At 36.7% G+C, this 71,756-nt stretch overlaps 5 protein-coding genes across 6 annotated transcripts; 1 reads left to right on the top strand and 4 right to left on the bottom strand.

Annotated features, from left to right (window-relative positions):
- The first annotated feature begins 2,126 nt into the window (after positions 1-2,126).
- Positions 2,127-9,733, top strand: ccdc14 (coiled-coil domain containing 14). Its single transcript, XM_079432535.1, has 13 exons — positions 2,127-2,385; positions 2,466-2,515; positions 2,619-2,688; positions 2,788-2,860; positions 2,940-3,077; positions 3,300-3,506; positions 3,607-3,701; positions 5,178-5,805; positions 6,291-6,429; positions 7,194-7,276; positions 7,432-7,608; positions 7,967-8,099; positions 8,557-9,733. The coding sequence occupies exons 1-13, from the start codon at positions 2,356-2,358 to the stop codon at positions 9,449-9,451; spliced, it is 2,718 nt and encodes a 905-aa protein (XP_079288661.1). The 5' UTR covers positions 2,127-2,355; the 3' UTR covers positions 9,452-9,733.
- Positions 9,734-18,577: 8,844 nt separating this feature from the next.
- LOC306878751 (T-box transcription factor TBX19-like) lies at positions 18,578-30,553 on the bottom strand. Its single transcript, XM_079431264.1, has 8 exons — positions 30,087-30,553; positions 27,664-27,928; positions 25,400-25,534; positions 24,846-24,907; positions 22,750-22,811; positions 22,440-22,628; positions 21,371-21,506; positions 18,578-21,281 (listed from the first exon to the last, which is right to left on the bottom strand). The coding sequence occupies exons 1-8, from the start codon at positions 30,317-30,319 to the stop codon at positions 21,041-21,043; spliced, it is 1,323 nt and encodes a 440-aa protein (XP_079287390.1). The 5' UTR covers positions 30,320-30,553; the 3' UTR covers positions 18,578-21,040.
- A 175-nt stretch (positions 30,554-30,728) lies between these two features.
- LOC306878752 (vesicle transport protein SFT2B-like) lies at positions 30,729-38,673 on the bottom strand. 2 transcript variants are annotated; one of them, XM_079431265.1, is made up of 8 exons: positions 38,426-38,673; positions 38,103-38,192; positions 37,933-38,018; positions 37,003-37,084; positions 36,853-36,888; positions 36,636-36,694; positions 33,597-33,626; positions 30,729-33,186 (listed from the first exon to the last, which is right to left on the bottom strand). In XM_079431265.1, exons 1-8 carry the CDS (start codon positions 38,486-38,488, stop codon positions 33,147-33,149), a joined length of 486 nt encoding a protein of 161 aa, XP_079287391.1. In that variant the 5' UTR covers positions 38,489-38,673; the 3' UTR covers positions 30,729-33,146. The 2 variants fall into 2 exon arrangements, with proteins under 2 accessions (XP_079287391.1, XP_079287392.1); XM_079431266.1 differs by having other exon boundaries at positions 30,732-33,186; positions 38,103-38,188; positions 38,422-38,599.
- A 548-nt stretch (positions 38,674-39,221) lies between these two features.
- On the bottom strand, positions 39,222-42,336 carry LOC306878750 (uncharacterized protein). Its single transcript, XM_079431263.1, has 4 exons — positions 41,969-42,336; positions 40,570-40,827; positions 40,228-40,323; positions 39,222-39,906 (listed from the first exon to the last, which is right to left on the bottom strand). Exons 1-4 carry the CDS (start codon positions 42,143-42,145, stop codon positions 39,799-39,801), a joined length of 639 nt encoding a protein of 212 aa, XP_079287389.1. The 5' UTR covers positions 42,146-42,336; the 3' UTR covers positions 39,222-39,798.
- A 2,138-nt stretch (positions 42,337-44,474) lies between these two features.
- LOC306878789 (vacuolar protein sorting-associated protein 16 homolog) lies at positions 44,475-56,485 on the bottom strand. The gene is made up of 22 exons (XM_079431316.1): positions 56,280-56,485; positions 54,920-55,008; positions 54,724-54,815; positions 53,926-54,054; positions 53,667-53,811; positions 53,416-53,531; positions 53,026-53,148; positions 52,742-52,797; positions 50,917-51,101; positions 50,359-50,435; positions 49,858-49,989; positions 49,574-49,737; positions 49,306-49,414; positions 48,378-48,512; positions 48,178-48,286; positions 47,641-47,738; positions 47,298-47,402; positions 46,974-47,051; positions 46,668-46,837; positions 45,804-45,900; positions 45,620-45,723; positions 44,475-45,124 (listed from the first exon to the last, which is right to left on the bottom strand). The coding sequence occupies exons 1-22, from the start codon at positions 56,327-56,329 to the stop codon at positions 44,983-44,985; spliced, it is 2,505 nt and encodes an 834-aa protein (XP_079287442.1). The 5' UTR covers positions 56,330-56,485; the 3' UTR covers positions 44,475-44,982.
- Between the last annotated feature and the right edge of the window lie 15,271 nt (positions 56,486-71,756).

Genomic DNA, 71,756 nt, shown 5'->3' with positions numbered 1-71,756 from the left:
GGGGATACTTGTTAAAACATACTAGACTAAACATTTGAGTTATGTTAAGGCTATGGATTACAGGTAATGATGTCAATGTACAGTCAGTGTGCTCATTGTTTTGCTTCATAAGATATGAGTATATGGTTATATACTCATATCTTATTAAGAAATGGTTATAAAAACTGAAACAGAAGTGAAACAAGTAGTAGAAAAGAGGAGACCTATTATCAGGTTCTTAGTACAGTCTATCAAAACCTTGTCTAGTTGTAACAATATTATTTAGTTTGTGCCAGTAGCACTACTGTCAATCACCACACCCCCTTACGAATGAGAATATTTATTTAGAAATCAAAAGTATGCTTGAACGTGGGCACAATTGTGTTGTTTCTGGAAGTTAAATAGCCCTGTCGACTCTAACCAGGAAATTTGGTCTTCCTGTGATTCAGATTTTGCACAGCGTGAATTCAACATCTGCAAAAACAAATGCCGGCATACTGAATTATTGTATTACCGCATGACTTGCTGATTTGTAGGATAATATTAAAATGATTAATCGGTCTTCTACATAACTTAAATTCAATGACAAACAAATGCTTTCTTTGAAAGATTGAGGTTATGTGAGGAAAATGTGCTCGCAGATGCCAAATGAATGTCAAATGCTGCCCTCTTGAGGAAATATGGTTTTAAAGAGGCCTCTGTGGTTCTTAGAAGGAATAATACAACATCTGATACAAATTTATTCTTTTTTTTAATTCTGTGTGCAAGCAATTCAGTTGAAGAAATACTAGTAGCAATACATTTATTTGTCTAATTTTGCTATTATTAAACTAACCTGTATCAGATGGATTGATTCTTGGTGTAGGCTAGCTCTGTAATGGCTCTTACACCAAGGCAGGTGATCATCCCTCCAGAAGGATGTCATCTAAACCCAGCTGGAAAACATAATTGAGTAAGCAGCTTCACATCACTTTATGTAGATTTACTAAACCTGCTGAGAAAGCAGAACACAAATCTATAGGTCATCAAACATTCATAAGGAAGAATTTATATTCTTAAGAGTATGCATGGGAAATTTGTGAGAATGAGATCTTCAGAGCAGTGGTCTAATGAAACCCTCTGCCAGTGAGAAAAGTGCTCGCTATGCTTCGTTTAATGGATCTCAAACCATTTTCTCTGCTGTGCATGCAAAGGTGATCATATTCTTGACTCTGAATTGCAGCTGAACCGGAATAAAACATATACAAGTGAATTCATGAAATTAAATAATAATATGTAGAAATGCCACCACAACTGATGTATGTTTGCCATTTGAGATGTTCTGTGACCTGTAACATCTATCTGACAGAGAGAGAGTTCTCAGACCCAGGATGACGTGGCACATAAACATATCTAAAATAGCCTATAGCCTAGTGAATTTTCAAGATGTAGTTGTTCAAATATTCATCATTATTTTTTGTTTAATAAATCGGATAGTTTGTGGTCACCTTTCCCTTCTGAAAAGCTCTGTGATCACAGGAAGGCATATGGCATGGTGAGGGTGTCTGATTTCATCAGTTGTGGTAAAGTGTGTTTTGGATGAGAATTTAATGGGATAACGAGAGGAAGAGAACAGACTGAAACCTCATCTACCCATTACCCAGGAGGCAATAAACACCCCTGTCAAAAATAGCGTTCAGGGTTTTTAGCTTTCTTGTTCTCTCACAAGACTGGATTCAGCACTCTGAATGATTTCTGATTAACAAATATTGTGGACCACTTATGCAGACCGATCACTACAATTAAATTAAAACTACATGAGCCTACTTGTGCTAACATATTGACTATTTAAGATATTGAAAATAAAAATAAAATAAATTATTTAACTTACTGTATGCATGTTTTATTTTTTAAAAGCAAAAAAAATGAAAGCAAAAAAATAAAAAAGTAGAATTATCTCCATAGAAACACCTTGGCGTCTGACGCCGTGATGGGCGTTGGCTAAGCCTGAAGAATCTGATTGGCTAGTGCTCATTTGATTGACATGATGTGAGACCAATAGATGAAAAGTTTGAAAAGACTTTTACAGTAATCCACCAATGAAATCCACAGATTATAACTGACTGTTTTCCTATTGGTCCACGGCACTCAGCTTCCGTTTTGAACGCAAACTGAACTTCTGGTGGTGATTGTTACAGCAGCGGTTTGTTTTGCTTTTCATTCCTTAGTTTTTACATGAGTGCAGTTTGATTTGACATTTGGTCTTTACGATTTTGAAGTATTATTGAAGTATTCACGTAATAAACACAAGCAATGGCAAACCATTATTAGACCTATACGATCATGATGAATACATATTTGCGACTTGTTTGGTGAATTTTGTAGATTTAATCAAATATGGCAAGACAGGGAGTATCAAGACCAAAGGTAGTGTTTGCAAGCTATTATATATCCTTTAGTTATTATACATGGTTTTGTCTTATCACTAAGCAAATTATGTATTGCAGGTGATCTCATCAGGCAGACTCACAGCCTCTGGACAGATGCACAAGAAAAGGTAACAAACTGGATAAGAGAAATACTGTTCATACTGTATGAATTTAGACACTTATAAATATTTGAAACAAACATTTAATATGCAGAAATGGTGTCTGGTTTAGGGTTGCTGGGAGATGTGTTCCTCCTCTTGAACCAGCATATTCTCTTTATTCTACAGACTCTGAAGATCAGGTAAAGCAGCCACATACTAGAAGTAGTGTATGAACCGAGCAGAACTATAAATCAGTTTCATAATTTTTAAGCTTCTGTGACATTGAAAATTGCATTCAGGTAACGACGATACACGAGGGACTCGACCGATGTGCTGCTTTACTCAATGGGATACTTCAAGCTGAACAAGCAGGTATTATATTTACAAAATCCATAAATTGTCTATGTTTAGAATTTGAGTAGTGATGCGATCAATAATCTTCACACAACAGAATCAAAGCCCAAACCACAGGGAACAAAAACCTGCACCTTCAAATCCAAACCCAAACTTTTATCAAGAAAAATGGAAACTGACAAGAAAAGGCATGGGAAGAAGACAAACACAGCTATACATGCAAACAAAAGGCCAGGTAATGTCCTCAAATATTTTGTACCTTTTTCATCTAACAAGTTCTGCAATAAGTGTTTTTGAAATGTGACATTTGTCACTCTTTCATTTCCATCCTTTGTTGTAAAATCCCTAGTACAATTTGTACGAATGCCACAGTAGAAACAGGGGATTATTGTTTGTTAAAGTCATTTTCAGAAGCACATGTACTTCAAGATCACAACATATTCTTCACTTACTGTAGCTCCAGTGCAGAAGACAGTTCCATCTGCCAGTTGTCACCTGAGTTCAGCAGGGCGTCGTGATCAGAAGCCTGGGATCAGACAGGCACAACTTTCACAGGATCGTCCTTCAGGACTGACCCGTGTAACACAAGCAGAACATGAACAGCAAAACTCACTTCCACTGGCCTACTCTCAGCCTGCTGCTATCTGTAATATTCCATCTTCGGGTAACAGACAGACTCACTAACACACAGTATAGTGACTCTAACGTAATACATATAATTAGTAAATGAAAATGAAATTTATGTTTCCTCTCTCTGTTTGCAGGTCAGGTTCACAAATCCACTGTATTTAACTGTCGGCTGACTACATCAACACCTGCACTGAGCCCTCAGAGACCTGGATCAGCTCACAGTGAACCTGTATGTTTACTGCACTATAATCCACTATGCAAACAATGAGAGCTGTTGATCCATTAAAACTGTAGAAAATTAAAAAATCATTTTAATTACATTAAATAATCCTATATCCTATATATGTATGTATGTACAGTCATGGCCAAAAATATCGGCACCCTTGGTAAATATGATCAAAGAAGGCTGTGAAAATTAATCTGCATTGTTAATCCTTTTGATCTTTTATTTTAAAAATTCATAAAAATCTAACCTTTCATTGGATAATAAGAATTTAAAATGGGGGGGGAAATATCATTATGAAATCAATGTTTTTCTCTAATACACATTGGCCACAATTAATGGCACCCTTTTATTCAATATTTTTTGAAACCTCCATTTGCCAGATTAACGGCTCTAAATTTTCTCCTATAATGCCTGATGAGGTTAAAGAACACCTGACAAGAGATCAGAGACCATTCCTTCATCCAGAATCTCTCCAGATCTCTCCAGACTTACAATTCCATTCAATTTTTTCCCCCAAATAAGTCTCTTATGCTCACCAAGGCTGCATTTTCTAAAATTAATGATACTGTAAAAACAGTAATATTGGGATATATTATTATAATTCAAAATAATATAACTGTTTTCTATTTTAACATATTTATTCCTGTGTTAGAAAAGCTGAATTTTTAACAGCAGTTTCTCCAGTCTTCAGTGTTGCATGATCCTTTAGAAACTATACAAATAACACTTAATTAAAGATTCAAATCATTTGTTAAGATAAAGAAATGAAGCAAGATTCTAATTTGGTGCTCAAGAAACATTTTGTATTATTAGTGATGAAAACAGTTGACAACCGTGAAACAGGCGTGATACATTTCAAGAATTAAATTCTTTGATGATTAGAAAGTTCAAAAGAGCAGTATTTAATTGAAATAGTAATATTTTGTAATAATGTGAAAGTCTTTACTTTCATGTTGTATTATTGTTTTTTATTATTGAATTCATACATTTACATTTATTCATTTAGCTGACGCTTTTATCCAAAGCGACTTACAATTGCTATATATGTCAGAGGTCGCACGCCTCTGGAGCAACTAGGGGTTAAGTGTCTTGCTCAGGGACACACTGGTGTCTCACAGTGGATTCGAACCCGGGTCTCTCACACCAAAGGCATGTGTCTTATCCACTGCGCCATCACCACCCCACATACTTGCTGGGTAAAAGTATTCATCTTAAAGCATTAAACTTGACCTCAAACGTTTGAATGGTCCTGGTAACTTTCTTGGGTCAGATTATTCCTCATTATTGAATACACATGCTGTATGTGTAAAATGTTTAATTTACCTAATTGTACTGAACTAGCACTTTAATTAATGGTTCTAATAATGTAGGTGTTTTTCCTCTCTCACTCTTTGTTTTCCAGTTTGTTTCCTGTTCTTTGACACTTTTTAACTCCTTACTTGTCTTAACTCTAATTGTTTCTCTTTCTCTGTTGTCCAGTGTACTTCAAAGTGTGTGCTGAGCAGTGGTAGCTCATCTGGCGAGTTTCCTCAGTTGAGGGCCATGAGTGCTGCCACCTCATCCTGCCCTCATGGGTGTGCTTCTTTCTCCATGCCTCCTACTGTCCAACAGCAGTCTCCAGTTACTGTAGCTCCTGTCCAGAATGGATCCTGCACTCCAGTAGGGCATGGGGTACCTGTAATCACTGGCCCAATCTGCAGTGTTCATTATCAGGTGGTATCTGTAGAGCAAAGTGCCCCTTTGGCATCATCCACTGGGTCCTCAACCTGTCCCTCATCTGCAGTGCTAACAACACAGGTGCCCAACCAGCCCCAGGTCAGCCAGCCTCAACCTGATACAAATGGACCAGTACTGATTATTTGCAATGACCAGGAGCAGGAGATCTGTTCTAAAGAAAGTTCAAAAGAGGGTGGTACTAATGCAGAGGATGACAAAAAAGATGGGATGGACACTACACCTGTCAGAGACATCAGCTGTGAGACCAGCCATGAGAAATTAACAGTTCTAAGTCACAATGCCAAACCCACTAGTCCAGAGAAAACCGCACAGAAAGTGATGACTGTTAAATATCTGCTAGGAGAGCTGAAGACTTTAGTTGCTAATCAGGGTGAGCATATTCGATTACATTTGTTTTCTTTTCCTTCCTTTGACTTTCCATCCATCTTTAATACTTCCAGATCATATTCCATTTAGCAAATCTCAAAACCCTTAAAGGGATAGTTCACCCAAAAATTATAATTCTATTATCTACTGTACATACACTTTTGTTGTTCCAAAACTGTATACAGGACAACATCATACAGGACAAAAACAATGAGACATTTGTCGACATAACCTTTAAAATTTCTCGTTCTCTGTATGTTGTTGTTTTAGGCTCTTATTACAGAGATGTCTTCCTGATTAATGAAAGCTGATACCCAATTTCAAATTTGAGATGGTTATCTACTTTCTGTAACATAATAAAATATTGGACCGTCAGAGTATCAGATCACCCAAGGATTGAGTTGCTGATTTTGCAGATTCTAGAAACTTGGACGATAAACAGAGTGTGTGCTAGTTTCACATGGTATTATTGTTCACACTTCTGTGCAGACAGTGATGCTGTGCAGCTGATTTCTGAGGTGGAGCAGAGCATCTCACTGCTTCCTGTCATGGTGGGCAGCACTAACATCCAGGCTGAGATCGCACTCGTCCTACAGCCACTCAGGAGTGAGAATGTACAGCTGCGAAGGTCAGTGACTTGAAGAGTTTATAGAATACTAACAACTACTCCAAAATACAATATAATAGAATATAAAACTGCAATTTAATAAATATGATATGCCAATTAATTAATCTAAACTAATCAGATTTATCAGTATGTGTCTAAATCAAGTTAATTTAGAGTCTTTACTGTGGCAAAAAAAAGCATTGAATAGCATACAAAAAGCGACTTTGAAAGTCAATATGTTACCTTGGACCACAAACCCAGTCTTAAGTCGCTGGGGTATATTTGTAGCAATAGCCAAAATTACATTGTATGGGTCAAAATTATCGATTTTTCTTTTATGCAAACAATCACTAGGATATTAAGTAAAGATCATGTTCCATGAAGATATTTTGTAAATTTCTTACCGTAAATATGTCAAAAGTTATTTTTTGATTAGTAATATGCATTGCTAAGAACTTAATTTGGACAACTTTAAAGGCAATTTTCTCAACCTCAGATTCCAGATTTTCAAATATCTCAGCCAAATATTGTCCGATCCTAACAAACCATGCATCATTGGAAAGCTTATTTATTCAGTATTTAGACAATGTGTAATTCTCAATTTCTCAGTTCTCAAATGATTTTGTGGTCCAGGGTCACATATATTGTTTCTTTTATTTGCTTGGCATTGAACATAGCTTGATTATGCTGATTAATTATATAAAATTTTCATCATGTTATTTTTATCTTAATAAATCACACTTCAATTGACAAGTCTAATTTGTATTAATTTGCATGACTCCCAGGCGTTTGCGAATACTTAATCAGCAGTTATTAGAGAAAGAGAGAGCAGAACGGCGGAACAGGCCGGAGGCCTGCGACATGGAGGGTGAGTGGTGCTGTAAAGGGCTTGATTTAGAAACGAATAAATCAATGAAAGAGTAAATATACAAATATGCATATGTTCTTAGAATTTAGCCTTTTATATTCTAGCCAAGTGGATGTATGAAAACAACATTTGTGTTTGTTGGCATGGTTTTACAGTGGTTGCATTGCAGTCTCTGAACCTCACTCTACAAACTCAGTTAAATGAGAGCCGTAGAGAACTCGATGATCTGCAACAGCAGAACATGAGACTACAGAAAGGCATGGAGGACAAAGACGGTGACCTAAAGCTGCACAAAGACTTGTGTGAGTTAGAGAACAGTCGGCTAAGACTGGGTAAGAGTATTCTTTTAGACTGTTGTTTTAAATCATGTGTTAGTCAGTATTTGTTATATTGTTACTTTGGTTTTATTCATAATTTTCTTAAATTATAGTATAGTAAATATGTTAACCGTCTAGCATTTTTATATTATCCTATTCTTTCTAAAAAAAAAACAAACTTAGAATCGATTTTTATAATCATTATATTAATATTATATAAACGGGTATAACTGTATTATAACATTTGTTGCACATTCCAAGATATTTTTATTTCACTAATGTTAAAAAAACATGACTGCTTTTAAATTTACATACATATTTTAAGCCTTTTTCTTGATGCTGTGAGTAATTGTCATGTTACTTACCCATGCAGAGGTGAGTGAGGCATTAGCTGAAATGCAGAATTGCCAGAGTAAACTCGGGAAGTATGAGACTGAGAAGATGGAACTGACTTTGAGCCTTCAGCAGAGGGAGGCAGAGATCAGCAGACTGCAGGAAGTCATCAGGTAACTAACCGATAAACCGATGATGAGTTAGGGATGTTCTCATAGAGTCATGGAGAGCAGTGAAAAAATTATTCTACATGCAAATAATCATATAATTGTTTATAGTTAAGATGATCAACTTTTAAAAGTGCTTCGGTTTTGTTTTGTTGTTGATGTTAAAGGCTGTGCATCCTGTCAAACTCTATTTTGACGAACATTCATCTGTCACTTGATTAAACAAAAAAGACAAAATAGACATGTTAATGTGGACAGGTTGCATGACAAGCCCTCCTTTTTGTGTTGGGACTGTAGAATAAGCAATTTTGAAACTGTAATTTGTGCCACTTGATGTAACTTAAATTCTCGCTTGAGTGCCACTCATCTAAACTACAATGAAATTACACTTTCAAATGCAATTTAGAGAATGTAGCATATAACAGAATATGTAGGTCAAATGCTGTTTCTTTCATGCACACAGAAATCTGCAGATAAGTCATACAAAAGACACCAGCAAATATTCTCATCAGCTGTACTTATGTCAACCAAACTCTCAGCTTACCAAGAGTGTTCTGGAATTGCATGAAAATGCACAGAGGGAGACCGCTGTGTCAGATAAACTTTCAAACTCTGTGAAGACCTACCTTCAGACCCTGGAGGGCATCGAACAAGGCTCTCCTCCCCCTCGAGTTTACTGTACGTCCCAGACATTACAACCTGCCTCTCCTGGTCAGACTGATGGTGGAAAAGAGAACTTTGTGCCTGTCTGCTTTCCATGTGTATGCAAACCAACCCTGGAAACCATAGATGAGAATGTGGCTCAGTTAGAGGAGCAGAAACAAACAATGTTTGCCCCTTTTAGAGAGACTCCAGTGGTGCAGCTTGACTCAGGAGTTGCTCACAGTAATCCACTCACTCAGTGTAATGAGCTGATAACATCCAAGAATCAAAGGGAAGATGTGGATGCTCTTGTAGGCCTGACATATATGGGCCGTGCTTTTGAAAAGCTGGACATCTCAGATGGGCTTCACGTTAAGGATGTGAAGAATGATGGCCGAGATTACGTTTCAGATCATCACGGCATGGCCTTACATTTAAATAAAAAAAATAACGGCCTGAACAGTCAGCTGGTGCAATCCCAACATGTCCGTCAATGCCTAAGGATGGGTGTTCAGTCAGCATCCACTGGACGCCCTTCAGTGACAGAGAACACCTTTTCCTCTTGTGATATTAAATCTTTAGCCTCTGATTGGAGCATAAACTCCTGGTCCACGTTTAACACACAGGATGAGCAGAATTTCAGGGACGGGCTTGCAGCACTAGATGCCAGCATAGAAAGTCTGCAGAAGACCCTGAGAGTTGATCTAAAGAAATAATTCAGTATTTCAGTGTGTGCTTATTGTATTGTGTTTTTAATTTGATTACATGTAATTAGTGGATGTTTTTAAATGTTTCTTTATTTTTTATTAAATTATGTGAATATCACATTTCTCAGTGTTTTTTTTTTTTCTTTGGTCCTAAGCTTGCTAGGATTCAGTCTTGTATAATAGAGAATCAACAGAAATGTTCCATATTAAATCCATACAGGGCACAGTTTGTACTGTATTTTAACATTATACATTCACAAAGCTGATATTAAACTCTTCATTTATCAGGTTAAAATAATTTTGATTGCGAGTGTTCAACTTCCTTTTTGTTCTTCCAAGCATTGTTTTTATTTTCTTACTTAAAAGGGGTCATTGGATACCCATTTTGCACAAGTTGATATGATAACACTTTTTTTACCCTGTCAAAATCAACACTGTATTTATCAAGCCGTTTTTTAGTCCATGTTGCTTTAAATGCTAATGAGCTTTGGTGACCCCACCCCTCTCTTCCGTGGCAGTACCGTTTACTTTAGCCGTGAAACTGGCTAACTAGCGTTATTAGGAAAGGCCATTTACAAAGAAACATAAACCCTTATACTCACTTCTTCTGTAGATGAAGCTGGATCACAAATGATTCGCACGAACATAGACACATTTAGGCAGATCGGGATCGGCGCATTCCCTTCAAAACAAAAGTAACGTTAATCCTCTGCGTCTTCAGCAGCTCAAATGTCGGGAGTAAATAACGACTGCGATATTTATTATTGCATCCAATAACAAAACCCCTCAATCGCTTAATCGGAGACATTGTTGTCTCATTCTTGACTCCCACAGTAGTCGACGGACAGCTCTCAGCTCACTCAGGGCGGGTCTAAGGTAATACGGTCTTGTCAATCAACTATCATGGGTGGGGCCTGTACAGAACTACTTCATTCTGACAGGGTTCTCAGAACAGCCTGATTTGAGAAAGGGGATTTTAAAATAGGCCAGAACATATAGTAAAAGGATAATTTAAGAAATGAATTGATAAAAATTGCAACTAGAATTGCCTGACAGACTGTTACAGCGTATTTTGTAACTGGTAGTGAGCTGTTACTCTGTGTTAAATCCTGTATGTTTGAAATACCACAGTTCTGTTCACAACGTATATTAAAAAATAAAATAAATAAAATATCAGGAGAGTTTCAAAGTGGCTTATTGGAACAGTAGTGTGCAAACTTTTTTTCCTACCAAATGACAAGCTAATAACATGGCTGTCTGCATTAAAAGGTATGCTGCTTTTTGCGCAAATTTAGTTTGTGATGAAAATAACAGTACGTTTTCATCAGTTATTTTACCTACGGATCGATGCATTTCTTACAGATTTCTGCTCATTTGAAAATCGGATAGAGATGAAGTAGCACTGTAGGATTACATTTGTTTGAATGCATTATTGAGAGAGCGATTGCGTGTGAATAAGTGTTGTAGTATCTACTTGTTTAAACCATGCTTTCAGCTGAAAATATTCAGTAGCCTATCTAGAAGGAACAAACAAATTCCTTGAGAACTATCATAGCCTTCACATTCTTTCTGATTTGAGTGATCCTTCTCTATCAAGCTACTTATGTTTAACATGTGAATTCTTGCTAAATATGCAGTTATATTACGGGTCGTTGGCATGAATTGTACTCGTGATGGAGCAGAGCGAGTGAAAACCATGACGCTCCGACTTTGAAAAAATCCGCTCCTTGCTCCATTCAAAATCACTCCGCTCCACTCACATACTCTGACTGAGAGTAACTGTTGCTGTCATGACAGATCTATTTCAGGCGTGCCAGTTTTGGGCCGCCTGTTGCCGACCACTGGCCTAGACGGAGAGCTCTGGGTTTGGTGTAACAGGGACGGTTTTGTCAGGAACTGTACGCAGACAGGCTTGAGGGAGTGCACAGTTGAGAATAGTGTTGGTACCAAGCACTGGAGCTGGGGAGCACTGGCTTTAGGAACCAGCTCTGGGTCAGAGGTGGCAGGAACATGTTTTACAGCAACCTCTGGGGTCAGGACAGTCATGGCAGGGAGCACACCTAAAGAGTGCTCTAGGGCAGACTCATGGAATGAAGAGATCTGCTTCGAATGATGGTAGGAACCATTGGAGCAGCTAAGAATCCTTGCAGCTAGGGTGGCTTTGAAAGGGAGCTTGGAATGACTGACAGGGACCTCTGAGAGGCGGAGTTCATACTGTAGGTGCCTCCAGGACAGCCATTACAGGAATCGATTGCGTTGAGGGATGGAGAGTCTACTTATACTAGATATCTACATATCACTACTACAGGGTGATATGGTGATACACAGCCATATCACCCTGTAGCCCAAGACTGATTGCCCACTGAAGCTAAGCAGGGTTGAGCCTGGTCAGTACCTGGATGGGAGACCTCCTGGGAAAAACTAGGTTGCTGTTGGAAGAGGTGTTAGTGAGGCCAGCAGGGGGTGCTCACCCTGCGGTCTGTGTGGGTCCTAACGCCCCAGTATAGTGACTGGGACACTATACTGTCAAAAAGCACCGTCTTTCGGATGAGACGTTAAACCGAGGTCCTGACTCTCTGTGGTCATTAAAAATCCTAGGATGTCTTTCGAAAAGAGTAGAGGTGTGACCTCGGCATCCTGGCCAAATTTCCCCATTGGTCTCTGACCATCATGGCCTCCTAATCATCCCCTTACACTGATTGGCTTCATCACTCTGTCTCCTCTCCACCAGTAAGCTGGTGTGTGGTGGGCATTCTGGCGCACTATGGCTGCCGCCGCATCATCCAGGTGGATGCTGCACACTGGTGGTGGATGAGGAGACACCACCCCTCACAATGTAGAGCGCTTTGAGTGCTTAGAAAAGCAGAAAAGCGCTATATAAATGTAATGAATTATTATTATTATTATTACTTGCATCACCTGCAAGATGCTAAGCTAACTGACAAACTCTAGAATTAGTGCAGCTCTGTCTGGTATCACATCAGAAACCTCTGAGAGATTATTTTAAACACCCCTAGACAAGTAATATTGCCATAAGCAAATATTTCTGCCTTAAGCCAAGGTGCCAGACGCTACCAAGGCTTGCCAGCCTCGCAAGATGCTAAGGCATGGAGGGATGGAGAGTCCACTCATGTCAGCCTGCAACATGCTAAGCTGACTGAGGAGCTCTGGAAGTGAGGTGGTACATAGTGTAAATGAAATTGACATTAATTCAGAATTAAATTAAATGGCAGCAATCTGTGCAGAAAGATGGGAGAGAGAAAAAGTCTCATTATTACCTTTACACGTGCTGTCTTTGATCATCCTATAATCTAAATCGGTAGGTACGGCTGGGCGGTATATAGAGTTTGTACGATATATTGATATATTTTTATAAGCGATACGGTATAAGGCAATACCGTTAATATCGATATAGCTACAGTAGTTTGATATATGAGCGCATCTGAAAAAATATCTAGGGAGGACACAGACTGAACTGCTGCGGAGAAAGTGCATAATATAATTTGTTCTAAACATGTGACAAGCTTTATATGAAGGGCTTTAAAAAAAAAAAAAACTCGTAAGATATAGTAGCCCAGGGTTCCTCAAATCTTTCCCTGGAGGTCCAATCTGCTGCAGAGTTTTTGATTAGGGTTAGAGCTAAACTCTGGGCCAGATTTGAGGATGCCTGTATAGCCTATAGTTTCAGTTTAAAGCGGCTCGCGCTCGGCCCGTCAGATGCTCTGACAGAAAGGCTGAAGCCTCCGAGAATGTATGGCAAGACGTTTTGACTTTTATTCATTCTCAGGATATGAATTCTTGATATCAACAATTCAAATTTTACTAGTTAAAATGCTAATTCTTGATATCAGGAATTAGATTTCTATTCGTAACACTTGCTATTTTTGATATCAGCAATTGCATTTCCACTAGTAACAATGTTAATTTTTGATATCAACAATTCAATTTTCACTAGTTAAAATGCTAATTCTTGATATCAGGAATTAAATTTCAACTAGTAAAAACTATAATTCTTGATATTTGTAACTGTATTTTCACTAGTTAAATATCACCATAGGCTGGCATTCAAAATCAATTGTTGATATCAAGAATTAATTTTTTGCCAATTTTCAAAATTCTGATTTCACATATCAGAAATACGATTCTTACTAGTACAAATTGAATTGTTGATATCAAGAACTCATAACTCACAATAAATGTGACATATAAGGGGAAGTCGTGGCCTAATGGTTAGAGAGTCGGACTTGTAATCCGAAGGTTGCGGGTTCGAGTCTCCGGCCGGCAGGGATTGTAGGTGGGTGGAGCGAATGTCCAGCGCTCTCTCCACCCTCAATACCACGACTGAGGTGCCCTTGAGCAAGGCACCGAACCCCCAACTGCTCCCAGGGTGCTGCAGCATAAATGGATGCCCACTGCTCCGGGTGTGTGTTCACGGTGTGTGTGTGTTCACTGCTGTGTGTGTGCACGTTGGATGGGTTAAATGCAGAGCACGAATTCCGAGTATGGGTCACCATACTTGGCTGGATGTCACTTCACTTCACATGTGTAAAATTTTAAACCTGCAAGTAAGTGTATTTGTATGATAGCACTAACTGTAAAGTATAATGGGGTAATCAAAATAGCCTTTTTACTCAATTCTGTGCTTTTTATTATTTTAATTTTTAGTTTAGTAAATTTAACTTCTGCTTTAAAAGCATTATTTTTGTCTTTTAGATTGCAATGTTACAATACTGTTGAATGTAATGTGATTTTCACCCTTTTTTGCACATAATATATGCCTACATGCTACACTTTATTTGTTTAATCCAAATACAAAATATCGAGATATATACCGTTACCGCAAATCAGCCAAAAAATACAGAGATATGAATTTTTGCTCTGAAGAAAATAGATTTTTCGACTGGTTACAAGAAGAATGCATTTTGAGATATGGTGTAACTGAATTTATGTTGCAAACTGCAGGTTTAAGACACAATATATACTGCAGAATGTCTTACAGGCAAACTTTTTTAGAAGGTCCCTTTACCGGAATTAAATTAGTTAGACAGTAATGGAGTGCTGGGACCAGGATGGTCTAGACAGAGAGCTCTGGCACTGGTATAGTACTCTCAGGAACACGTTTTACAGCTTTCTCAAACTAATGTGCTATTTATGTGACCCTCTCTGTGAAATCCAGGCTAAAGTCTCAAAATCGAATTATGAAATAACAAGCATCAAAGTTTGATTTCAACTATAATTAATTTCACTATAATTTAAATCTTTGCCATGGTCTTACTCAGTCAATATTAAATATATCAAGGATGTTCTTTACCGTATGAAGGATGATTTTATGTAGAAAGCAGTAAAATACACATTTCTCTCATAACTCTCATAATTATTACACCTGTAGTTTTAATGAATAAATAGTAATTGACTGGCTATTATTTAGAATATTTGTACTAATTTTAACCTAAAATTGATGTTGACAAACTTTTTTTTGACAAAGTACATAAGGTGAATTTACTGTTGGGGGCTTGTATTTTGTAAATAGCTTTCAATATATGTTAATATATTGATATGTTAATCTACAGTAGCTATATTAATTTACAGATCATCATTCTGATGCATAGACGGAACACATGACTATTCCTTTATATTAATATGTTCATAGTGCAAAATTACATTGTGTAGCACACCCTCGTGAAAAAGTAGGCCTACATTTCAAATCTTAAAAAACATATTTTTAAAAAACCTGTAGGCTCGTGTGAAGTGCGTCATGAAAATGCTTTTTTAACACTCGTAAATAACCTATACTATACTTAATTTTGAGTACTTTTTAACTCATTATGGTTTAATAATCTTTTGGCCATCCAGGTGGAGGTGCTGTTGTCACGGAAATAACGATTTGGTTGGCAACTTGGCATTGTGTTAGAGATTTAAAAGGAAATTTAATTAATCAACACAAAAAATAAAAATATATTCCAAATAAACACATTCAAGACATGTTATCATTCGTCAAACTAGTTGTGCTTTTACCTTGTTGGAGTTGGTTGGCATAAATACACAACAGTCAGTCAGAAATATGAACAGATATGTGAATGTCTTAACAAAAATACCGATTATTGTTATAATACAACATCATCTGTGTAAAATTCTTAAAAAACAAACAAACTAAGGTATACAGAATATAACCTTTCAGTTTATATAAGCTCATAAAACTGCATGTACATTAATTTTATTATAATTACAAAATGTTTGAAATAATTTTGGATTAAGTGCGTTACATGTCAGCTATCCTAAAACACAACCATGTATCTCCTTCATGAATGAACTCAATCACCTCTCATGAACAGATCTTGTAGGCAGGAAGTCTTTAGGAGAACAGAGGGATCTGGAGGCATGTAAACAGACTCTTTACTCTCATGGTGTTCTGCAATTCTGCTCATCTTCCCTGAGATTCAGTCCAGCCAAGATTCAAGGAGGCTATGCAGTTCTGACACAGATCTCAGAGCCTTTTTTTTTTTTTTTTTTTTTACTTAAAACTAAAACTTTTAAAACGTTTTCTTTTTTTTTAATTGAAAAAAGTTAAAATAAAATAGAAATATTAAATCAAACACTTAAACTAAACAAAATTTAGAAACTGCATTAGCAACTAGCTGAAATAATTTTAAGGTGAAAAACTAAAATTTAGTTGAATGTGTGAATTTAAATTTTCTAATTTACAACAATTAAAATTAGAATGAAGACTGAAAATATTGGCGAGCAAGCATGTCAACATATGAAAGAACACTGCATGTCAGACAATTTTGTGAGGTCTTTAACTGATATTATGTCTTCCTCTCTCAGCCCAGGTGGAGAGATACCTGGGGGAGCTGGAGAACAAGGCAGCTGTGCTGATTCAGAGAGCGTGGAGGGGACACAGAGAGAGACGCAGCAGCACAGATACATTCTCAGACAGCACAGAGCCGTGAGTGTACAGCTAATGTGACTAAAGGACAGCTGTTTTACTGTGTAAGAAGCTCAGACTCTGTCACTGTTGTTTTAATATCGTTCAGATGCTTTTATAGTTTTTCCATTTTCATTTAAATTAAAAAAAGTTTTAGTAATTTTTGTAGTAGTTTTTTTATTTAATTTATTTTATTATCAAGTAAGGGATAATGTACATCCAGCCGGTTGTTATCGCAGAATAAAGCCCAAAATGAATCGGAGTTACCCGGATGAGCCGGTGTTATTAGTTTTTACCAGTTGTTATCGGGAAATAACACATCTCAGTATATGCTGCTGACTGACCAATCAGAATAGAGTATTCCACAGAGCCGTGTAATAGTGTTTTTTAAATTGGTCTTTGTAGTTTTTATTTTTAGTTCAGTTTTAGCAAAAATGATAAATGTTACCTTGGCAGTTAGCTAAAATAAAATAAACTTATTCATTTATTTGATATTTTATTCTAGTTAAGATTTAAGTTTATTTCAAGTAGCATAGATGTTTTTTATGGTTTCAGTTTAAGTTAACTACAATAACCATAGACTTTGTTACATGTAAGAAAATAATAAATGAACATTACACTTGTCATTTTAATACGTTAAAGAGGTTGTTATTCTCTGACCATTTATGTGCTCATGTTCTTATTTGTCAGATTCTGCAGTTTTTAAAACGTCGTAGAGCACAAAGTATTCTTACGTCGTTAAAAGGACCCAAAGGACTGACTACACATACAGGAGCACATCTCTCTACATCCTGTGAGTCATCTTGAAGAAATTAAATCTTGTGTTCTCTTGGTATTTTTATGCCTTGGGGTTAAAGCATCAATTAAGCTATATTCAACCATATTCTCATTAACAAAATGTTCATTTTAAAAGTTTCTTTTCTAAATGGTGTATTTTCTGTTGTGTAGTCATCAGTGACGTCAGCAGAGAGCAGTGTGGAGCTCCATCAGAGCCCAGCGTCTCCTGCACCAGCACCTGATCAACAGAGCGTCTGATCGAGCACACGAGCAGCACAGACAGGCTTTACCGGCAAAGATCAACACAGACTTGGAGCTTTTACTAAGTACGTACATAAATCAATAGCTTATCTACTGATCTGAAGGATGTGATGCGAGCGCAAAAGCTTCTCCTGTAGCTGTGCAAGCCTGATTTCAGATGTGCATAGATTATGTAGCTGGTGCAATACCTCTATACTCACGTGCAGCCACACATTTCTAAATCTTGCATTTCTGACTTTATTTCTTACAACTGCACGTTTATAATGCAATGCTATCTTTTTAACTTGCAATTGCGAGTTTTCATCTTGCAGTTCTGAGAAAAAAAGTCGCGATTACCTTGTTTTATGTTTTATTCAGTGGTGGAAACGGGCTTCCATAGAAAAGTGACCCATATTTTTCTGCAGCAAACATGCACTTGTAAATGTGAACCGGTGGTTCGACAAGAAGCTAATGCTAAAGCATTATAAAAATCAAAACAATTAATACACTAAGATGTTATTAAAAATAATTGATAATTGCTTAAAATAATATAGTAATTGATACTTTCGAGTCATTGCTTTCCTTAAAAATGGTTTAAAGTTTGAAATGTGAAATAAAACTTTTTTGTGAAAATATCTGAACAGTAAATCATGCTTTTTACAGTCATTTTATTGTTTTTATTTTAATATTACCATAGACATTGCCCATCCCACTTATATGGTATTCATTTTGTGCAAGTCTAAAAAAATCCTAAATTGGATTTGAAAAATCCTTTAGATACCCTTATAATTCCATGTGCATCTTTAAATGAATATTCCTCTTTGTAGTTATACCAAACCCAAAAACTATTGAGTAAAAAAAAACGTTTTAAAAATCCTTATCCAGTAGATCATGAACAACTGGAAATATTATGGAGCATCTGGATATTATTGTGTAAACAGAGAACCACCAATCTACAATCACTTTAGATGCGCCGTCGCTGAAGGATGCCAGAGCGGAGGATGTGAATCTGTTCCTGAGCCGCTCCTGCCCTGTGGCCACACGCGCCCGTCAATCCCACAATGCCTTGATGCAGAGCATGCGTCTCCCGTGGTGGAGGATGCTTGGAGAGGAGTTCTCCAGCCCAGAGGAGCCTCCCAGGAAAGACTATGACATGGACATTGAGTCACTGTATCTAGGCGGCAACTAACAGATGATGAAACTCAGACTTTATTTGCAATATATTTTTCATATCAATATGAAAGAATGGTACATTTAAACAGGTTTTATAGCACGTTAGGGCTTCCAATGTGATTTAAGAGCAATATGATTACAAGTAACAGAACAAATACAGTGAAGCTGGAGTCCTTTACCTACATTAATACGAAAACATTCTTTTATGTCCTCAAACAGAATGTTTTAGCCTATATGTTAAATGTTTCTTATTAAAGGAACAGCAAAAACCAAAAGATATTTTGAAGAATATTGGTACACCATTGGATGAGAAAAAAACCCCAGACTTTTCTTTAAAATTTAGAATGACTTGAGGGCAAGTATTTTTCAACTTTTTGGGTGAACTGTCCTTTAAAAAAAATGGCACAACAATACAAGTACTGGCTTGTACATACATTCTTGTCTTTTTTAAAATGATTATTAAACATGTCAGGTACATTGTGCACTAGCAGTCAGGTTCAAGACTATTGTAGTCACTTTTCGCATAATATTAAGTGCTAGTTATTTTACTGATTTTTAGGTCTTTGGGTTCAAATCTCACCTGTGGATTTTTTTTTTACTTTCTATTTTTAAAAATACAATTCTTAATTAACATTCTTAAAATATGAGTTGTCATTGCAGACCAAAAATAAGGGCCAATATGAAAATATAAGAGAAATAGAAAATGAAAATATAAATTCAGAACATTTTCTTGGTCTTTTCTGAAGCTGTTTAGACACGGTGAATGTGACTGTTTAGGTGTGTGTGTGTGTGTGTGTGTGTGTGAGAAAGAGTCTGCTGCATGCCCATAGTGGCCTAAACATGCCAAGGCCCCATTCACTGGACAGCCGTCATTATTTTTTACACTCATGTGAAAACAACAGAGTGGTCCACTCCACCAGTACGATTAAAATAACATTTTCAAGAGCGGAAAAATATGATGGGGGAATAATTGTCTTCTCTTTATGCAGCGTTTTAAAACTGCGGCTAAGTGAGACCTGCTTTTGGAGGAAGCAGAGCTGTGTGTAGCTGTGTGAATGCAACTGTAATGTGTTTGTGTTTCTGCCTATGAAAGTGTGAATGCAATGAATGTGTGTGTGTGTAAGAGAGAGACAGAAAAAGAGATTGTGAATGAATGTGTTTGCTGTTGTGGAGGTAAAAAGTCCAGGTAAGAGCGAAATCACTGTGCCTGCCAAAACACTGCCTTGTTCTACAAGCCAAAGTGGTTTAATTGATTAACTAACCATTTATTCTGGGGCCTAATTGTAGAGTTTTACCACAGTTGTAGTTGTATTAAGAGTCACTCCAGTCAGATGTTCCATGTGCAGATAACAGCTTTGAACTTTTGAACAGACTACAAATGTACAAAAAACGGACTGTGAATAGAAATAAGAATATAAGATAAAGAAACGAGTTTCTGTTACATGTACAACACCCTTCAAAAGTTTGGGGTCAGTATGTTTTTTTAAACAAAATCAATACTTGTGATAGTAACAGCATTTATAAATCCTGAAAAAATATATCACCATTTCCATGAAAAATTCAATTGGGTTTTCAACATTGATGATAATCAGAAATGTTTCTTGAGCAGCAAATCAGCATATTAGGATGATTTCTGAAGGATCACGTGACACTGAATAATATCTGGAGTAATGATGCTGAAAATCCAGCTTTACCATCACAGGACTAAATTCGATTTTCAATTACATTACAATAGAAAGCAATTAAAATTATATTTCACAATATACAGCTAATAAATGCAGCCTTGGTTTACATAAACTAAAAATCGAAAATATTTAAAATAATCTTACCGACCCCTTACTTTTGAACGCTAATGTACATTTATATTTACAGGACAGACGATTTTATGCAAATCAATTTTTTTAAATCACTATGTGTGTTCTCTGGGAATTGAACCCACCACCTCTGTGCTGCTGTTAGATGATCATTGACTTTGACGACAACATTCACACAAAAGCTGTGCTCAGATCCATTGCAATGACTTGTAATATACAATATTACGACAAGTTTACAACACACTGAATGCAAAAAAAGTTTCCCTTTTTCTACCAAAAAAGTTGGACCTGTCACAAATCACCATTTGTGATCTTATGGACTATGCTTCTTCGTTTCTTACAGAGACCATTTGTCTTTCTTTTAGGATCCTTAGAATTCCAGTCTGGCAGAACCCTTTGAAAATTTGGTAGGTGCCTCAATTATCCTACTGTTTACTCCAGGGAAATAAAGTACATCAACGTTTTTCTTACGATGGGGTTACTGGAGGAACTCCTGACAGTAGAGTTCCTACAGGAGTTTTTAATTCCAACAAAGCTATTAAGCATAGATTCAGAAAAATGGCGGATGGCATCATTTGGGACAGGACCATTGATATGTCAGAACCAGCTGTACACTTATAATCTTCAAAGATCATGTACACCTCTTTCTTGACAAATAAATGAGAACACTTAAAATGAGTGGGTGGAGACAGAAGGCCAGCTCACCCCGCCTGCCCTAATGTGATTGGCTTGATCTACACCACCCTCAGAGCTGGTTGGTCCGTGGCCGTGCAGTAAAGAGCAGGGTGATGTTGTTGAGGTGGAGCCTCCATCTGCGGGCTCCTCCTGGCTGTGTGTAGCGCTCACAATGCCCCCTGGAGGACTGGATGATACAGTACAACTGCTCACAGTCCACAGGCATGGATACTGACTGAAAATCACATAAGCTTATTTACATCACCTTATTGTTGGAAATATTGTCATATTGTGCAAGACTTAAAAGCCGGGTTTCTCTCTGACCTGCTGGCTCCAGGTGAGCTTGGAGCAGGTTGCATAGACAGCATCGCAGCAGGACCAGGAGGAGACATACCTGTCCATCCCTCGGGACCAGGGAACATCTGCACAGCACCTTGACTCAGATTCTTAGATAGAGACACTTCAAGGAAAAATGAGAAAACTGAAGTGAGTTAAAGAACTTTTGGTGCTCGAGTATGGATCCCCATACTTTTATTATACAGAAATTAATGACGGGTACATTTTTATACATTTCTCCTTTTGTTTTACACAGGAGGAGGAAAGTCATACAAGTTTGAAACATGTGATTTAGATATTTATAATTATTCCCTTAATACAGGGGTTCCAATTTTTTTGTCAGCCAAGCCCTTTGAACATAAAAGATTTGAGAAAAAAGATTTTAAAATAATATTTCAGAAATTTATAGACACATTTGTATATTTATGGTTCAATGATGACTGTTAATGGTTGCATGACATGAAAGTAAACAAAATATTTTTTTAGTGTTTTTATTTTATTGTTTTATTTGATAATAATAATAATAAAAATAATTATTTATTAGTTTAAACTAAAAAATATATATATACAACTTATACAGTAATATATTACTGTTGTAAATTACAATTGTGCTGCAAAGTAGAAAAAAATATTATTTGATAATTATAACAATAATTTTATTTTACTCTGCAAGTTACAATGATCCTTATGTTTTAAATTCTTCTATTTCAAATTTTGAAATCCTCAAGCTTTAATTTTGGTGAAATACTGGTGAAATGCAGTAAACTTCTATCCACTAAAATGTTGGAAATTATGCAAACGTGAATATAAAAGAGAATCCAGTGCACACTGCGTTCACAAATGCACATGCACACTCACAGCACATGCAGAAATAGAGTTTGTGAAAAGCAGCCTTTACCGTGAACCAAAAATTCAGTTTTATTAATTAGCTTTTCATCAGCATACAAACCCCCTGCATATCCTTCTTGAGCCCCCATTTGGGAAACCCTGTCTTTATACAAAAAAGCACGATTGTCTGTAATTATAGACATGATTAAACTGCACTCTGTTAAATCACCTGAGTTATGGCCACGTTGGTGATGATGGTGGGGCAGGTAGGGCGAAGGGTACGGGGCAGCTCGGTGCCCGTGCAGGCCTGGGTAGTGTTTGTACTCATGGTGGGGAGTAAGCGGTAAACCTCCTGGGTACGGAAAGTTACCACCACTAGCAGAACACAGAGTGTCTGGATTTGATATGAACCATCCGCCTGCAGCCAACAAATAGACACCAGTATGATTCACATTACATAATGCTGTAAATATTTCTTAAGTCTATAAATCAGACAAAAATTATTATGTAAACGGAAAACAGGAAAATGAATGACTAACAGTGTGGTATGCCCATATGCTGGTTTTCAGCTGGAGGTTCCAGATGATTCTTAGGATGGCTCCTATGGAGAGAACAAGCTTCATGCATGAGACAAATACAGAACTCAAATACAGAACTAATATATCATAATGGTTAATAATACACAAAGTAATCACATACACTATTGTTCAAGTTTGGGATTGGTAAGATTTTTTCATGTTTTTTCAAAGAAGTCTTTTATGCTCATGTAACAAGTTTACAGCATCATTAATCCAGTTTTCAGTCTCACAAGATCCTTCAGAAATCATGCTAACATGCTGATTTGCTGCTCAGGAAACATTTCTTACTGTTATTTGTTGAAAACAGCTGTGTTGCTTATTTTTGTGAAAACTGATACATTTTTCTTTCACAGAATTATAAGTGAAGTGAAGTGACACTGCCAAGTATGGTGACCCATACTCGGAATTCGTGCTCTGCATTTAACCCATCCAACGTGCACACACACAGCAGTGAACACACACACACCATGAACACACACCCGGAGCAGTGGGCAGCCATTTATGCTGCGGCGCCCAGGGAGCAGTTGGGGGTTCGGTGCCTTGCTCAAGGGCACCTCAGTCGTGGTATTGAGGGTGGAGAGAGCGCTGGACATTCACTCCCCCCACCTACAATCCCTGCCGGCCCGAGACTCGAACCCGCAACCTTTGGATTACGAGTCCGACTCTCTAACCATTAGGCCACTACTTCCCCTTTTTTGGAATTCTTTGATGAATAGAAAAGTTCAATAGAACAGCATTCATTAGAAACTGTTTTTTTTTTTGTAGTAACAATCCAAATATCTTTACTGTCATTGTTTTTAATGCATGTATGCATTAATGTAAGTATTAAAAATACTGACTACTGAACTGTTTTTGACTTTTTTCCACTATTTCTACAATTTTTAGGCAAATCATGTGACACCTGTCAGGTTTGTATTGCATCCTTTCACAGGTAAATGTTTCATAATCTCTCTTATACTTTTACTCCTATCAAGACATATCACTTTTAATTTCATCACATACATTTTCTTATAATTTCATTAAATTTAGTATTCATATTTCACTGATGTATGGCTGTTCTGGATTGTGCTGGAAAAACATTTTCTGTAATTCATATTCATATTCATATATATATATATATTAGTTAAATAGGAAAGTTTTATATCAAAATAGTATTTGTAGTATTCTTTTAATTTCTGTTCATTTAAATAAAAAAAAATAGTAGAAAAATTAGAATCTTTCTTTTTCCAATGGTCATGAATATAATGTAATAATGCAAAATATGATGTTCCTAAAATATGCAATAATTATATGCGCATATTATATCATTTTCACTATGCAAAATATAATTTATTTGGTCATACTTTAATAAGGACCAATTCTCATTATTAACTACAGCATTAGCCTCAATAAACTATTCATTTGCTATTTATTAATAATGGTTAGTAAGGTAGTTGTTAAATTTAGGCATGGGGTTGGATTAAGGGATGTAAAATATGGTCATTCAGAATAAGGCACTGATGTGTGCTTTATAAGTATTAATAAACAGCCAATATGCTAGTAATATGTATGCTGTTAAGCAAGTTAACAGTGAGAAACGGTCCCTTAAACTAAAGTTGGGGGGGTTAAACATGTTCATGAGATTCACCCGCTACTAGTTTAAATTTACACTGTACAGTCTACCTTGAGTAGTTTTTCAGAGGAGTGCTGCACCTCTGATCTGGTGAAGTTATGACAACATTTACTGGAGTATAATAATTCAGCGCTCATTCCACCAACATTATTGTGTAATATCTCACACATTCTTCACTGTAGCCGCTCAAAATCTCTCACTCTCACTTCACACTGCCTCTCCAACAAGCTCCTTTACTCACACACTCACTCGATTCAAAGCATAAACGTTTAATAATTGGCCGCTAATCATGGCTGATTTCGCACAGTCATGCTAGCTTGACTAGCACTAATGCCCGCTATGATATTATTAGGAGTTGAAATACGCATTGTTAACTCAATGAGAAAACTTATCTTCTGACACTGACTGTGTTTGTTGTTTAAAATGTCATTTAAATAAATTGTACCTTTCCTTTGCATCAAGGAAGGCTTTGGCAAACGGATTGTACTTTATCTTCAGTGCAGTTATCTGTGAAAAGAAGAAGAGGATTGTGAGGATAAAATCTCTCATCAACTATTTTATAGTCGTCATATTTTGGATTTAGCAAAACATAAGCAAGCATTATTTTAAGGGTATAGTTCACCATTAAAAAACACTTCTGTCATATTTACATTTAGTCATTTAGTAGGTGCTTTTATCCAAAGCGACTTACAAATGAGGACATTAGAAGCAATCAAAACCAACAAAAGAGCAACAACATGCAATATGACTTCAGAAGACTTTTATATAGGCTACTGTAGAGCACAAGTTGTATAGACTACTTTTAGGAGCTTGATTATTCACTTTCATTGCATGGGCAAGAGCAGCAACAACAACACTTGTCAAGGTCTACAGTAGTAAGAAATGTGACCTGTTTTTGGATTGACAATCACAGAATGAATAAATCATATTATTTTCATTTTTGGGTAAACTATCTCTTTAGACTTGTTTAACCTAAATGTTTTGTGAAGATGCTCGAACCTCTTCATTCTGGTAGGCCGTTACAGCGATGAACTGAGTGTCTTTGAAAGAGATGTTGGTTACCATCCTGTGGCTGCCTCCTACACGAACAATGTGAATCTGAGGCTCGTACTTATGGAGAGAATTCAGCATGATCTGGATCAGGAGGAGAGAAAAGGAAAGTAAGAATTTTTTTTACAGAAGATTATTTTTTTACAGAAGATATATAAACATACCAACTTTAAAAATCCAGGTTCATACTGTACTAGTATATATTTTAAAATGAATTCTGTGAATTTAAAATGAGGTTTCAAACAGGATGCAAAACTGCAAAGAGGTTTTGAATTTAAAGAAGAAATGAAGAAATCCTTAATATTTTATTCAACTGTTGTAAATGGCAATAATAGTACATTTCTTTTTCAGTAATGAGTTACCCATAAATCCACAAACATTACAGTAATTATATATCATGTATTTTACATATATGTGCTTTTAATATATTTTAAAATGTAATTATTCCTGTGATGGTAAAGCTGAATTCTCAGCATCATTACTCCAGTCTTTAGTGTCACATGATCCTTCAGAAATTATTCTAATATGCTGATTTGATGCTCAAGAAACATTTTATTAGATTAAAATTTGAATGCCAATTATAGTTTAATGTCTAATTTTTTTTAACTTCTTTGTATAAAGTTACCTGACATAAATGGTGGCTATTTTGCAGTGCTGTATGACAAAATTAAAACTCTTTTGATGGCTGTGTTAATTGTTTTGACAGTACTGAACTTGGAAAGTTCACCCAATAATGAAAATCTGTTACCATTAACTTATCCTCAAGTTGTTCCAAACCTGTATGCCTTCACACAAATGCTGAACACAAAAGGAGGATATTCTGAAGAATGTTGGTAACTAAACAGTTGACGGTAGCCATTGACTTCCATAGTATTTTTTCCATACAATGGAAGTCAATGGCTACCATCAACTCTTTGGATACCATCATTCTTTAAAATATCTTCAACAGCTGAAAGAACATCATATAGGTTTTGGACAACTTGAGAGTGAGTAAATGATGACAGGATTTTAATTTTTGGGTGAACTATCCTACTAAGATTAGAAGAACTGTAGACTATTTTATCAATACGTAATTATTTATGTCATAAAACAGTGGGATTAGAACTCTGTCATAACATTCCAAGTCATCAGCTGAAAATTCGGACAGTATCATCATACTGTATATTGTTCGGTCTTCACATTTAGATACTACATTGTCTTTGTTTCTGTGTGAAAAAATTCTTCGGATGACTGCAGTGACCACATCAAGCACGAATAAATCTATGAACCGAATTCTGAGAACGAGACGGATGGAACGAGAGAGAAAAGCAGCATTTTTTTTTAAACTCTAATTGGTAGATTACAATGACTGATGAGGGGCAGGTACTCATCTGCATGGCTACAGGGGACATAAAGGGCTTTGTGTGCTTTTCTCTCCCCGCTGCCTTTTTTAATATGTTGCCTTTTTGAACATCTAAGGACTGATGGCTAAATTAATTTTGCATAGAAAAAACAGAGGTAATTACCATAATGTACAACTAACCACAGCAATTATTTCATTTAGAGCTGGTTCTCTCTCATCGTCCTCTCCGTTGCCAGCTCTGTGTTTAAAAACCCTGGTAAATAGGGAACAGACAGGAATAGAGGAGAAGAGAATGGGGTGGCGGGGAGGGAGCAGGGGAGGGGTCATGTAAATACCAATAATAATTTGGTGGCGGAGTCATACTCGAATGGAGCGGGCTGGAGCACCTCGCAGCGGCCCCGCTGAAAGCCAGGATGGCTAGCTGAAGTAGACCACTCTCTGTCTGAACGGCAGGAAGTGCATTAAATGAGAAAAGTGGCAATTAAGAGCTGTTTATTCCTGTTTACATGCAGTCCCTGCTGAACAAAGGGGCTCCATAGGTGAAGTGGATGCAGAGGAGCGCGCTAATTGTATAAATGCACACTTGAAATTTCCCCGTGGCAGCACACAGGGTGATTAAAGGCAGGCCAAGACTCCTAAAAGCTACAGAAGCCGGTATGGACACACAAGAGCCCTGAGAGGCTACTCAAGATTACCGAACGGGTCATGTACGGCTTTACACACCTGCACAACATGAGCGTTACATGTGCATGATGTGCAGGGGGCCTTTGTTTTCTCAGACTTTTTACAGGGAACGATTTAGTTGAGGAATCGGCCGAAGACAGTACAGTGGGAACTTATGTGTGTCTTGTATGTGTCAGCATGTCAGCACCTGACCGCCTCCGTTGAGTTTGTTGGTGAGTTTGACTTTGTTGAAGGACACCGGGGCCTTCATCCAGTGGGCACCGAAGTTGGGAGAGTCGGGGTGGATGTAGACGCAGCTGTGACTGTGAGGCTCAGGTTTGCCCGCAGGGACCCACTCGCCATTCACGTACTTCCAGCGGTGCCCGTCTGCAGGGCTGAAGTCCAACAGGAACGAATACATGGCGTTGGGATCCAGACCCGTCACGCTGACCTTCAGGACTGGAAACATCCTCCTACAACAGACAGAATAATGCTCACTGGATCTCCAAAAAATGCTTTTTCAAAGCTGTAAATAAACAACGGTTATTGGAATTTATATACAAGGAAATACTATTTCAGTCTTTCTACTTCAAAATTTACCATTTAATTCAACATGTTGTTTCTTGGTAATTATTTGTGAAACTTACCAGGAATTTCTGAGTAAAAAGCATTTCTGAACCAGTTGTACTCTCTTAAAATAGAGATTCTTTATTGGTGTTGATGGTTCCATCAAGACCAATCAATAAAAAAGATTCTTTCACACAAATATAATGCTTCAGAAAGGGGTTTTCAAAGCGATGTCACAGAAGAACCATTTTTAACATTTCAGTGAACAGTTCTTAAAAAGAACCACATTTTTTCTTATTATTGTGAACAACATTTTAATAATCTATAAAGGACCTTTTGTGGAATAGAAAGGTTCTGTGGATGTTAAAGGTTCTTCGTGAAACCATCAATGCCAATAAAGAACCTTTATTTTTAAGGGTGTTCTTCAGATTATTACAATGTTAGTTACACTAAATGGTGCACTGAAAGGTTCTTTGGGGAACCCAAAACAGTTCTTCTACACCATTGCTGCTACAAAACAAAAACACAAGACATTTTTAAAAGTATCTTATAAGAAAGTATCTTATAAGTGTAGAAACAAACTGTTGAAACATCTTATGCTTTCTTTAATAATTTTTTTTGTCCATACAATGAAAGTCAAAGGTTTCCAATGTTGTTTTGGACTCAACTGACATGGATTTCCGCATGAAGAAGAATCAAAGTCATACAGGTTTGGGATGACATGAGGATGAGTAAATGATGACAGAATTTACATTTCTGGGAGAACTCTCTCTTTAAGACACAAAATCTTATTCAATCTGTCCAAAAGCTGTCACACACTCATACATGATTAAAAAAGTTATCCCCAACAATGATTCACGCTGCCTGCCAAAACTCTACAAGCACGAACTTCATGAGAGGTTGGACGCTAGTCATTTTCCACTTTTTTTCCCCCATGATTATTTTTTATGGATGAGAACAAGTTTAAGAGGGGCTGCAAATGGAAGGACACCCACCTGCAGAGCTGACCCGTAACTACTCAATGAGTTGGTCAAGTCACCCTTCAGCTCGATAACACCACAACAAGCCTTTTCAATTAAATTAATCTGCCTGTTCCAAAAAAACACCACCATGTGCCAATACCAACAACACAAAATAATAAACCTGCCTAGGGATGACAAGGCATTTTAATAGAAGAACAGATAGATTACGGGACCACATAGTTAGATTTTATTAATGAGAACACTTCTAAAAAATGAACACTAAATCTACAACTGACAAATTAATAAACATTTTCATAAGGATTAGGATTAGACTGACAAAATTGTTTTTAAAGTTAAGATTCAAACTATCACATTGACATTTTTCTGTTCTCTCAAGAAACAATATTACAGTCCGTTTTATGTTTACACTGACCCCTAAAAGTTAAGATACCTATAACATTTAAAAATGCTTGAATGTCATTGCATTGGCACCTGCAAACATTGTTGTTTTCCATGACAAACTTTGTCATTTTTAAAAGACCAAATTGAAGTAGGTTTTTTTTGTGTGTGTGTGTGTGTGTGTGTGTGTGTGTAGAATAAATATATTTTTTCACTTAAAACCTAATAATGATCTTTTGTGGAACGTTTTGCTTTAAGTGTTTATCTTGCTTTAAAATAAATGTCACTTGATTTGATATTTTGTTAAATAATGCAAACACATTATAACGAATCATAGCCTATACATAGCGTCAGTGTCCAAATACTTTTTGGGGTTGAAAAATAATCTAAAAAAAAAAAAAAAAAAAGTCTTTAAGACGCGAATATAATTTCTTTATACTAATTACAAAAAACCCCCCCAAAAAAACCCGCATAAAACAATTTTCGGACAAAACACGAATTAAATACCATAGAATTATAACCATAAGTTCTTTAAACAATAAGAACTTGTGATCTACTTGTGAAAAATAAATCGCGAATCTGTTTTCTAGCAGCTTCCATGCAAAACAAATGTATTAATTAAAACATTAAAAATTAAATATTTAACACCACTGCTTTATCAAAAGACTTTTACAACTTTGGCATCAGGTTCATGGTGGCTCACCTGCCGTTCTTGGTCACAATCATCTCATTGGTCACTTCTTTGAATTTCCTCCAGAGTTCGGAATCTTCCAGGGTGACTTTGAGCTGTTTCTCAGTGGGGTCTCCCTTCTCTCGGCCGGCCTGTAACTCGCTCTCCACGACGCTCAGCAGTCTGGTGATGCAGCAGTCGTTGCTGCCCCGAGCACCGGTCACCTCTCCGCCGCCGTCGCTCCTCAGCTCTTCCTCCACCTTCATGAGTGACGGGAAAATCTCACACGCGCTTGACAAGTAGCCTACAAAAGAACTGGACTTTAACTTTAGCTCTCTAGAATTTATCAGGAGATTTAGACGTAACGGTGTGCCTAACACAACTTTTGGGTGGCTTCAATGATAAAAGAAAACGACTCTCTTTAATATACTGGCAGTGTGTATGTTCGATCTGTACCTTCAGCTCTCTGCGACCACCTGTTCTTATGACCGGAGCAAAACCTGCAGTCACGTGGGCTTCTCCGATTAAGTGATTCATTCACAACACATTGTTTTCAGTTCAAACCCCATTTTAATGTTCTACATTCAAGTTTATTTTCAGTCTTCACATTTATATTTAGGAAATATCATGTGATTTGAATAGGAAAAACCTGGGCAGAAAGTTCAAAAGGAAACTTACAGGCATAACACGTCAGAGAGAAAAACAAAATGATAATAAACCATACCTTAACTCAAGCAAAGGAATGAAAATATGATGGTAAAATCACGCTTCGGATTTCTTCTATGCAGGCGACTGCAAATATATAAATGACTTCTGATGATCCTCTGCTTTTTCAGAACCATGGACAGCTCGTAATGCGTTTAAAATGCATCAAAACGGTGTGATGTAACGTTAGTTATTTAAAAATAGCCTACATAACACTTAAAAAAAAGACTTGAGTACAGCTCCTTTATTAGGTTTCTATTATTTTTTTGAAAACTTTGGATTTTTTTTATTTTCTGTGCAGAAAAAAAAGGTTGATTTAAAAGATCACAAATATGAATGATTGTCAAATGACTACAATAAGCAAGGATTTTTTTTTGTTGTAATCAGACGATAGAACCATAAACACAAAGCACCCTTCTGAATGTGTATCTTTCAGGTTTTCTATCACATATTTGTGCCTTTTATTAAAACGGACGTTTTGCTCTGGTCAAACAGAAATACTGATAGGCCAGCTATGTTCATAACATGCATCATTTTACGCAAGAATAGGCTTTTTTTCAATAATTGAATGCAAAGACTAAGCACAGAGTTTTTTAACTTTCAGTTTTTTAACTGACATATATTTAAAGCTTAAAACAGATCAGATCATTGGGTTTACACAAATGTGCCTCGATTTGCTATGACCTGATATATATATTTTTACATTATAACTCTACAACAAGGCTAAATCTATTAATGAATGAACGATGGAGCTTTTATTTGTATAGGCCGACGTGATGCATTAAACCTTTTACTATAACATCCACTGTGATTCACAAGATGGACTCATATGTGAGGGCGTAAATAAGGGCATACTGTCAAAGAGCTTTAGTATTGTGGAAGCCATGTGGAGCAGAAATCAAATACTGGATGTTCTCTGCAGCGGAAACTCGATCCAGCGACCGGTGGTCTAATCACAGAGCCACGCGCATGGAGATTAGAGGATTCAAAGAGTTTAAACCCGAAAAAAAGAGTCTCATTAGCGGAGAATCCTCCGGCATATCAAACATCAGCAAACCAACCCTCCCTGACCTTTCACTAGCAGAGATGACTTACGCACAGTCTTATTGAGACTCACAGGTGCATTGTGGGACGGGGCTTCGTTCTTAAATGACAGCACGTATGCACTTAATCATTTACAATACGATGCACGCGCATGAAAATGTAAATAAAACTGTATATAAATGTAATTTTAAATGTAAATAGAATTAGAGAAGGAAACGTCGACTAAATTAAACTGAATAACTTTTAATAGCAACGATTGTTATAATGTCCATACAGCATAACAATTCTTAAACACCTCAGATATAAATTATTTTCATAGAAATAATGCAAATCTATATAATGAATCAAACATGGACAATTAATCGTCATGATGTAGGGAAAATTTCTATTTCAATCATGATAAAATAATTCTGGAATGTATGTTTCAGTCAGAAAAATATTTTTTATACATATAAATAAAATGAACCTCTTCAGTAAATATATAAGCAGACATACAGTAACAATTTAAAAAGACAACAAGGAGGAAAACCACCAGTCATTTTTGAAATTAATACAGTTAAAAGGAAATGTTGTCTGACATGATTTGAAAATATGAAACATTAATCAGAAAAAGCCACATCATTTTGCTCCTAAATAGAAAGAAATAGTTGTTTGAAGACAAATGGACCATGAAGATATACATTGGCACCCTAACGAGTGTTTAATATTTGACTTATCTAATTAGCAATAAGTAACGAGACATATCTGTTTACTTACCTATAATAGATAACTTCTGAACTAAAATATAATTTGATCAATTATTTAGAAAGCCCTTCATCATTGTCTTGTTCTAGCAAAAAAGAAATAAACTTAAATACTAAAAAAAAAAAAAACTGCAAACACTGGTTACATTTCTACCCAATCTAGTCCTCTAGTAATCCTTGGATGACGACAGAGAGGAAGGCACATATAAGGAATTATTAAGCAATTACACAGCAGTTAAACATAAAATAAGCTGCTCCATCTTGCTGCACCAAACAGGTCACTAGTTACAGGGCAGTGTCTGAAACTTGACCATTTACCTAATTAGATCGTTTCATTCTTCATATTTTCCCACTTGGATGTAAAGCACAGGTGTGTGTGTGTGTGTGTGAGAGAGAGAGAGAGAGAGAGTACTTGTCTGTGTGTGCTTGTTCACACAGATGGAGAGTGTCCATCCGTTGGGGAGGGTAAGGGGAGCCTGTATTGTGGTGTGGTGTATGTGCCAGGTTGCAAAGTGGGTACATGAGTGGCATTGAAGGCAGCACCGAAGCTGGAGCCAAAGCAGCACACAGAGAGACAGCCAAGGCCAAATGTAGAGGCATCTCACTTGAAGCACGCGGAGAACAACTTAATAATCGCATCCCTACATAAAAACAAACAGCCAAAGGTAAACAAACGCCAAAGCCAAAAAATAGATGATTAAAAGTGTCTTTTTTGGCTGTGACAGAATGACAGTTTTAATTTTAGTCTATAAAGCAATTACGTGAATTTTTACACACAATAGGCACTTAAATTGCAAAACTGATATTTCAAAATCGAAATGGCAGATTTTTACAATTATACATGTATATATTGTAGAATAGATAATATTGCAAAAAAAAGTACTACAATAAAATAATTATGTAAATTGGTCCAGTGACATCTACAAATTTTTTATGTTGCTATATCACTTAGCTAATTTATTTGTAATCTGTCTCCTCAAATGACTGTAAATTTGTGTGAACAGCATTTTTTTTTTTTTTTGTATGGTTTTGAAAATATAAAGAAACCCACCTTGCAAAAGGAATGAAGGATAAGCTATACCTGTGAAATAAAAGGGATACAATTTAAACAGACAAATAAATAAAAATCGTTAGCTACATTCTCTTGTTTTATGGGAACTTTCAATAGATAATGATTTTATTACCATACAAGTATATTCTCTTCTATTCCTAACTCACTCCTAACCTTAACCCTCACAAATAACTTGCATATGTACATTTTCAATCAGTCAATCAATTAATCCATCCATCCATCCATCGTAATTCATATGCTGCTTTGCTCCCCACAATATAAAAAATTTCAAACCTGATCTCACGGCAATTTGTACACATTCTAATTCGTACTTTTTGTGAAAAAAGTATTTCACGAGGTGGCAAATTTGTAGGAATTCGTAGGAATGAACACCCCTAACCCCACCCCTCACAGAAAACATACAAAATCACATGAGCGAGGTCGTACTAATTAACCACCTTGTAAAATATGCACGATTTGGTCGTGAGATAGCGTTGAAAAATTCAGGTTTTACTATCCTTGTGGGGACATTCGGTCACCATATCAGGGTTTTACTCACACACACACACAAACACACAGGTCAGCTATCCTTGTAGGGACTCTACATAGGCGTAATGGTTTTTATACTGTACAAACCATATTTTCTATCGCCCTACACCAACCTTACACCTAAACCTACCCCTTACAGAAACCTTTCTGCATTATTACTTTCTCAAAAAAACTCATTCTGTATGATTTATAAGCTTTTGTACCCATGGGGACCTCAATTTAGGTCCTATTTTTATAGCGTCTTGATAACAATGTCTGTTAAATATCTTCAGTGTAGATATATCTTCACTGTCCATGTGTCAAAATCCCAACTGTTGCTGATATAACTCTTCCATGCTCAGTTTCATGTGCTTTTGCATCTACAAGTTCTTGAAGACATCAATAAACAATATCTTTTTTGAGTTGCTTGTTCTGTGATTGAAAGGTTGATTTAACCCTTATTGTATATTAGATTTGTTTATCATGGATTTAAAGGTGGAACTTCTAGACTTAGCGACTGTATAACACACATCCCCTCTTTCCAAACTCCACCCACAGAGACCACTGTAACCAGAGGTGGAGCAAGAAAGAGGGCAGAAGAACATCTCCGTAAAATAGCATTCTGGCTCTTAAATTCAAAGATCCGCTTAGACTCTCAGATTCCTGCTTCAAATATGTGGGACCACTGAAAGCAGTAAATAACTTCTGAAAGCTCTACAAAGCCCTGGGCCATCACAGAGACAGGTGTGAAATTTCAGGATGCCTATTACAGTGATATCTGTCAGGTAATAATGCCAGTCCATTAAAAAGAAAACATATCGCTTACAGCACTGCATGGTTCAAAGTTCAAGGTTTATTTATTGTCTTGTATCACTGGTGTTCTCACTTTCACTCATTCTTATACATTTATGTTTGTAAATATATCCATATATACAATTACAACATTTATACAGTCATACAGTGGGGCAAATAAGTATTTGATACACTGTCGATTTTTCAAGTTTTCCCACTTACAAAGAATGGAGAGATCTAATTTTCATCGTAGGTACACCTCAACTCTGAGAGACAGAATATAAAGAAAAAATCCAGAAAATCACATTGTATGATTTTGGAATAATTAATTTCCATTTTATTGCATGAAATAAGTATTTGATACAATAGAAAAATAGAACTTAATATTTGGCACAGAAACCTTTGTTTACAATTACAGAGGTCAGATGTTTCCTGTAGTTCTTGACCAGGTTTGCACACACTGCAGCAGGGATTTTGGCCCACTCCTCTATACAGGTCTTCTCCAGATCTTTCAGGTTTTGGGGCTGTCGCTGGGCAACACGGCGTTTCAGTTCCCTCCATAGATTTTCTATTGGGTTCAGGTCTGGAGACTGGCTAGGCCACACCAGGACCTTGAAATGCTTCTTACGAAGCCACTCTTTAGTTGCCCTTGCTGTGTGTTTGGGGTCATTGTCATGCTGGAAGACCCAGCCATGACCCATCTTCAATGCTTTTACTGAGGGAAGGAGGTTTTTGCCCAAAATCTCGCGATACATGGACCCATCCATCCTCCCCTTAATACGATGCAGTCGTCCTGTCCCCTTTGCAGAAAAGCACCCCCAAACCATGATGTTTCCACCCCCATGCTTCTCATTGGGATGGTGTTCTTGGGATTGTACTCATCCTTCTTCCTCCAAACACGGCGAGTGGAGTTTATACCAAAAAGTTCTATTTTGGTCTCATCTGACCACATGACCTTCTCCCATGCCTCCTCTGGATAATCCAGATGGTCTTTGGCAAACTTCAGACAGGCCTGGACATGTGCTGGCTTGAGCAGGGGGCCCTTGCGCGCGCTGCAGGATTTTAATCCATGGCGGTGTAGTGTGTTACTAATAGTAACCGCTGAGACTGTGGTCCCAGCTCTCTTCAGGTCATTGACCAGGTCCTCCGTGTAGTTTTAGGGTGATCCCTCACCTTTCTCAGGATCATTGATACTCCACGAGGCGCGATCTTGCATGGAGCCCCAGTCCAAGGGAGATTGACAGTCATCTTGAATTTCTTCCATTTTTAATAATTTGTGCCAACAGTTGTTGCCTTCTCACCAAGCTGTTTGCCTGTTGTCCTGTAGCCCATCACAGCCTTGTGCAGGGCTACAATTTTGTCCCTAGTGTCCTTAGACAGCTCTTTGGTCTTGCCCATAGTAGAGAGGTTGGAGTCTGATTGATTGAGTTCTTAAAGACAAACTAACAGGTCTGTGAGAGCCAGAATTCTTGCTGGTTGGTAGGTGATCAAATATTTATTTAATGCAATAAAATGGAAGTTAATTATTTAAAAATCATACAATGGGATTTTCTGGATTTGTTTTATATTCTTAGTCTCTCAGAGTTGAGGTGTACCTACGATAAAAATTACAGATCTCTCCATTCTTTGTAAGTGGGAAAACTTGAAAAATCGTCAGTGTATCAAATACTTATTTGCCCCACTGTATATAAAAGAATGTAACTATGGCTGGTATCTTACCATGTAAAGGCCAAAAACTGAAGGATACAGAACAGCAGAGCAAGGCCTTTGTTCTTCCACTAAATACAAAAACAAAGAAATTAAAAAGATAAGGAAAGGAACCAATTACTTATTGTAATAAACATGCATATGTATGCACTGTGTTACATAACACATTATGACACCAATTTTATAAGCATAACAAAACAAAATTGTGCTAATTAAGAAACACACTTACCCAAAAAGCAGCACAGAAGGTTAGCACCAGGCATGTCTTTAAAAACACAAATGTTTGGTTTACAGAAAAAGGCCAATTAGTGAATTACATGAAACACCGAATCTCTCTCTGCATTATTAGTCTATGATATCTATATATGTGTGCTCTCACAATCATAATGCCAGTTGCCAGAGCTCTCGTCTTGTCACACATCCTCTTGAGTTGCTTTAATGGACCCATTAAGAACATTGTGCTGAAAACAATCCACACCCAAAAGACCTCAGGATTGACTTACAGATTCTCACAGATGCTACACATCACTGCGTACAAATCTTTTTTCTATTCATTTATTCACAAATGCTTTAACATTTGCAATTTATACAGAAAATGAGTTAAACATTCATCTGTGGTGAACATGTTTTAAATCTCCAAAAATATATTTGGGGGCATATTACATGAGAAGGCTGAAAAATGGGCATCTATAATAATTATAATAATAACAATCTTTGATTATTATTTCTTCTTGTCATTTTCTTCTTGTTCTCATATGATTAGACACAATTCTGGAGTATCAATGTATGTGTTTTTATTTTTTGAGCCATTAAAACAGATTTATGGACATTAAACATAAAAAAATAAGATATTTTGATTTTATGGCACTGCAAGGTTAGTTTAGGTTTTTAAAATAAGAAATATTCATATTTTTAAAAAAAGTATGCGAAAAGGAAAATATGTGATATGTTCCATTTTACTGTAAAAATGATTACGAAGTTGTGAATAAAACAAAGATTACTGGAGTACGTTTTACAAGAAAATACTATTCTACTTCATGTTTCATTCAATGTTATTTGCAGTTTACAAACTTTACAAGCACTTTCTGAGTGAAATTTGTTTCTACATACTTTTTTCAGTGTGCTTATATCAATTGATCTTTTATAGTCACTTTCATTTGTTAAGAAACTGTTTTTCAGCTCAAACATCTGTATGTGTGACTGACCACATGCCAATGCAAACATGGTGAACCATTATAAACAATGTTGCCAGTGACACACCTTGGGTGAAATTATATCAAAGGTGAACAGATAAAGCAGCATGACTCACCTTAAAAGTGAAGCAATATTACCTAAACTGTAAAAGACTGCAAAGAGTGTCAGTCCGCTCCTCGGCACCCAAAGCAAGCAGGTTCCCTGATTGTCAAAAGTAAGGAAGGAGTAGATGTTTGACTATTGTATGTGCAATTAAAAATAAAACGATTCGTGGACTCGTCTTACCAAAAGTGAACACAAGACGCCCACCACAAAACACGCGATGAATCCCTTGACTCGCATGCCCCATCCCAGTGTTGATGCTTCATTCGCTGCCTAAAACAACATTTATATATTCATGTTCACCATAAACAGAGATTTAAATCAATATTCATAAACAGGCAGATATTAAGCTTATGCTAATGAGAGTGGGGTAAGCACATGCACGCAACAAAACACGTAGCAAAAGTCTAAACGATACCCCATCACTCTCTAGACATAATTAAGACTTAAAAAACATTGAAAAGTGTAATGCAGTAACGTTAAACTGTTAAACGCAACTAACTTGCCTGCAGTACGTTGAGGTCGTCATTGCCATCTTGGCCACTCAAAACTTTCTTTAATTTGTCCATAAAGGTTCAGGTTGATGGGTTTGTTAAAAACAATCAAAAAAAGACGTCTCAAGTTAAAAATACTGGCTCGAAGCTACTTCGGTAAAGTAAATATGTATCGATTCGTTCCCCTTCCTGTTTGAAAGTGTAACAGGTGCATACGATAACTTCCGCGTGTAGCCACGGCAACGATTACGCGACGTCATTACGCTCGACGTTCAATGGAGGTATAGAACGTGTCTTGTTTGCGTTCGTTGTTTAATCTTTAATCGCTTGCATTTTGTATTATATTCACACCGATGGAATAAAGTAGGTATTAAGATGTTTCTAGACGATCCATGTATAAAATGTAAAAAGTATTAAGAATTTATATTTTGGTGGAACTGTAATTGTTTTACTCATTTAAACTTTAAGTATCTATACATAACATAACTTACTCAAGTGAAAGCTTAGCTAGATATTTACATTAAAGTTACTTAAACTGTGCAAAATAACCCCACAATAACTTGTTTAACTACAATTGTCTCACTGTTGTGCTTTATCACATCAGGGGCCTGTTTCATAAAACAAGTTCACCAAATAAACCAGGCTTATTTCAGTTATTCTGACTTATTTTGAACCAAATCAACTTGTAAACTTGTTTTATGAAACAGGCCCCGGATGTTAAATTAAAATTATTATAGTGCACTGTAAATGCAATGTTTATAATGTAAATAAATATAATGTAAATAAAACGTCAAAAAACTCAAGAACAAATATGACGACACTGAAATAGATTTTATTGGAGGTTTTCTGTAAAGGAATGTGATTTTGACTTGTTAGTTCAGTACGAATCATCATAATTTTATGTCTGGATGATCAGTGAAATACTGTATGATTTATTTATTTTTTTTACTGAAGAAGCACATTTACTCAAGTACACACCTGGGAAATGCAGGCCTTCACTTTTGTTGATAGTATTACATTAGATACATGAACATTGCGAGTAGGCCTACTTTAAATTACTTGTTAATATAGTGAGGTACAGTATGAACAAACTTCATACAATTTAAGTGTACTTACATTTTTGCAGAAAAAGATATACACAATAGAAAAAAAAAAATTCTTATGTATTTTCTAAATATGATTAAAAAAAAAATTTAACACTTGATGTTAAAATCAGAAATGCTCTACCAATCTGTTTCTCCTGAATAACAAAACCTGATTATTAGTCATATGACCACCTTTTTTTGTAGCTGGTTCTTTATCCATGCTCAGTTATCCACCATCATGTCTGAAGTTTTGGTTACCCATCTGATGTCCAAGGTAGTTTGAATGTGAGCTGGAAGAGCTCAGGGCACTATTACTCTGGTAGATGTCCAGTACAGGGGCTCTGGCATGGCAACATGCTTTTGACACGTGGGACAGGTCTGCTTGGTCCACAGCCATTCCTCTATGCACTACACCAGAGGAGCACGATATTTAGATACATTCAGCTGTTTTGAACAGTGCTTTCAAAGGACAGTATCTCAATACCCCAGTGAACAAAACACAGGGGATAACGGCAAGTATGAAACTCCCTAAGATGGTTATGGAGATGAGGAAGAAGTCTTAGGAGTAAACAAAGGCTCAGCAGCTAAAAAAAATGCTCTCTATAAAGATCTATTATCTGAAATGTCCTGCATTCTGGGTCATTTACATTTGGAAATTTATGTTTTCTTAAGTTGAATTTGCTCATTTACAATATCCTGGCAAGTAGTTTCTAAAGTCTTAACCTTTACCTCACTGTGGAAGCTGTGGGAACAGTGAAGCTCTCTGATAACTCCTCTTTTGCGTAGGTCGTCATGGCAGATCAGACACAAGCTGTCTGCATCACTCTACAAAACAAACACCACATTATATCAACCAACTCATCGAATTATATTTGATCAACATATCTTGTACTTACACTGATATAGCCTTAGATTTCTCTAGCCTTGCCAAAACACTGTATCGTAACAATAAAACGATCTCATTTTATATTTGTTATTGTGCTTTTGTATCTAAATGCTTGTGTGATTGCATAACCTATGGTAATCATTTACAATTTCACACATTAAAAAGCAAAATCATATCACACCAACCAGAGACATGACATTGCGGCTCCTAAACCGAGCTTTTCTCTCCAGAGGCTCGTGCACCTCAGGGATGGTTGGGATGTCATGTGGGTGTCGTTTGCATACGCTGCTCTTGGTGTGCGCTCCCTCCTCACTATTGGTAACATGGCTGGAGCGAGAGCACGGCCTTGCCTCACCGCGCTGAAGCCAGTGGCTCAGGTACGCTGGGCTAGGGCTCGTGGTGGCAGTGTACAGACGGCTCAGATGCATCGCATTCAGCTGAGCCTGAAAAATATGCATGCATGCATAACATTAAGGAAGTAGCACATCCAATTTGTTTTCATTATATAATTAAATTACTACAGTGTAAAAGCATTAGTGAAAAGTTTTAACTGAAATTTAAAACACCAAAAAACATAAAAGAATATATTTTGAAGAAATTGCTCAGTTTTTATTTTTTGGTTTACACAAATTTAAGCAAATGGACTCCAGTGTTGTTTTATTTGCAATATTCAAAAAAATTGCTTTGTTCCACTGCTTGTACATTTCACAATTACAAACAAATGGCAAGTAATACACTGAATTTAACATGAAATTTTGAACTGGGTCTGAAATAGTATTTTCTGTTAAATGTACTCAAATAATCTTTCTTTTATTTGCTACTTCAAAAATGCTCACCAAATCTGATAATTAAGATTTTTTTTTATTTTATATCTCTTTAATGGCAGTAGTTGAGTTGCAGAACTCCACATGTTTGTGTAAAATATGATGTTCCATACTATCCAGTATGTGAGAGTGATACAAAGAGCATTTTATATGATGAGTCCACGTGGAATACAAGTGCAGAATCTTACATACTTCTTACTTTTCAAATCAAATTATTTATTTTAAAATGTTCCAAATACATTGGCATTTTTGATGCAGACACAGCACAAATAGAAAAGTCTAACTCTATTTGAATGGTAATTTCAGGATAAACTGCTCTTAAGAGTTTGGATTTTTACATTCATATACATATACACACTGTAAAAACTGATTATTGGAGTGTTTTACAAGAAATTACAATTTCAGTCTTTCTACATTTTAAAAATGTTACGTTTAATTCAATGTGTAACTTGTTGTTTCTTTGTACGTAATTGTGAAATTACTAATTATCTATTAGTTATAGAATGCAATCTTTAGAGTTAAAATAAAAATGCTAAATTAACTAAGAAGGTAAGAGAATTAAATTGCTTTAGGAAAAGCCCTATTAAGCAAGTGTGCTTTGAGATACTATTTAAAAAGTGTTCATTGAATCAGCTGCTTGTTGGCTGTCTGAGAAATCCAGAGCTTTGGCACCATAACAACTGGTGTGTTTCTGCTCCCATTTAAAAGCCTGTATGCCATACAAACTACACACACACACAAACTTATACTGGGTACTAACCGGACATGGAAGTGAAGCTCTGCGCCTGGCCAGTGATCGACTTGGAATTGGGACATCCCAACTGCTCTTCCTCTCAGCCTCTGGCTCCTCTTCCTCCTGCTCCTCCACATCTTCCTGCCCTTCATGTCCTCCCTGAAATGTGGTGAAGATTTCATCTTCCTCTTCCTCGTTCTCCATGTTAAACAGCCTCAAACTGTCTCAAGGCTTTGAGACGAATACCTCTGAAAGAGAAACTGCGAGGAGCAGCGGCTTGAAGCTTGCGACTGGGTTCTGGATGGGCCTTGGATTGCTGATTAAGCCTCTGTAATCAGATCCCCTGGTTTTCTTATCCCATCTGTTTCCTCTGGAACTCTAAGCCTCATAGAGACGACACAGGGACTGATGCAAGCTCCTTTAACTCCTCAACAATCTGTTTCAGGAGAAAGGTGGGGACTTGGAAGAGGAGGGAGGGGATTCTCAAAGCTCTCTGGAAGAATCCCGCTCCAGATCTATTCAGAATGTGCTAAATACTTTGGATATAGCATGCAGAGAACACTAAAACTTTTTTTATTTTTTACTTCTTAAAAAAAAAAAAAAAAATCCACAAAATGATATCCAGGTTGGTAACTCTGGTATGAAATTTTTTTTTTGCCAAAAAAACATATTTGGTTTTTGTCTTCTGATTAATGAGACGTTAAAGAATTTCAGAATTTGTGGTTATTTTCAGATATTATAAAGGCTGGAAAAACAGGCATACAAGTCAAACCCATGTTTATTTACCTCATACAACCTAAACAAACACACACAAACTAAGTGTGAAAGGCATCAGTGAATTGGATTATCATTTAAGTAGATACTATAAATGTTAAGCACCTTAGAGAGTCTAAAATTAGACCCCACAGATCCATGTAACCCACATGGACTGAAAGCCAAACAGAGTGTCAACAATAGATGAAGTCATGACAGGACATTACTAAATTACACGTTACTAAAATTAAGTGTGACTCATTGGACGGGTAATGCTATAATCTATTGAGCCACTTAGTCTTTGATTATGTCAGTCTGCCCTTTTGTCAAATATCCAAGAACAATCAGGAAAGATGTTTAGTTTTTGACATTTCAATAGTTTGATGTAATTGTAAAGTTGCAAGTAACATTATTTTGAGATATGTATCAAACAAAAACCTAAATATGGATTGCCTGTAGATGGCAGTATTGCACAAAACATCGTTTTCTCACAGTTTAGGGACTGTCATAAAAGTAATGTTTATGGCAGACTTGTGAGTCAAGTCTCTTTTAAGAGTGTTTGATTAAGTCCAATAACCAGCTGGGTGAATTCACTGCTGAAAGCCCCCAAAACATCTGCACAGATTATGATGACACATGATTTGCCCGGGCCTGGGCGCTGACTGGCATATAACATTTTTTACCATCCAATCAATTCCTGGCTACATTTTCTCACTGAAAAATTTTACTCTGAAATACAGATTATGGATGTAAAATAGGTTGTGAATGATTTGTCATTTTGACTTGGAAGAGAAGTAAAAAAAAAAAGTTCAATCATAATTACATTTTAAAATCATGGTTGTCTTACTTCAGCAGCAGAGCCAAACCAACATCACATTTGTGGTTGATATACATTACAAGTTACCCTAAATGACCCAAAAATCCCCCAAAATACATTACTTGAAATAATCTCCTAAAATGTGTGCAAAGTCACAGATTGCTCTTTGTGTAGTTAATTTAAATTGAATTAAATTTTGATTTTAGCCATCTAGACAAAATGCTTGTCTCTAATACTTAGAATAATAATTGTATCTAATATTAGAAATGTCAAATATTATGGAAATCATCTGGAATGAGGTAAGATTTTCTAATATTATATGAGGTGCGAGTATTACTGATACTCTAACTGCATGATTAGAATACTATTGTTGTATTGTGACTGCAAAATGATCACGCTTTCATTAACAATCACTTTTTCCTTGCTTTTCATCCAGTGTATGAGAATGGTGGGATGCCCTTCACTCCTAAACCAGACACCTATGATAGGAATAAAGCATATAATTAATGTCATTATGTGTCGGAGTTGATGTCATGCTACTTTGAGCATGATATGAAATAAGATGTCTACCTTAAATATGCAGCCAACTTCAGGATGCTTGGCCAGTGAATCTGCATCCATGCCTGCATACACTGAGGTGACGTAGAGATCACTGTAGTCTTTCCCTCTGAAACAGCACGACGTGGTTTTCTCAGCTGGTAGTTTCACTGTCTGCATTCGTGTGCCTGAGACGGGAAGTTCATTACTGTTCAACCACTGAAAAATTCAACTACTGAAAGCTGTTCTTGCAAAAAGTTTCCAATTTTGCAAACTGCAACGTTTCCGTCTGTAAATGTGATGCGGCAGTGAGAGCGCCCTCTGCGCCCATACGTTTAAATACACCCTAAAATAAGGATAAAAGTGCACGAGAGAGGAGTTTGACCCCAGTCTCTCAATGCTTGGTCATGAGACAAAAGCGTGATTGTGCTAAAAAGAACCAACAGTGTGATTTATGTGCACACATCGCATTCAACACGTTTTGATATCCAATTATAGTTTAATTAAAACAACAAGTGTTTTGTTATATTCATAAAAGCAAATGATCTCTACAGAACACAGGCATGAACATCCGATCAAAGACAGTATGATTATACAACACACAAACAATGGTTCATAATGCAGTTATAGGTACAAAGGTTTTTATGGTTTACAGGGAAGTGCAAGATGGGAACCGCTTTTAGCTATTCGACAGACACAGCAAAAACATAAACTGCTGACATGCTAATTTTCTTGCTGTCCATTTTTTTCTCCACCCAAGAAATTTCCTTCATTGTGCAGAATTTTCATGAAAATGTTCCATTACATCAGGAGTCATTTACATAGCCGAAAACAAATTCTGCTGCGAGGTGCTTTGCACAGGAGAATGGGTGCACAGAGGTTCACTTTTGGGCAGCAAATGCAGTTGAGCCGAGCAGTACAGAGGTGTACAGGCTCACTTTTTGACAGCAGTGGCTTTAGCACAGTTGAGACGTTCCATCAGAAGATGATCAGTGGCTGAACAGCGTGACAGAACAGTACTGATCTCCGATTCATTACGCCTCTCGATAGCAGCCTCTGCGGCACCCTCCATATCCCTGTGTGAGAGACAACAATATTTAATGGGGTTCTTTGTCTTAATCATGAACAGTAATGTACCTCAAAGGTTTGGGGTAAGAAAGATTTTTTCTTGTTTTTGAAAAAAAAGTCACCAAGTCTGCCTTTGATCAAAAATATAGTACAACATATAATACTGTGAAACATTATTACAATTTATAATAATTTTTAAAAACATTTTATTATTAATATTTTAAAACTCTATTTTAAAATGTAATTTATTCCTGTGATCAAAGCTGAATTTTCAGCATTATTACTCCAGTCTTCAGTGTCACATGATCCTTCAGAAATCATCCTAATATACTGATTTGCTGCTCAGGAAACTTTTCCTATTATTATCAATGTTGAAAACAGTTGTGCTGCTTAACATTTCTTTTGTTTTGGTCAATTTAACTTGTCCTTGCTGAATTAAAGTATTAATTTCTTTCAAAAAAAAAAAAAAAAATGGCTAAATACATTTCGGAACAAACTCTTACCCCACTGCAAGGTGAGCTTTGACCTTCTGCTCAGGTGTGACTTTAGACACATATTTCTTGGCTTCATATTTGTTATTGTGTTTAATGCACACCTCAACAAATGGCTGTAATCAGAGAAAGACGATTATAAATACTTCACAACAATAACTCTAAGAATAATTCAGAACAAAAGGACATTATTTACCAGATATCCAATAGGAGACTTTTTGCTTTTGGCAAATTTCTCCAGCTCTTCCCAGTCCTCCTTCTCAGCCAAAGCCTTTAACTTCAGCCACCAGAACCTGATAATGATAAACACCTTCACTCATATCATCATGACATTCACATTATCCATCCATCCATTTTCCACACTGCTTATCTTCTGCACGGTTGCGGGGCGATGGGGCCTATCCCAGCGTCTCGGACCACCATTCACATTATATTATTCTTCATTTAGAAACATACACAATACACTTATCAGCCACTTCATTAAAACAACTACGGGTGAAGTGAATAACATTGGTTATATCTTTACAATGGCACCTGTCAAGTGGTGGGATATATTAGGCAGCAAGAGAACATTCAGTTCTTGAATTTCATGAGTTGGACACAGGAAAAATGAACAAGCGAAAAGATCTGAGTGACTTTGGGAAATCCAAAATCAAATACAGCCTTTTGGGTTATATGTATTTTTTTACATATAAAAATAAACTTCCTTAGACTGAAATGTTTTACCACTTTCTGAATTAGATGTTTGCAGCTGAGCCTGTTAATTTTGATTACACACATGATTACCCAGGTTACACCTATGAGAGCAGATATTATTTATTTTTATTAAAGGTAGCATTACAACTGTAGTCTTTAATTACAGTCGACAGTATTAGCTCTGGTTTATTAGCTCAGAGTCACCACTGAAGCTTAGAGAATGTTTATGTGATTCTCAACAGTCACGAGGATATCAATTAAATGTTGATCAAGGGTATATTCTTTCATTAAAACAAAATAAAAACAGTGCCACAAAAGGAGAAACTATAATTCATGGTGGTAAAGCAATAAACAGATGGCACACCTCTTGTCGGACACTCTGAAGTCTTTGTAAAGTTGTTCGGCTTGTTTGTGCAGTCCCATAGACAGCAGCGTGGTCAAAGTGTCATGAAGAGAGAATCCTACGAGAGGCTCAACCTTCTTTTCCTCTAGCTTCCTCTGAAACCGCAGCAGACGCATTTCATCTTCTGTTGTCTGAGAGAGGAGAAAGAAGAAAGGCAGGCTATAATTCCATTTGATAATTCACAGATGTAATGTTCTGGCTACACTGACAGTGAACTCTGACCCAGGCTGCTAATCTGCCTGTAACAGTAGAGTCTGAGGTCTTCACCTTGGCAAAAAATTCATTCTTGGCTTTGTAGTACTCGTCCACTGCACTTTGTAAAAGAGCAATCCGAGCTTCCAGTCTCTGCAATTACACACACACACACACACATTACATTTGTTTTCTTAGTAGATGCATTCTTTACGAAGCAACTAGTAAAATTAGGTTACTAAAAATAACAGAAGAGTATTAAGAAATGAAGATGGAAGGTAGAGACGACATGCTTTCAAACCCAAACCACTGGTGGAAATGCTACCCTTTATAGCACTTCTGCCATTCAAATCATGGAAGTGGGAAGAAAAGGAAGAAGAAAAAGCTGTAAACACCTACCTGCTCTTTATAACTGGCCTTCACATAAAAATTGCCAAGTTCTTCATGATCATCATCTTGATTGAAAAGATCTTTGAGTGTAGCCTGCTCCTGATGCTTACAGAACTACAAACAATGTGAACAGTGTAAAAAAACATGCAGTGTTATTTTAATATCACTGATATTAATATACTGGTATTTTTATATTATAATTTTATTTTAGGTTTTGGTAATTTTGTTATGTGCTTATGTCTTTTAAAAATACTTATATTTGCCTGTAATTTATTTGATGTCTGCGGTTCTCAGTTCTGCAGCAGCAGATTGTATATGTCTTCGGGAAGCAGGTGTGCGCAGATGTGCATACCTGTTTGTAGAGGCTCAGAGCCACAGGTTGGTTCCTCAACATCATGAAGAAGTCTCCTCTGTTCAGCTCATTCTTCAGGTACATGACCACTGTGTACACTAGCATACAAGAAAACATGCAGGTAACCCATCTCAAGTGATTCTGGATACTATTAAAAGTGTGTATCTGTAACAGAGTGTGTGTTCCTAATGCTTTTGGCTCTGAGGAAATGTAAGGATGAAGGATACTGTATAAGTGTGTTATGTGAGTGTTTGCTCAGTTTAGCATCAGATGATATTTCTATTTCAATTCCTGTCAAATGGAGCATAAACAATGGAGAGTAATCTTTAATATACATAAAATCTTTTTGATGCATATAGGTGATCTGACCAAGCTACTATTAATTTATGACATACTACCATTCAAAAGAACAGTTAAAATGTTGGGTTAGTAAGAATATTTTTTTGTTTTTACAAAATTGAACAGCAGTGTATTTACATAAAATGATGCCTAGGTAGGCAGGTCACAAGGTTTTGAAACATGAATGTGAATGTGTACCGAGGTCTGTGTCTCCACTTTCAATGGCTTTGCTTAAAGCCAGAGGGCTTTTCTTCATTTTTAACAGCAGTGGGACCTGCTCGCCAGAACGAGGCTCAAACTCCAACAACTGAAAGAGAAAGGCCAACACAAACTGACTGACAACCCATAATATCAGTGGCCCTTGGTCTTTATTAGAACTAGTCTGTGTGTGCGTGTACCTTAATGGCAAGCTCTGTGCGTCCACTCTCATATGCTTTAGTGGCGATTTCAGAGTAGGAGATTCCAGCAGCATCAGCAAGTTTCACACTCACAGCTTTTGCTATGACTTCATCCGATTCTTCTTTCTGCTGGACCTACAAAAGCACAAACAAAAAACTTTTATGGGCTTTAACTGATTGGCACTTCACTCACAAGCTTTGCCGTGCTGCATCAGAACATCTCAGACTGAACAAAACTTCACATGCAAGTTTTGCAAGTACAATGAAACCCATCTGCACCTGCAGATGTCCTTTGTATCTGAAAAAAAAACATATGTGAAAAGCTTGATGTCTGTGGATTTATAAAACTCATAATGAATGGCAAATCAACTTTATAATAAATGCGGACTTCAAAGAGACACAAAAGTGCCATTAAAGTATTATAAAAGTAGTACATATGACCATTCAAAACTTTGGAGTCAGTAAGATATTTTTAATGTTTTTAAAGTCGTCTCTTATGCTCACCAAGGCTGCATTTATTTGATCAGAAATACAGTAAAAACAGTAATATAGTGAAATATTATTACAATTTGAAATAACTGTTTTAAATAACGGTGAGTGTTTTCTGTCAAGTTTGAAAACGTAATGCAACTTTGCTGAATAAGTTTAAATTTCTTAAAAAAAAAAATCTACTGAACCCAAATTTTTGAAGGGTGTATTCAGCAAAGTTGCATTAAATTGATCAAAATTTACAGTAAAGACTCACCATTAATAATAATTCACTATATTACTGTATTTCTAGAATAAATAAACACATTTAATTAAATAAAAAAAAAGAATTATATTTTATAGTTTATCTATAAATATAAACATCACAACTTTTAAATAACTAAATAAGCAAACACACACACACACACACACACACACACACACACACACACACACACACCTTGTAGCAGGCCCAGTGTTTGAGTACTCGGCTCACTCCCTGGTATTCTGGAGTCTTTAAATAGCGGCAAACCTCAATAGCTAGTGGATAGAATTTACGATACACCAGTCTGAAACATAGAAAGAGCCATAGATTAAGATGAATAATCTGCTTTGTCACACTCATGTTTACAACTTTACTCATTTCGAAGGAAGTGATCACAAAACAATTCTCTGCGATGCACACAGACAATTGTTCTACACAGAATTAGATTATCTTATGGTCTCACCTGTCGATGAGCACCTGCACAGTCATCTGTTTGAACTGAGTGTGGGTAAGAGGAATGCCAACGGTATAATCTCGGACTGCATTCAACACCCGCAGGTCTTTACACATGCTGACAAACTGCTCAGGAGGAAAATTACTCAGAAAGCACTTCCCAAATGAGGCTGCCTGCAGAGACAACAATTGAGAGAGAGAGAGAGAGAGAGAAGGTATAAACCCATGTGTATTGTCATTCCTTCTATAAATGAAATGTCTCTCTTCCCGCAGCATTTAGGTTTTGTGGCTCACCCTCAAAAGTGTTTTTTGTGTCTCAGGTTCATGTTCATGTCCGGCGGCCTCCACACACTGCCTCACAGCCTCGGTCAACAGACTCTGCTCTTTAATCTCTCTCAGATACTCATCTGCCTTCTGACTCTCTTTCTGCAAATATTTTCAAACACAAAAGTCAAGGCAACCCACAATCTTCAAAATATCTTCTTTTGTGTTCAACAGAAGAAACTCAGGTTTGGAACAACTTAAAGGTGACTATATGACAACAGAAATTTCATTTTTGGGTGAACTGTACCTTTGACACAGAGAATTTCTGCTGGCAACAATTAAACATTTTAAACATATTTTTTTAAACAAATATTTTTTTCCAATAATTTTAACAAAAGTATGTAGTTTTCAACAATAACTGTAAATCTATTGTCATTTATATGTATTACATTTTTCAAATTTTTTCACACCATGTCGGACTTTAATAATAATACATTTATTATAGTAAATAATAAAGTAAATGTGTCTTACCTCATATTCTTTATGAGCCTCCAGAAGTAATGCTCCAGGAGCCATTGAGGCAATTTTAAAGATCTCCTCACATGCACCTGCAGAGAATCATGGGAAAATCAAATCACTTGTGGGCTTGAGGGATGTAGAACCTGGCAGCAATCCATATACATTATTAATGTTCAAATATTTGGGGTCAGTAAGATTTGTTTTTTGCTTTTGATTGAAATGAATCCTTTTATTCAGCAAGGATGCATTAAATCAAAAGTAACACTAAAGACCTTTATAATGCTACAAAAGATTTCCATTTCAAATAAATTCTGTTCTTTTAAACTTTCTATTCATCAAAGAATCCTGAAAAAGTGCATCACGGTTCTCACAAAAATATTGAGCAGCACAACTGCTTTCAACACTGATAATAAGAAATGTTTCTTGATCACTGAATTAGCTTACTAGAATGATTTCTGAAGGATAATGTGGCATTGACATCACAGAAATATATTTTAATCCTGTCAAAATCTAACTGACCCCACACTTTTAAACGGTAGTGTGAAATTTTCTCAATATACATCTTCTAACCTGGAACCTCTTGCAGAAGCTCATGGTGTGTTCCACTGATGATCCGAACCCCGTCCAGCTCCGGCACCAGAATTGAGTCATCGTCCAGGTGGTACTGAATTGTTTCTTTACATTCTCCCACCACTATGAGGAGCCCATCCCACATTACCACAGCTGATGGCTGCTGACTCTTGGGCCTGCGACACCTGCAAAAAAATCCTTGTCCTTTAAAATAATGTGAGTGAAAATACAGCATACACCAAATATACATACAGTGGGGGAAAAAATATTTGATCCCATGCTGATTTTGTACGTTCGCCTACTGACAAAGAAATGATCAGTCTATAATTTAAATGGTAGGTTTATTTGAACAGTGAGAGACAGAATAACAACAACAACAATCCAGAAAAACGCATTTCAAAAAAGTTATTAATTGATTAGTATTTTAATGAGTCAAAAAAGTATTTGAGCCCTTCACAAAATATGATTTAGTACTTGGTGGCAAAACCCTTGTTGGCAATCACAAAGGTCAGATGTTTCTTGTAGTTGGCCACCAGGTTTGCACACATCTCAGGAGGGATTTAGTCCCACTCCTCTTTGCAGATGCTCTCCAAGTCATTAAGGTTTTGAGGCTGACGTTTGGCAACTCAAACCTTCAGCTCCCTCCACAGATTTTCTATGGGATTAAGGTCTGGAGACTGGCTAGGCCACTCCAGGACCTTAGTGTGCTTCTTCTTGAGCCACTCCTTTGTTGCCTTGGCCGTGTGTTTTGGGTCATTGTCATGCTGGAATACCCATCCACGACCCATTTTCAATGCCCTGGCTCTGACGGTACATGGCCCCTTCCATCGTCCCTTTGATGCGGTGCAGATGTCCTGTCCCCTTAGCAGAAAAACACCCCCAAAGCATAATGTTTGACGGTGGGGATGGTGTTCTTGGGGTCATAGGCAGCATTCCTCCTCTTCCAAACACGGCGAGTTGAGTTGATGCCAAAGAGCTGGATTTTGGTCTCGTCTGACCACTACACTTTCACCCAGTTCTCCTCTGAATCATTGGCAAACTTCAGACGGGCTGTACATGTGCTTTCTTGAGCAGGGGGATCTTGCGGGTGCTGCAGGATTTCAGTCCTTCACGGCGTAGTGTGTTACCAATTGTTTTCTTGGTGACTATGGTCCCAGCTGCCTTGAGATCATTGACAAGATCCTTCCGTGCAGTACTGGGCTGATTCCTCACTGTTCTCATGATCATTGAAACTCCACGAGGTCAGATCTTGCATGGAGCCCCAGACCACGGGAGATTGACAGTTATTTTGTGTTTCTTCCATTTGCAAATAATCGCACCAACTATTGTCACCTTCTCACCAAGCTGCTTGGCGATGGTCTTGTAGCCCATTCCAGCCTTGTGTACGTCTACAATCTTGTCCCTGATATCCTTGGACAGCTCTTTGGTCTTGGCCATGGCCATGGTGGAGAGTTTGGAATCTGATTGATTGATTGCTTCTTTGGACAGGTTGTCTTTTATACAGGTAACAAACTGAGATTAGGAGCACTCCCTTTAAGAGAGTGCTACCTAAACTCAACTCCTTACCTGTATAAAAGACACCTGGGAGCCAGAAATTTTGCTGATTGATAGGGGATCAAATACTTATTTGACTCATTAAAATGCAAACCAATTTATTATTATTATTTATTTTTTGTTGTTGTTAATCTGTCTCTCACTGTTCAAATAAACCTACCATTAAAATTATAGACTGATCATTTTTTTTGTCAGTGGGCAAACATACAAAATCAGCAGGGGATCAAATAATTTTTCCCCACTGTAAATCAAGTGTAAACGTGTGCCATACCAGGCCATCTGTTTAGGGGGAGTTTTGATTTTGGTGTCCACCTCACTGAGTTTCTCCTGCACAAGAAAACATTCCCTTGATGCTGCTTTGTTGTGCAAAAGTATTAAAGCTGTAATTAAGGCTTAAGACAGAGCAATTAATTAACTAGTCAATTAGTTAACTAATCAATTAAAGTGGACAGAGTAATGAACTGATGGAAAAACAATCACTTAGACTACTGACCACAAGTTTCTGTGACCAGAATATACATAAAATGCAAAGTGATATTGCTGGGTTTCACTTACTTTTAGGTTCGATGTGCCCATCCACACATGGCCAGAGTCAGTGAGGAGCGCCAGATACTTATAACTGAATGAGACACACATGTGAACTATACTGGATGCTTGTGGAGAGAGACCTGGGGGAGTCTGATACACACGCACACACACACACACACACACACACACACACACACACACACACACACACACACTTTTTAGCAGGTGCTTTCTTATCCACATTGGATGTTTATACACGGTTTTGATTGCTTGGTCTGGTACATTTCTGTCATCCATATGGGTTTCAAAACATTATTTAGATTCAGGGCAAAAAAGACTGGCATCTTTTATGAGGTAATAAAATACTGATTATATCTGAATATCTGTGTAGCTTGAGTGTGTGTGAGTGGTCTTTACCACAGGTGTGCAGGCTGTATTGTCTAAGATGAATAGATGAGATCCATTGGCCACCAGCACTTTACTTTGTCTGTCTTGAGTCAGGACTGCCCAGCATAAGGGTGCCCCCTGTAGACCTGAAAAAATAAATAAAAATACCACTCAGGGTTAGAAACAAAAACCCTTCATAAATGTATCTCACTTACATATTCTCTTTCACAATACTGTGGAATCTGATATTCTTATAACATCACAAAAAATTTATATTTTACCTGGAACCTCAGGCAACCGCCTCAATTTTATGTCATCAATATTTGTGGCCAAAGTGAATCGCAAGGCACCTGTCAATATGGCAACACCTGTCCCATACGGCGAATGGAAAATCTTGGTCTCCAGCACCTGACTCTGAGAAACCTCCTGTGAGAGAATCAATGCTATGGCTCAGCTATAAATCAATACTGATTTAAAGAAGCAATGCTTTTAAATTAAAGAATCACAGATACATCCTTTTTAAAATGTATGCATTCTCACATTGCCCATGCTGAAGTGTCTCTTGAAGTCACCCAAGAGATCGTAGACAAGCACAGTGCCATCCTCCTGGACACACAGTAGGTCATCAGACACCGTCCAACCCAGCTGCTTCACCACTCCACTCTTCCACTGAGACAGACAAAGATAGAAGTTACTATACAGATTTTTTGTTCAATGAAGTATTCAATAGGAACAGTATTCTTTAATAACTAAAAGTCAATTGTAGGGCTGCAGATTATGGGAAAAAAAAAATATTTATTTGTATATAAATATGACAATACAATTATAATTACAATAACAAATGTACTAAAATATTAACATTTCTAAATAAAAATAAAAACAAAATAAGAAATATTGTATTATAATTTCATCGTAAAATAAATCAGTAAAAAGTAGAAAAAAAGCTTTTTTTTAAAGTACACAATTACAACTGTAATATTTATTTTTTGTATATTAAACCATCTAACTTTTATTTTGACAGAAAACCACACTGAGCCCATAAAGCATCTCCTATATTGTTTAAGCGCTTTTTATAACATGTATGGGAAGATCCCGTTCCCAAATGCGTGTTATAAACAACACTGGCTCAGAGCAGATGCATAGATGAGTTACAAAATAGATGAGAACCAAGCCACTCTAAGATGCCGCAAAAACCGCTGGATCACAAACAACTCACATGTAAGAACTCAGTGCTGTGCATATTTACTCAATTAAATGGCAGTCTTTGTGATTTGATAATCGCACTAAGCCATATCGTGATTAATCATGCAGCCCTACTGTGCAGCTGAGTGCTCTTACTGGAAAACTGGCCAGAGGCAGCCCTGAGGAAGAGTAGATCTCTAACAGAGGTCTGGCACTGGGAGAGCGTCGGTTATGACCCTTTAGGAGAGCTGATAGAGAAAGAAGTGTCTTTGTCTTTGAACTCCACAAAACTGTACCGAGATATAATCATACATAACAAGATTTTGCTGGGCTGATCTCATCCAAAACTTACCGATGGGACCCCCGTATGGAGCTGCAGCAACCAGACAGTCTCTCAGACCATCTTTCAGATTCCAGCCCATCTCATACAATTCAATCTTTCTGTTTCAGGAAAAAGAAACAAAGGCAAAATGTTAAAAGCATAACAGTACCTGGCATGACTGCCCTGCAGTACAACATACTGTAAAATCCAGGTTAATATGTTTGCCTAGATAAACACAACCCATGCTTTCTGGGAAACATCAATGGACCCAGCAATTCTGTTTTGTCCTCGATAGGCCAAAATAGTTTTTAGTGACTTTCTCAGATCTTCCATGCCATAGTTTTAGACTAGATGTACTTTAAAGTGGACATCCAGGGGTTTCAGAGATATGATAAGCAATGACAACATTCTTGGTCTTGAAAATTGGCTGAAATGACATGACAAAAATATTTAAAATGTGTAATCATCCATCTTCTACTATCTTCAGGTATACTATACTTTCCTTATAAATAAATGTCTCTGGAAAATGTCAATGTTTTAGAAGCAGACAATTTTCTTCCCACTTTCCTTATCAGGACGTCCACCAAGACACCACAAGGCAAGTCAATGGGGGTAAATAGTGTACAATATTCCATTTCATATGAAATAAATTAGCCTAATACTCTCATTATTAAAATAACTTTATTGTATTACAAGTTGTTATCAAAAATGGTTATATAAAGAACCTTTTTAAACTGCAAGGTTGACATAAATTGTGTAATAAATACATAAATAAGCTATTATATAAACATATAGATGAGCTTTGGTTCGTGTATGTTTAGCAGAAGTTGAGATTCCTGTCAAAATACTGAAAAACATTTGATTAAACACTGAAAATTCATACTTTTGTACATAACGAAAACATACAGCCTACATAAAACCTAGAACTGAAAATATTTATTTTTTGAAACTATTCAACGTGTATGCAGACAAGTTGCACGAAATAAGCTAGAAGCATATTTTTTTATGCAGTGCTTTGCCTTCATTTTCTTGTCTTGATGCCAAGTTATGTGATAAATACAAGGTATTTGCTGAGAACTGTAACCTAAACACATTTAAAAACCAGTTGTAAGAAAAGTTATTCTACTAATATATTTACAGTATTATGAACGTTTCCAGAAACCATAGTTAATTCAGTCATAGTTAGAATTAAATCCACGCTACTTTAATAAAGGAAAGACACTTGTTAACTGATTCACTCATGACAGCTGTCACGTGAACAAAACACGCAGTTTATAAGCTACACTTTCTCTCTACCTAAATGAGCGTGTGTGTGTGTGCAGGATAATGATTTATAAACTCATATTGCACACATTTAATAAACATAATGATTAAGCAGTTCTGTATTTACCTGTAAAAAGCCTCGCCCAGAGGGTTCCAGTTCGCTGTGACAAACGCCATGTCCTCCTCTCCTGATGAAACGATGTAAAGTGTTTAAGTTTATGATAAATGACCCAGTTAGCGCAGCATTATGATTTATAATTGTGTTGTTTATTTCATTCTTCCTCGGCCATCTCTTCCTGTAATCTTCTTCTGGCTCTATGATGGCGTTGATCCGAGACCAGCGCGTGTGTTTGGCGCCGGCTAGTGTTTCGGAGGTGGCACTACAGTAGGCTGCTACTAAAATTTCAAGGGACCTCGATGCTGTTTCTGATCAAGCACGATAATAATAATTTGAATTTAAACGATTATATGTTTCTCTGTGTAGCTGCACAGTTATAAAGCACGTAGCACACAGAGACTGCGTTGTCACGTGGTAGCTGTTACTTTTCTTAGCGCTGCTAAAATCGGATAAAGTCGTTTGAGGTTACAAGGATGAGGTTTTTCTATTTGTAGGTCAGTTACCAGTGATTAGACAATGCTTGAAGTCCCACGCACAACAGCAATTAGCCACTCGATGAATAATGAATGACTATAATCAGCACATGGTGTCGCTGCTGTCCCACATCCATCCACAGCTGCAGCGCACCTGATATGGACACCTGCTGGGTCGTTTCATCCAGGGATGGACAGAAGAATGGCGCAGGCGTGTTTGACCTTTACAATGAAGGCTGACACGTACATAACTTTATTAATCAGTCTGGGCTCAGCTGTTGTCTTCTTGTCTTTGTATGTCTGGATCTCTTTGAAATGCAGCAGGCTGTAATTATTAGGACTTTATGACAGGACAAAGAAGATTTTGGAGAGGAGGAGATCTGGTGAGGAAAATTCCTTTATTTTTCACTCACAGTTTATTTTTTTATTTAGCCTTACTGGGATAAATGATGTCATTATTTATGTTAACAACGCAGAACATGCCAAGTTGCCCCTATTAAGAAGAATAATATCAGCTCCTAATAAATTATATATATACTCTTAATACAATACTATTATATAAATTATAAATATACTCTTCATTTGTTTTTTATTCCTTCATTCCCAATTATTTATTTTTAAAGCAAGGATGCATAAAAAAGATCAAATGATAATAATCCGGAAAAAGCAGCATGGTTTTCAAAAAAAAGAAAGAAGCACATGTGTTTTCAACATCGATAATACTGAGAAATGTTTCTTGGGTAAATCAGCATATTGGGATGATTTCTGAAGGATCATGTGACACCGAAGCCTGGAATAATGGCTGCTGAAAATTCACCTTTGCTGTCACAGAAACAAAGAAAACTTTAAAATATATTAAAATAGAAAAGAATTGTTTTATATGTTTAGTCAAAAAAATGCAGCCTTGGTGCAAGAGACTGTTTTTGCTAAACTTGTTTGCTAAACAGACTTTCTTCTAGTTCACCTTGAATCGTATAAACATCATTTCAAGCAAACTTTCCAGTATTGCTTCAACCTGGAGAAGCTGAAACAAGCATCGCTGCACCTGAGCAGTGTTTGCAGTGTGAGTTAAAAAGCACACAGGGAGGCTGCCAGGGCTTGTGACTCGCTCCAGTACTGGTGCAGTAGATGTTTCTTTGTCTCTATGGCCAGTAATTTAGAGAGCGCGGCAGTTCTGGGGTTGTCTGAGGTGGCTGCCACATTTCTGATCAGGCTGATGAAGAGCCATCCATCAGCGCCTGCACAGGGGCCATTGTCACTCACACACTTAGAGCCAGAAAGAAAGAGACTTGTGCAAAAGTGCCTACTTTTCAAATGTCAACTGACATGCGCCTTTCTTCTGCTGGAGTGGGTCTTTCTTTAAAAATAACCCCAATCTTACTCCGTAGTAGAAAGCTTTTCCTTCAGTGTCTAAGGGACAAACCTGAAAGGAGAATTCCAGGTTTGGTATAGTAAAGCTCAAAAGACACCGTTTGTGGCATAATGTTGATTTCCTTGCCTTGCGGTTATATACTCCCACTTATCCCTCCTTTCTTTTTTTCTTTCTTTTACTACTTATTCTTTTTTTAAGCAAAACTTTAGCTATATATATATATATATATATATATATGTTACAATTTAAAATAACCATTTTGTATTTTAATATATTTAAACATTTTATTTATTCCTGAGTTGGCAAAACTGAATTTTCAGCAGCCATTACCCTAAAATATTTGTGTAGTAGTGTACAAGAACAGATCAAACAAAGGGGCATCTGCAAACAAAAGATATTCACTAGTTTTGACTCTTTTCCTCCTTGCAGCATAGATAAATTACAAACTACAAACGATGCAAAAGGTGATTTGCAACACAGAATCTCCATTTCCCAGCATGCATCAGACATTTGCCCGGACTGCTTTCATTTAATACCAAATGAGCTCACAGCCGGAGAAGAAGATATAAGTCATTTCCGCCATAAAATGCTTCCTCATTAAGCCGCATCTCATTGCACGTGTAATCATTAGTCCTCGATACAATGCGCTCAGATTCAGAGAGTGCTGGGGTCATTTTTAAGATGCACTTAAGCAGCCGTTAGGAAGTCTGACATCATGATAGGGGCACTTCCCTCTCCATTCGTAACACTATCTCCCCCATTAGGCTGCAGGGCGGTGGAGGGGCAGCAGCATACAGGCAAGGGGCAAGAGGGGAGCGTGTGTGTTTATACGGTCTGTCGGAGCGGGACGGGGTGGGTGGGGGCTGTTGGCTTTTAAGGTGTCAGTGGTAAAATTTATAACACACCATAGAGAGGCTTTAGTAGCACTTGCTGGCCGCACTCACTCAATAGAAATCAGATTAGAGGGAAAAAGGCCCGTCAGTTATCGGAGTTTGGAGAAGCAACGCAGTTTGGCATCAGACCACATGGACTGGAAATGAGGGGTGGAGTCTTGGGAAAGATCTCCCTGCAGAGTCATTACTCAGAGAGTCATAAGGCTCAGGTGTCTGTGTTATGGACGTGAACAATGATGCAGTGCATGAGCTTATGTGAAAACACACACACACACACACACACACACACATAAGCCTGGGACTTATGCTTGTCTAATACAAACTATTGCTTGCTGCATTATGAAGCGATTTTCATATACGTTTTGATACATATGGAAATCATATATCATATTTTAATATCTAGCCAATTTACAATGCAAATCTAGTGCAATAATTCTGACACAATAAATAATATATTTCTACTGACTTTAAATGATCCGTGATATAAACTTTTAGTTGTTGTAACGTAAACCTGGCCTAAAGTAACATGCATATAGTACCATATTATATACTCTAAAAAGGAATTCAATGGGACCTATTACCACAACTTAAATAAATGCATGGTTGCAAGTAAAAAATTCTAAAGTAATCTATAGTTAAATGTTGCAAACATAATGGTGATAATTATAATATTTTAATACTGTGTGTGTGTGATTTAAACTAAAATTTCTGTGAAAATGTATTATTTAATATATAATGGAACATAATGGAATTGTCTTGATAAAATTGGGCAGTGGATTTCTAGTTCCCATGATGCTTTGCATAGGACTAGATAAGGAGAGTACAGGTGCATTTCAATAAATTAGAATGTTGTGGAAAAGTTCATTTATTTCAGTAATTCAACTCAATTTGTGAAACTCGTGTATTAAATAAATTCAATGCACACAGACTGAAGTAGTTTAAGTCTTTGGTTCTCAACAAATTAGAATACTTCATAAGACCAAAAAAACATTTAAAAAAAAAAAAAATTTTTAGTGAATTGTTGGCCTTCTGGAAAGTATGTTCATTTACTGTATATGTACTTAATACTTGGTAGGGGCTCGTTTTGCTTTAATTACTGCTTCAATTCGGCGTGGCATGGAGTTGATCAGTTTGCACTGCTGAGGTGGTATGGAAGCCCAGGTTGCTTTGATAGCGGCCTTCAGGTCATCTGCATTGTTGGGTCTGGTGTCTCTCATCTTCCTCTTGACAATACCCCATAGATTCTCTATGGGGTTCAGATCAGGCGAGTTTGCTGGCCAATCAAGCACAGTAACACCATGGTCATTGAACCAGCTTTTTTGGCAGTGTGGGCAGGTGCCAAGTCCTGCTGGAAAATGAAATCAGCATCTCCATAAAGCTTGTCAGCAGACGGAAGCATGAAGTGCTCTAAAATGTCCTGGTAGATGGCTGCGTTCACTGTGGACTTCAGAAAACACAGTGGACCAACATCAGCAGATGACATGGCAGCCCAAATCATCACTGACTGTGAAACTTCACACTGGACTTCAAGCAACATGGATTCTGTGCCTCTCCACTCTTCCTCCAGACTCTGGGACCTTCATTTCCAAATGAAATGCAAAATTTACTTTCATCTGAAAAGAGGACTTTGGACCACTGAGCAACAGTCCAGTTCTTTTTCTCCACAGCCCAGGTAAGACGCTTCTAACGTTGTCTCTGGTTCAGAAGGAGTTTGGTAGCCCTTTTCCTGAAGACGTCTGAGCTTGGTGATTCTTGACTCCAGCTTCAATCCACTCCTTGTGAAACTCTCCCAAGTGTTTGAATCAGCTTTGCTTGACAGTATTCTCAAGCTTGCAGTCATCCCTGTTGCTTGTGCACCTTTTCCTACCCAAAATCTTCCTTCCAGTCAACTTTGCATTTAATATGCTTTGATACAGCACTCTGTAAACAGCCACACCTTTCAGTAATGACCCTCTGTGACTTACCCTCTTTGTGGAGGTCGTCAATGATTGTCTTCTGGACCATTGCCAAGTCAGCAGTCTTCTCCATTATTGTGGTTTCGAAGAACAAGAGATACCCGGAATTTATAATGTACTTATACTGTATTAAAACAAACAAACTTTTTAAATGTTTTAATTTACATGCAATGAATCTAAAATATATGAAAGTTTAACTTTTTGAAATAACTTACAAGAAAAAATGAACTTTTTCACGACATTCTAATTTATTGAGATGCACCTGTAAATGATGAAATTAAGTGTTTTTTGAATGGAAATATCTTATAATGACCTGTTAATGTTTAATGCTGTTTAGTGTAATTTGTTGTTGAGCATAATTTCAAAGAAATTGAAGCAAACTGTTGCATGTTTCTCGTGCTAAAAAGTTTCTAATGAAATTGATTTTTTTGTTGTTGCTGCGCCAAAACATTGAAGTGTATTTACACTGATTTATTACATTGCAAAGGCATTAAAATAATAATTACTGATGCAATCAAAACAAGCATATCGCTCTGTATGTTTTAATTATAATTTGATTATATGTAATTTAATTTTTCATAACTCACAACTTATTTCACTGTTGGTTGAAGTTAACGTAATATTGTTTAACAACTTCATCTTCAATAAAGTTTCCATATAAAACGTTGCTATTTGACTTACAGCATGATCTGCTGTGACAAAGTGACCTGAATGTACTGAACTGAATAACTGGTGCTCCCTTTGAAATCTGCATGTTAACTGGATGACCTCTGGATGGTACTCCACAAATAAATGTGAAGTGGAATAAAAATGTGGATAAAAGCGTGTAACCTGTCAGAATAAGTGAGCCTAAAATGGGAAAGCTGTGGGAGATACCTTCACACAATTCTTTGAGTTCACCAAAACATATAAAAAGGATCAAAATTTTATTTGCTTTATCAAAGTGCATATTATACACAAGTACACATCGGTAAGACATGGTTTTGCTGTGAGGCCTCAAAATGAATATCCTTTGGCCAAACAGAGAACATCTGAGCTCTCCAGATCAGACTGGTTGGAGGGAAGAGATGTCAATATAAGGGTTTACCTTCTCAGCCTTTGTTACTTCATCGACAAATACCAACAAATTGTTGGTAACTGACTATATGCCTTTTGAAGATCTTTGCCTGGTCAGTCGATTTCTCACTGTCAAACCTCGTCTTCCCTCCTCTTGCAGCTCATCTCTTTCTCATGGTTAATTCATAGGTTTCTCATTTGATATTCAAACATTTCAGGTCACTTAATCAACCAAATCATTTTCAGAGGGGTGTTCTAACCAAATTACATCCCTGTTTTCCATTCCAGAAGGATATACAGCAGAGACAGAGGAGCTTTGAAATGTAAATCTCACCAGATCTTCTTTCGGAGGCTTTTTAATTAAACCGATGTACCTTATTTACCCTGGATCAGGAGGAGATTCTCAGCTCAGAAAAACAGAGCTCATTCTTACACTCAAGAAAAGATTAAATACATATTGGTATTACACTGTCTAGATATTTTCTAAAATGCATATAGTCTTATCAAACACTGTATAGTTGAAGAGGCGAGAACGCATCCCTTCGTGAAGATATTTTATCCGGGGGTGGATTTTTATCTATAATTAATATTATGAAAGAACATGTCATATAATCACACTTAATGAATTTGAAATGACTATTCAAACAGAAGTGAACTTTTTATGAATTCTGTTACCTTTTCAATTAGTTAGTTTTGTTTGACCTCTCTTTCCGATTTTAAACAAAGAGAATGTCAAGCTCTGGTCTTGCACAAGTGGATGTCCTTGAAAACACCTCCGTTTGAAGAGAAACCCACTCATTTTGTGGAAGTCTGAAAAAATGAATCCTGGAAAGAATCCATATAACGATGTCACTCTCATATCATTGCAAAACTGTATGATTATTTCTTTCTTCCATGGAACACAACCTCTTAGTATGTTCCCAAATGTGATTTAAAATCAAGATGCGTCACAGTTTTGACATAAATAATGCTAAAGGCATTGAACATCCGTCTGAACTTCCCCTTTTGTGTTCCATAAAATACAAACAGTATTTTATGTATTGTTTTGATGAAATATCACTTTAATTGCCCAGCCTGACCTCAAAATGTGGCAGCAAAGGCCCACCTTTGTTCACTGCGTTTGAAATGTGATCAGTCATCAAGGAAATAGTTTTGAGACCAATTTGGTTGAGCACTTCAGTATATAAATAACCGTTCTTGCTAATGGCAGTGCGATTTTCTCACTTATAATTACAGTTTAATGTGATTACTGTTCAGCAAAGTCTACTAAACAATAGCTTTTGTGGTCAATTAACTTGCAACAAGTTGATAATGGGCTGAATTCACTTAAATAAAAATGATCTAATGCAATTACTGTATATGAAATATACTGTACATATTCTATAAATAGTAAAAAGTTACAAAGAAAATAATTTGTGATGTTTTTAAAACGCAAACATACAGTAAAAACCTGTTAAAATACCGTAAAAACATGGCACAATGTACTGTTCTATATTTATTTTACCTATATTATGAATTTAGTTTAGGTTTAGGATTAATGTAAATATCCTGGATAATTACTGGTTAATGTCCTGGCAGAAAATTATCAGCATATGTTCTTTTTATTTCTTTCTTTTTTTTTCTAGTATAGTTACATATGACTGTAATTTGTCACTGATAAAATATAATTTACACAGAAATACTGTATGATGCTGTTTCTTGCTTTTTCGCTTCCACCACAAAGATGTTTTCTGTCCTTGTTTTTATAATATAGGGTGAACACCAGTAGCATTTCAGAGAACACTTCTTGTTTACTGAACTCCTGTATAAAAGTAATATCACACAAACATGCTGTCTCCAGTTTGCTCCAAAACAACCTTTGCCATCATTGCTAACAAATTTGACACTATCCAGGTCCAAAAGGTCCCTCCATACAAAACTTTATCTTCAATAGAACCCTTTTTTATAAGGTTCCATAAAGAACCGTGATTTGACAGCACTGTTTATTTAAGACCTTGATGGTGTTATGAATAACCTTTTGAATAATATATTGCAATTCTTTTAGTATGTTTGTATATTTATAATATTAATATTAGTATTATTATTTTTTTGTATTTAATTAATATTTAATATTATATTATATTAATATTTTTTTTACACCTCTATTTATAATTGTATTGTGGTCAGCACAAACCATTTCGTTCTCATTGCAAGTGTAATCTGGGTCTTTTTTTTGTTCTTCTTTGCATAGTTCAAGGTTTTTGAGCATTGTCTGCATAGCATACTGTAAATGTCATTCTACTGCACCAGCATATAAATACCTCAGAGGCTGAATCACAGCTATTCAGATATATGTCCGTAACGCACACTTGCTTGTGTGATATTGCTTTATTCTCTACTAAAAGAGAAGTTTGCTGTTTTTATTGGCTTAAAGAAGTACAGTGCTTCTCAGCTGTTTTTTTTTTTTTTTGCTGTAAAACCTATTTTACATTGGATATCAAGCAGTGACCAAACATTCCAAAATTATTAATCAAAATATTAATCATATAGACCTCAAAACGTCAAATTATTAACATGACAGACTGAATAAGAAAATGTGTAAATGCATGTAATGGCAGAAGTGGGATTTACAGTCTTCAGTGGTTTATTTCTAAATGTCAACTGAATGTCAAACTGATGTTCTCGGTCGCCGGTAATTCATCACACACTGTGGTCGGTATATACCATTTTCAATCTTGTTGGAAGTGTACCCATATTTCATGTAATCTAGGTCATATTTTCTTTCACTTTGCATAGTTTTGCATAGTTCAAGGTTTTCAAGGATGAGTTTATGTCATACAACTCATCCATGTTGGCACATGATCACCCACCAGCTGAGAAGCACTGCACTAGCATATAGATACCTCAAAGCGAACACAAATGAACTAAAAAGCCAGAACAATAAAACCAATTTTGTGGAGTTTCATTCTAATAAAGATTTCCTTCAGTGTCATGCGTGTAAAATGTCATGTATTTGGCTTTCATCATTTAGCCTCTGTCTTTCCTGTCTATTCCTCTCCAGAGTGTTAAAAAGACATTAGGCACAAAAAGAGACAATAAACAGCTGGAATCCTGCTCAGTCTATTGCACTGCTTGAGATTCATCCTAGTAATGAATGAATCACTAGAATCACTAGGCCTTGATAAGACACACGTGTGGCCTAATACCATTAAATAGGGAAATATTGATTAACCACCACCAGTAGAGTTTGAAATACTTTTCCTGACAGGAGCGAACTCAAGCGCACATGCATATACTGTACACATAAGCTGCCTTATTACTGGGTGTGTTCACGGTGTGTGTGTGTGTTCACTGCTGTGTGTGCACTTTGGATGGGTTAAATGCAGAGCACCGATTCCGAGTGTGGGTCACCATACTTGGCCGTATGTCACGTCACTTTCACTTTTTCACTTATTCATGAGAAAGTATTCAGTAATCAGTTAAATAAGTCACCAACAATGCAAGCAGGCAATTGATTTCCATAAAAATGAGCTTGAACTAATTATTTTTTACAGTGTTACAAACAAAACTCTTTTCCTCTATGGTAATTTAGAGAGAAACTCTGAGCCTTAATTAACAGGCCACAGCACTAATTACTCCTCTGATAGAAATTTCTCTCATTTTTGTGGGTGTTTATGATGTTATAGTGAGTGGACCATGACTAACAACTCTGGTGAGAGAACACGGATGCGTTAATAAACTCCCTGAGTTTATAAACTGCATGTCAAATCAACCAAACCCACAGTTCTTGAATCCTCTTTTCTACATAGTGATAATATGATGATCTAATTGGCAATAACAGAACATATTACATTATTTGTCCATGGTGACATAGGTTTAAGACTTTTAAATTAAAAATACAATATTTGTATACTGAGGGACAAATCCATGTAGGTTTATGTGTCAATAGTGGGAGGTATAATATAGAGGATGATAATAGACTCTGACAAAGTGAGCAGATGCAGAGACAGAAGGCAGTGTGGCGATATGGCAGGACTGCAGAAGTAAAGCCCCAGGCCTTTCCATCAGCTGTGTTTAGTGTGAGCATGTTGTGTGTGAATGACTTTTGGTGTGTATGTGTGTCTAGCTGTGTCCTTCTGAGGATGGACCACAGACAAAATGTTAGGCACTTTATATAGTATTTACTTATTGACTCTTAAAAAATAAGGAACGAAAAAGAGTTTAACAGTTGTTTAATGCTGATTTCATAACACCTTTAATTTGACTGTTTATTATACTGTATTTTCAAGTTTTATAAAAGCTTGACAGCACACTGATGTTTAAAAAAAACAATTTTTAGTAATATTTTAAATGTAAGAAGAGGCATAACCTAACATGAATTATAATTTTTTTAAGAGCAAAGTTTTTGTTTTTAGTTAAAACTGTATTTTTTAAGATAAAATGGCAGTCTTAAAAATAGTTCTAAATTAATGTTCTGGGGTATTTTTGTGAAGCATTATGCAAATGGTTTCTTGTGCTTTATAGAACATAGAAAGCAATATGCAGACCTGGATAAACATAGCCACTTTGTTAAGACTGTTAAGAGCTATTATATTTATATATATATATATTTAATCAACTAACAGTTAGCCAAGATTTAAATTAGACCTTTTTATATGAACTATCTTTGAAAAGGTATAACGAGACTTGAAGAAAATACATAGGCTAAATAAATAAATAGATGACCAACTTTTAAGACTAATCTAAGCAGTTTATGCAAGCAGCCACTGAACTTGTGCTCAGTTTAGCTGGTAGGCATTGTAATATCAGCCTCCATTGTCACATTGCACAAATTGGACCTAAAATGCATCTTTCTTTACAAAAAGTAACAGAAATTAGGCTCTTAAAGAGTTATTTTTTTCTTTTCTCTTGCCTTTAACGTCACAGTCACAGGACAGTCTGAAATTGTAAGTAAATAAATTGCAGTTTTTGGGTGAACTAGTAAATCCTTTACTTCCTCCGCTGACAACTAGATGCCCTGCAGTGAAAAATGGTTCTTGATAAGAAAATTTGAACAAGAAGCATTTGTTTAATGAATAAAACAAGAAGCTTTTATTTCTTAAGAGTGTATGGGCGTCTTTGACTTAAGGCATCCAGCTAGCTGTAGATCCCTTTTAAGCTTTGAGAGAGAAAGTGAGGGAAAGAGTGAGAGAGAACTATAGAGATTGACTCAATGGTCTTTTGCACTGACCCTTTTATGAGAATATGAATTATTCTCCTTTCCTCCCTTCCCACCTCTTAGTTCGACCTCTTTCTGGAACTGACCTTCACATGAAAAGTGAAACGATGAACCGAGAATAATAGGAACAATATTCCCTCTGTTCTTTTCACAGAGGTCATAAATGCTTGCACGCTTGCCTGGCCACTTTCATTGTTAATAGGACCCTGCGGCATGCTTTGGCTCACTATCTGTTCTGCTGATCGGTGAGTGTGAATGTACAACCCCACAAAATTCCTTATCTTTTCTGGTCTGCTGAGTCTGGCTGCGGCATGCCTCAGGTGTCCGCTTTAGAACCACTCGGATTCCTCGCTAAAGATTTAGAATTTTCTGCAATGATCTGCAGTTTTTTAATGAATTAATTTTAGACCTCAGCACGGACCAGAGATACAGTTAATAGGATACTATCATTTGAATTTCTTTCTTTATTTTAAAAAAGTAAATAATATATTACAGCCATAACAATAACCAGTTGTTAGATTTGTTCCAGATCAGAAATCTAAACACTTTATTTTGGTTACCACAGCATTCAGATTCTTTTACCAGCTTGCAATCATTAAGAGCAAATATTTTTCAATTATAATTTACCAATTTTGTTTTAAACTGTTATTCTTATTTTAGGGGTATTATTGAAGGAATAGTTCACCCCAACATTTAAATTCTAATATCATTTGCTCATTTTCCAAATGAGTAACCTAATTCTTCTTTATATTATTTAATTATCTTATCTTCTTCTCTATGTATTTATTTGTTTGTTTGTTTGTTTGTTTGTAATGAATACAAGTGGGGTCCAGTTTTGAATTGGACCCAAGTGATTTTTATTATGGACAATTATTCAATTGTGTTCCACTGCACACAGAAACTCATACAGTTTGGAAAAAAACACATATGTACACCTGCTGATGAACAGATGCAATTTTTAATTGGTGTATTTTAAAAACTGTCCATCATGCAAAAATTTAAATTGCATAATCGTTCACAATAAATCATGCCAACAGAAATCGGTAATTCTCATTAAAAATTAAACACTTTCTATTGATTTGTTGCTGCATAGAAATATGGAAAAACATTTTTGCTGGGAGTTGCTGCAATACCTTCTTCATAAAGTATTCAAAAATAAATAAAGTATTAAAAATATTCCATCCTGATGATCCAAAGATAGTTGCTCGCATTTCAGCGTGTCTAACAGACATTTCTTGCTGAATGATGGACCATCACCTTCAACTCAACCTAGCTAAGACAGAACTGCTTGTAGTTTCAGCTAACCCATCGCTTCATCACAATATCACTTTCCAGTTAGGCTCATCTATAACTCCTTCAAACACAGCCAGAAACCTTGGAGTTGTGATTGATGATAAGCTGAATTTCTCAGACCACATTGCTAAAACTGCCCGGTCCTGCAGATTTGCATTATACAATATTAAGAAGATCAGGCCCTTTCTCTTGGAACATGCAACACAACTTCTTGTTCAGGCTGTTGTTCTGTCCAGACTTGACTATTGCAATGTTCTCTTGGCAGGTCTTCCAGCCAATTCTGATAAACCTCTACAATTAATCCAAAATGCCGCTGCAAGATTAATCTTTAATGAGCCGAAAAGAACGCACATCACGCCTCTGTTCATCAATTTGCACTGGCTACCAATAGCTGCTCGCATTAAAGGGCATATTGCAGGTTAGAGACTCCAGTGAGTCGATGTATAGAAAAATACTGTAGGAACTAGATTTTCTTTAAAATATACTTTAAAATATGCTATTAAGGCTTCTGGAGTCGTTTTTGTGAGAGAATTTTACTTCCGCATCTGAAACGCGCCAAAACCGGAAGTGACGCATTTAGAGAGCGGTGCATTTAAACCATAGGAAAACAATGGATCGCAATGACAGTTCGGACGCTGAGGAAATTTTAAACGTGTATTTACACTCGTATGACGGACCACAGATAAAATTATGAGCCTGCTATGCAGCCAAGAGAGCAGAACAGGCCAGGATTAGACAGAACAACGGTCAGAGAAGACAAATTGAGTTGATGTGAGGAGAACAGGGCAGGTGTTTGGTGAGAGATCAGTGTTAGCTTACAGATATATACACTAGCCATGCTAGTATTGATACTACCAGTAATAGAAACTAATAAGCGTTGATCAGGCATGTCACACTCATTAATATCCTTCACTAACGTTACGTGATAGTGGTTTCTTATCACCGCAGGAGAGAGAGATAAACACGTTTTTGATTCATAGGTGCTTGTGTGGGAAATGCGAGGAAAGCATAGACCTCTCCAGGCCAGCAGACACGTTTTAGGGCAGAACTCATTTATTACTCTAAGCTAAATACTTACTTACTATACATGTATAAATACATTGTTAAAGATTTTAATATTAAAACAGTCTGAATAATTTTGATTCTCAATTACAAGTTAACTATATTTAGGTCATGACTACCTATAAGTAACACTTTTTGATGCCATTGGTATAACACAATCAATAATGATAGCATACAAACAAGTTGTCCGCTGGGCCTATGGTGTTCTGGGCAGCCCTTACCTGCATGTGTTGTGTCAGCCATTAGCAGATAGTTTACAGAGGAAGGAGGACTTTATAAAGGTTTTGAATGGCCCCATTTTGTTGACAATCAATAAAAAATAAAATCACAATCAAGCAGATTGTGGTTATATATATTGTGGTTAGACATACAAGGTTATATATTCATTTGATTTTTTTTTTAACCTGCAATATGCACTTTAAATTCAAGGCATTAATGTTTGCCTACAGAACCACCACTGTCTCTGCACCCCTTTACCTAAATTCATTACTTCAGACTTATGTGCCCTCTAGAAGCTTGCATTCTTCAAGTGAACGACGCATTATTGTGCCATCCCAAAGATGCACAAAAACACTTTCACAGACCTTTTCATTAACTGTTCCCATCTGGTGGAATGTCCTTAACCATCTTCAAGAAATGGCTAAAAACTCATCTGTTCCATCTTTACTTGACCCTCTAACTCTAGCACTCTCTATTCTAATTTTATTTGATCTATATGTCTTATTATTAAAAAATATATATATAAAAAAAAAAAAAATAATAATAATAATTATCTGTACTGCGTTAGGCTAGCCAAGACTTGTAATAGCACTTGCACGTTGTTGCTCTTTTGTTGGTTTTGATTGCTTCTTATGTCCTCATTTGTAAGTTGCTTTGGATAAAAGCGTCTGCTAAATAACTAAATAAATAAATAAAGAACTTACAGACACTGAACCATGAATGAACAATTTCTATACATTTTCCCCCTGAAAATGTTAATATTAAGCAGCAAGTAATATTTACTGACTAAATAGAATAAAATCTTATTTCCTTGGCAAGACACAGTTTGCAATCAGATTTTCAACAGCTTTATGGCACAGTAACGTTCAACTGACTATAGCAATCAACAGTAGGGTGACCTGGTGACCTCATGCGATTAAAATCGCTGTGGGATCATGGCTTTTGTCTAAACCACAAAATCTCATATTCGGGTAAGGGACTTTGTCCTAAGGCTGAAATGCTATAAACCGTTGTACTGTATGTGTGTGTGTATGTATGCATGCAAAGCTCTGAAAAGTAGGAAATGGTGTAGCTGTCAGGTGATATAACATAGCATTTCTTTGTGTGTGTGGCTCAAAATGTTGTGTCCCTCTCTCCCCTAAGGCCATAATACAACAGAAAAACAGATGCTTCAATCACATTGAGTTCCCTATCCTCCCTTCAGCTCGCCAATTCTTTCTCCTTTTCTCTCTCTCTATCTGTCTCTGCCACACACATTCACATACAGGCTTCTTTTTCTCCTGTTCTTTAGAAAAGATGAGAACAGGTGGCCAGCCAGTAAAAGCCCTTTTTTCCCGTCTGTTCATCCAAAAACGGAGAGGCTCTCTGAAATAAGAATGAGAATGTTTAAGTGCACCGAGAAATGAGCCAGTCCCTGGCAGATACTTCTAAAACAGAATACAGGCATGCCGTGCCGCTCTGAACAGCTCTGAAGCACAATAGAACTAAAGCAGAGAGCTTTCTGCTGTCGTTTCAAGAGAGAATCGAAGCTAGTAAAAGAACCTTAACATTTGGTGATCAATGCGGTGTGAAAACCCCAAATGCAGAAAGCCTGTGAAACCCAGTAAAAGGCTTTTTATTTTTTGTTGTAGTGATATCTGTGCTTTATGCCTGCCCACGCACAAAGCAGATAATTGTTCTATGCAATCATCTAACAGCCTGTTAATTTTACTGCCAATTTCACAACACGTTTTCGCACCATCCATAAAAAAACATGAGCAATAATTACGGCATATTAAACAACTATAGCTATAACACAGACAGCAGTAACTTAGAGTGTTTGGCGTTGCTGTTGAAAGCAGTCAATTGTTTTGAAGGTGTTTTAAATGAGAAAAAGAGAATAAGTTAAGAGCGAGTTGAGGAAGTTAGGAAAGTCATTAGTTCACTTTCAGTTGATGTACACACTGAAATGAACGTATCGGGACAC

Source organism: Barbus barbus (genome assembly GCF_936440315.1).
Source record: "Barbus barbus genome assembly, chromosome: 13".
Lineage (NCBI taxonomy): Eukaryota > Metazoa > Chordata > Actinopteri > Cypriniformes > Cyprinidae > Barbus > Barbus barbus.
This window is presented reverse-complemented; position numbering and strand designations above follow the sequence as displayed.

Excerpts from the sequence above, each read along its gene's own strand:
- ccdc14 (XM_079432535.1), top strand. The coding sequence starts at position 2,356 with ATGGCAAGACAGGGAGTATCAAGACCAAAG. Across the intron at positions 2,516-2,618 it reads GGACAGATGCACAAGAAAAG|GGTTGCTGGGAGATGTGTTC; the intron begins GTAACAAACTGG and ends TGTCTGGTTTAG. Across the intron at positions 5,806-6,290 it reads GACTTTAGTTGCTAATCAGG|ACAGTGATGCTGTGCAGCTG; the intron begins GTGAGCATATTC and ends ACTTCTGTGCAG.
- LOC306878751 (XM_079431264.1), bottom strand. The coding sequence starts at position 30,319 with ATGAAGGTGGAGGAAGAGCTGAGGAGCGACGGCGGCGGAGAGGTGACC. Across the intron at positions 22,812-24,845 it reads TTCCTTGATGCAAAGGAAAG|GAGCCATCCTAAGAATCATC; the intron begins GTACAATTTATT and ends TTCTCTCCATAG. Across the intron at positions 21,282-21,370 it reads AGCTCACCTGGAGCCAGCAG|TCAGTATCCATGCCTGTGGA; the intron begins GTCAGAGAGAAA and ends TGTGATTTTCAG.
- LOC306878752 (XM_079431265.1), bottom strand. The coding sequence starts at position 38,488 with ATGGACAAATTAAAGAAAGTTTTGAGTGGCCAAGATGGCAATGACGAC. Across the intron at positions 36,695-36,852 it reads CCTTCTGTGCTGCTTTTTGG|TGGAAGAACAAAGGCCTTGC; the intron begins GTAAGTGTGTTT and ends TTTTGTATTTAG. Across the intron at positions 33,627-36,635 it reads CAGTTTTTGGCCTTTACATG|GTATAGCTTATCCTTCATTC; the intron begins GTAAGATACCAG and ends TTTATTTCACAG.
- LOC306878750 (XM_079431263.1), bottom strand. The coding sequence starts at position 42,145 with ATGGAGAACGAGGAAGAGGAAGATGAAATCTTCACCACATTTCAGGGA. Across the intron at positions 40,324-40,569 it reads GCCGCAATGTCATGTCTCTG|AGTGATGCAGACAGCTTGTG; the intron begins GTTGGTGTGATA and ends TTTGTTTTGTAG. Across the intron at positions 39,907-40,227 it reads CCCACAGCTTCCACAGTGAG|TGCATAGAGGAATGGCTGTG; the intron begins GTAAAGGTTAAG and ends CCTCTGGTGTAG.
- LOC306878789 (XM_079431316.1), bottom strand. The coding sequence starts at position 56,329 with ATGGCGTTTGTCACAGCGAACTGGAACCCTCTGGGCGAGGCTTTTTAC. Across the intron at positions 47,739-48,177 it reads AAGTGGAGACACAGACCTCG|TGTACACAGTGGTCATGTAC; the intron begins GTACACATTCAC and ends CTTGTATGCTAG. Across the intron at positions 45,724-45,803 it reads AGTCTCCTATTGGATATCTG|CCATTTGTTGAGGTGTGCAT; the intron begins GTAAATAATGTC and ends CTCTGATTACAG.